Source organism: Triticum aestivum, chromosome 6B (assembly GCF_018294505.1).
Source record: "Triticum aestivum cultivar Chinese Spring chromosome 6B, IWGSC CS RefSeq v2.1, whole genome shotgun sequence".
NCBI lineage: Eukaryota > Viridiplantae > Streptophyta > Magnoliopsida > Poales > Poaceae > Triticum > Triticum aestivum.
In genome coordinates, this window is record NC_057810.1 from 567,012,610 (window position 1) to 567,084,177 (window position 71,568).

Below are 71,568 nucleotides of genomic sequence, written 5' to 3' on the forward strand. Positions count from 1 at the left end.
CTGCGATGAAAAGGAATCTAAGATTGAGAAGGAACTGCCAATTTAATTGGTTGATGATTGATGGGTAGATCGTCGTAGAGGACGACGGGGTCGACGAAAAGAAGAAACGAGGAGAAGGTTGTTCCAGCGTATCCGGAGAAAGGAATTCATCGGAGTTCTTCGTCGAGGCTCTCGGCATAGGCGTGCTGATAACGTGTGAAAGTAAAACGAGAGAGGCAGGAGCAAATGATGGATGATGAAGTTTGGGGTATATATACCCGGATACAAAGGCGGTTACAAAGAGCGGTTGCTAATAGTGAAACCGACATAAGCAGGGATTAACCCTTTAATTAAACTAATTAATTAATTCCTATCAGAGACCTCCTGCAAACCTCCTCCCGTGCGTACCCGATCGCATCTGCTGACACCTGTACGTTCCCAACATCCGACGGTATCCCTCGTCCCACCCGCTCCACGCGTTCCCTCGGCTCGCGCGCTGACTCTCGGCTCCAGATGAGTCGGCTCAGGCGCGCTCCTTTCCCTTCTCCCAGTCGCTCGCTCCGTTCGTCCGCCCCGCCGCAATCGCCTCCGCGGCCCGCCCCGCCGGCTCCCTCGTCCGCTTCCACAGTTGGAACTTTCGCACCCCCATTCGCTACCGCGGTCACCTCTTCTGCCCCGCCCCCTCGTCTGCCACGGGGTAGTGACAGCGGCCGCCGGCCACACGACGCAGATGCGGCTTCAGTTCCTTGTCCCTTTGGTTTGCCCACTGATTCTTTTCGAGATTCATTTGGGTGCTATGCAGTTGATCTGTCCATTGCTGGGTTTGGTTTGTTGATTTGTATTTCGGTTCAACTTCTATTGTTCTTGCTGATGAACTGCTGTTGTTATATAGTGTTGCGTCAGGAGACAAGCACTGCCCTGACCCGGTTGTAGGTAAGCATTGGATAGGTAACACATTTTTGTAGGTGATAATGAACATATACATGTGAGGAACTTCCTGTGCTTCCAATACTAAGCAACAAATCAGCATACAGGTAGTTGGTGTAGTTGAATTGGGCCTTCAGGAAATACTGCATTTGTAACTGTATCATAAATAAAAAGAGAGCTATTATAGATTCATTTTCAGATACCCATGAAGTATCGTTAAAATACATTTTGTTGAGTTCTTTAAAGAGGAACCTTTGTATATAGAATTTACAAGATTACAGTTTGCATTGACAAGTCGCATGTTGGTTCGATGGTTTACATGGATAAGGGGAAATATTAGAGTAGATTTCAGCTTAGGGCAAAGAAGATGGCAAGAGTATAAAATGTGTTTCTTTGCAACAACTAAAACTGACAATATGGACCCAATGTTTTCTTAGCATGGTACAGTTTTGAGGATCGGATTTTTATTTCGCTGACATTTTCTTCTCTTTGCCCTGTATAAAGTCAATTTGAGAAAAACCTTGACTAGAGTTACAAGATGTTTAAGCCTGGTTGGAAGGACATCTTCTGAATGAATCAAAGTGAGCTCGAGGCCGAGATATAAAAGGTTTCTCAAGATTCTACTCTTGGCCCAAGGATGAAAGCATATGTAAGCAGGGTGGCTATCTTTGACATCGACGGAGCCCTCCCTAGAGGCGGGAGCCTCGGCGACGGAAGAACAAAGGGGAGGCCTCCTCGCTGCGCAACAACAAAGCTCCACCCTCCGTCTCCTAGACGAAGACCCTCAAGTATAAAACTATCGTGGAAACCATTGGAGAAGATGGAATTATTGTTGATTTCGTCAACTTTTAGATAGACTAAATGTTAAGTCTTGCAACTTTGGAGTTGAATTATGACAAATATTGTAGGAATCTAGAGTTGATTTCTCTCCCTGGCAATGTACAATGTATTTTTTTATCTAACACATATATATGGATGATTTGAAATCTTCAATTTGATGGTAAAAAGTGTGATTGTTTCTCTGATCCGCTATACATATAGAAGTACTTTTAGTAGTGATCTAAATGCTCTTATATTTCTTTACAGAGGGAGTATCTTTTAATCTATAGAATCAAGATTCCAAATAAATACATTTTTTCAAAACTTCGCAAAAATGAGCTACAACTTTATGGAGGATATTATTCTTGTCTTTTGATTAAGTAGGACTTCAACTCAAGTAAAAGAACACAATCTGTTTGAAAATTCAGACAATTTTCCTTCATTGTTTTTGTAGCTTCCAAACCAAAAGCACAAAAATCATACAATTTTACTGGAGCAAGAACCTTTTCATCCTATATTACTCTATAAATATTTTTGTCTTGAGGAAACCTCATTAAGATGGCTAAGAGCAAGACTCAACTATGAATCATGTCAGCCTTTCAGGACAACCAACTTGGAATACATATATCTTCTAAACCATCAGTCCACAAATCTTGAAACTTGATCCTGTGACCCAATCTACAAATAGCTCATTGCATACATCGTACGTTGACATTTCAACCTGTCAATAAGAAATCTCTGTACATGTATAATTTGATCTCGACAAAAAAAATTATCTATACTATTTGATCAATATATCAGCAGGCTTGATCCACAATGTCTCCCTCTGTAGGTGAAGTTGCAAATAGTCGGTGGCTTGGAGAACCCAGACTGGACACAACATACCTTCCGCAAACCATAAGTTCGGCCATTTTCTGGACCAACAGTAGTATAAATCACACCTTGACTTTGAACCCATAGCAGATTTCTTCGCTTCATTGCAGTGAAAAGCTGTCCCTTAGAAGGAAGTTCGAGTGTGCAGTGCAAGTGATAACTAATGCATTATCAAAATTCAGTGATGATATAATAAGTGTACAAGTTAGAATATTTACATACATATTTTGGTCATGTAGATGATTAACTTGTGCTTCTAATTGTCTCTTTCTGCCATTAAGTGTGGCAACTTTTTCTTTCAGTTCACGAATTATGAGATATTGACATTACTTGTTTACATTTCCTATAACTAAAACTATGTTCACAGTTGTGTCCATAATCGATATAAAGGTATTTGCTCTGACAAGTGCTGTATGGATATACTAGACAAGCCAGCGCCAGCAAAAGCAACAACAGCGGGGACGCGGTTGTTCTGGTCGCGAGCACAGGTGCTCGCGTTATCAGGACGGCTCGATAGGGCTTTGAGATTTGTCTCTCGCCAGCTGTTCCTTCCTTATTAATTCACGGGAGGAAAGAATACCGTATGGGTCTGCGGCGTACGAACCGTCGGTGACGGAGGCCGTGGTTGGGGCCGTGACGGGAGATTCCCTAAGCCGTGGCTCGAGTCTGCGTTCTACTCCCGATCCGTGGCTCAGGTAATGGATCTCCGGTAGGGGGCAGTGGGCAGCGTAATAAATGACAAGTCAGATGGAAGAAGGAGCTCTCTCCCGCCCGTGGCCACGTTATCCTGCAGCGCCATTGACGCCCGCCGAGGTCTGCGGCGGAAGGAAAATGCGGCGGCGATTCCCGAATGGAGTTCCTCATGCAACCGATTAGGAGGTAATCCAAATCCCTCAGCTTCGTTCCACCCCCACCACCACCCCGCCCCTCCCCATCTCAATAGAGTTCCTGTTGGTGGATATGTGCCTCTCATCCATGGATTTGGTGGACTGCAGGACCGCGGTGATGGAGGAGGTGAACGACAACGAGCTACCAATGGAGCCTCTGCTCTACCCAGCTGTGGCGATAGGAGCCGAAGAGCTGCCCCCAATGGCCACAGGTAGCACTGACGGGCGGATTTGTGCGGCGGATGTGACAGTCGCGGCAGAGGGGGGTGATGAACCGCAAGCATCTAAGCAATCCATAGGTCAAATTGATCCAAAAACTCCTGGCTAGACTCGCAGGTAATCTATTGGCTAATGGTGTTTGTCCACTTTGAAGTATACTTTGCAAGTGCCACATTCTGACTTGTGTGTAGTCAGGCCAGTTTAGCAGTAGGTTGTATATGGATTTTTTGGATAAAGAAGATGCTCTGAAAATTGGAATAGTTGTATACAACATTTTGGAAAACGCTTGTGTGCTTCCCTCATAGGTAGTACTTTGCAAACTAGCAGGGACAGATGGTTAATATAAAGCATAGCAGTGTTGCTATTTGTTTATGGATACTGGATTCTGATACTAGGGGATAGATAGCGGAATTGAGCTGGGAACTAGTAGTTCGAAAATTAGATCATGGAATATAGGGAAAGTAAGAATATAAGTTAGAGCATGGACTAAAAGGCGGGCTTGTTTGACATGATAAATAAAAATTGGCCATTCATGAAACATAAATATAATTTAAATTTGGTAAACATGTCATGTTGGCAGCCTTAACCTGGGTGCCTACCAGTAGGTATACTAGGATAACAAAAAGGCAAAGCAGTCCTGGATCAGGATACCACAATTTCGTTGGGAAGGTTTCTGATATGCAGCTTGAGGGGGACAAAGAAATGCTAGGGATAGTGGATTGTGGATAAAGCGAATGAGTATGAGATTGAAATGTTGAAAACTCAGGATGTAGGCATAAGCAGGATATCGTTGACTTCATTCCAGTACACATACAAGTTGTGACATATTGATCTATAAAAAATGCAGGGTTAGAATTGGAGCTGATGCTCCTGGGAGGGCGCCTTGCCCTGGGCCACCCAGCGCCCTTGAGAAGGCAATAAGGGGGTTTGCTGACAAGCCAGGCAGCATTGTAATCATGCCAGCACCGGGGACAAGCTTTGATACACTTGGGGAGACCTATGCTTTTTACAATCTCTACTCATGGGAGAAGGGATTTGGAATAAGGTACGGGAAGAGTAGGCTGAATGTGGAGAGAACAAAATGCATGCAGGAAATCGTTTGTGGATGTACGGTATGTATTTGTACCCTCCTGGATTATTTCATAAATTTGGTCTGCTTCTTGAGTCTGTGAAACCTGATTTTTGCATGTGCTTGTATGATTGGTGTTTTGCAGGGCAAAGCAGGGGTGGAGAACACGAGATCGTGCCGATGCGAATGCCCAGCATTAATAAGGTTGCTCTATTTGAAGGACAATGGTTGGTACATATCTGAACATCGTGAACAACACAATCATTCGCTATCTCCAACATATGGGCACACGATTCACTGGCCGTCCCACAATCACATTGATGCCTATAGCAGAGACTTGGTAGAGCAGTTACGGCAGAACAATGTGAATTTAGCCAAAGTACACAGTATAATTGGGAGCTTTTTTGGTTCAATGGAAAAGGTGCCTTTCACAAAAAGGGCTCTGAAAAATTTGTGTGGTAAAATCAGCAGAGAGCAGGTAGAGGATGATGTGAGGAAAACGATGGAGGTTTTTGCAGATCTGGGTTCAAGAGATCCACACTTCACGTATCGTGTCCAGGCGGACCAGGATGGGCGGATAACGACTCTTATGTGGGCAAATGGGAGTAGCAGGCTGCAGTACACATTCTTCGAAGATGTTGTTACCTTCGATACGACATATAGAACAAACCTATACAACATGCCATTTGGTCTGTTTGTAGGTGTGATAATCATTTCCAGTGCATCATCCTATCTGGGGTTTTGGTCCGTAGTGAGAAGATCGAGACATTTGAGTGGGTTTTCACAGAATTTGTTAGGATGATGGGTGGAAGTGCACCAAAAACCATTCTGATAGGTGTGAATCCATACTGTACATACTCTATGTATGACAAATGTTTGTATTGATGTTACAAAAGCATGCTTGTCTAATATAATCTGGTGATGTTGTGCAGATCAAAACCGAGCGATGGAGGTTGCCATTAAAAATGTGATGCCTCAAACGGCACACCGATGGTGCAAGTGGCATGTGCTGAAGAAGGCGAAGGAATCACTCGGCTTGTTGTACACCAAGAAGAGCGAGTTCAGGGCAGTTCCACAAGGTAGTAAATCACATGCTTACAATCGATGAATTCGAGGAAGGTTGGAGGATATTGGTGGAGAAATATAACCTGAAGACACACGACTACATGATACAACTGTATGACATAAGACACAAGTGGGCGAAGCCATATTTTAAAGGTGTTTTCTGTGCTAAGATGACCAGCACCCAGCGTAGCGAAAGTGCGAATCACATGCTGAAGAACTATGTCCTGCCTGGTTGTCCAATGCATTTGTTTGTGAAGAAATACATGAGGCTTCAGTTTGACAGGGAAGCTGAGGAGAACTACGAGGAGAAGCGGACACGAATAGTAAGATCTTTTTCATAATTTGGCACCAGATGTGCAGTAGTAATTTTTGGTCACTAATTTGGTACATCTAATATTTCAGTGCAGATCACTGTAGAAAGCAAACTTAGCTATTGAGAGACATGCTGGCAAGATATACACACGAGCTATGTTTGAGCAGTTTGGGCATATTCTCTATGAGTGCGGCGCGTACCAAGTGGAGGAGCTCGAGAAAGGGAAATTGTATCTTGCAATTCATATGGAAGCCGCACGGAGAGAAAAATGGTGTAGGGTATCATATAAGGTGAATGTTCTTGAAGGAGGTGAGGAATTTGACTGCGAGTGCGGGCAATTTGCACACATGGGGCTCCTTTGCAGCCATGTTCTGAAGGTATGGTTTCTGAAAAAAATGAAGAATATGCTTTTGAGATGTGTATACACTATGTGCAGTCTGTGATGCACTAAATGAGCAATTTGAAAAATACAGGTGCTGGATTTCATCTGTATTACGAAAATACCACAGAAGCACATTATCAAACGGTGGACCAAGGACGCGCGTGACGTATTACCACCTCACCTTACTCAATATCAAAGAGATAATGCACATAAAAATCCATTCAGCTTCAGGCATTTTAATATGTATATGCATGCCATGGAGTTGGTGCGGATGGGTGATGCAAGTGTCGAAGCATATGAGAAATTCATTGTTCTCATTAAGAACTGCATGGTGGAAATGCAACCATTTGCAGAAATTAGGGATGGCTGGGTTTGGAGGACAGGGTAGCTGAACATGGAGATGTTGTTAATCAACTACCAGTACAAATACCTCTTGCTGCAGCAAGTGGCGGTGCAGTTATGGCTACGGTGAATCATGATGCTACTTCTGCAAATGAGAGTGGTAACAGACTCGCTGGTTTTTTGGCACCAAAGAAGAGGAAAGAAATGGGGCGCCCAACCACCAGCCGTGAGAAGGCACCGTATGAGGGGCTCAGCAAACGGACAAGGTTCTGCAGCATATGTCGGCAGTAGGGGCACAAGAGGACTACGTGCCCGGACAGGGGTGATGCCCCGAAGCCTGTTCGCAAGCCAGCAAGGGGCAAAAATTGTGGAATCGAAGGGCGCAGGTGAAACAACTGCAACAAAGTGGGTGATCTGCGGATGATTGGGTTGTGAGCAATTGCAAGAATCTGTTTGTTTAGACTATGAACCTGTAGAATTTCATGTGTGCGTTGGTAGTTCCATCACTAGAACTTCTTTATTTCCATGCTTGCTAGGTGTATTCAGCTGTTGTTGTGCCAACTATGTATAATCTGAAGCTACTGTATGCTACAAATGGTTTGGAACTGTGTGTATGAGGGTTCGTCGGTAGTTCCGTTAGTATAACTCATCTACTGTCATGATTTCTGAATTTTGTGCCACAATGGAGCTTCTGGACTGTCATGATTTTCTGAATTTTGTTCCAATGTGATGATGCATTATGGAATTTTGATTACTGTGAAACATGTCTTGGTTTCTGAATTATGTTCCACAATAGAACTCTTGCACTGTAATGATTTCTGGATTATGTTGCAATGTGAGGATGCATTATGGACATTGGATGACTGTGAAAATGAGTCTTGGTTTCTGAAATTTTGGTGTCTGTATTTCTGAATTTTGTTCCAATGTGATCATGCATTATTGCAATTTGATGACTATCAAACGTCTTGCTTTCTGAATTTTTGTAGATCATTGCTTGCATTATGGTCTCTTGAAGAGCACAGACATAAATTCATGACTGTCAAATGTGTCTTGCTTTCTGAATTTTTGAAGATAATTGCTTGCATTATGGTTTCTTCAAGAGCACAACCATGAAAGTCTGAAATTTCGTAGAGACCGGGGAGTGCATTCAGAATTGCTGAGTATAATCACAATGTGGTGCATGAATTTAATAACCGGTCTGGATTATGTATTGTGAGAACTACATTACCCATCCGGAGTATAGTGTGTGTTGATAAGAAAATCAAATCTGAGATAAATTTTGGCATGCTTGCCCGTTGAGATATTCCACACAGGTGAGTGATTGACATGTAGTACCACTATGCAAAGTAGACAGGTGCGTGCTGTCTGGGATGCCACGCGCCCATTGTTGTGGCAATCCCTTTCAAATTTCAAAGTCTGTGAGCGGGAAGACGAGCAGCAGCAAGTAGATAAGGAGCGGAGCAGACTGCCTGGGTTGAGCCATTCCTCTGTACTGGTAAAACAGAGACTGACCATTAGAAGGCAGCTCTGGCCATGGCTCCAATCATGCTATCTCTCTTGTTGACTGGGCTTACAAAATCAGATCCAAGTGACGAGGTGGATGGAGTATTCGCAGAGGTTAGTTTCTCCTTGATCTAATCTAAGTTTAGCAAGCATTGGAAGCAAGCTATTTCTAACACTGCACTAAATTAAGTGCAGCGTAGAATGAGCGAGAGGGAAGGGGATGAATGAATCGTGATGGGTAAGGTAGTGAAGCGGCACAACAGTAAAAGAGCAGCAGCCAGTGTTGGCCCAGAATCGGCGCAAAAACAACCCACCCCATTTGCGTACGTCTAAGCCGGAGCCCAGGTGCCTCACGGCGTTGGAAGGCCGTGCGGGCAGACGTGGGCCATGTGAACTGTTCAAAAAACACTATACGTGAATAATACCTGGGCCTGTACGCTCGTGTTTCTGGATCACGAGGCGAGCGAGCAGGGGGATACCGCGACCACATGTGCTCGCCCTCAGAAGATCACTTTCGCAACAGCGGCATATATACATAGCAAGCACTTGAGTACAGAAGGTGGACAGCTGGGTGGGGAAACAATCCTTGCCGGCGGGAGTTTCCGAGACGGGCGGCGTTGATGGAGGCGACTGCAGGCGACGGCGGGGCCAAAGCCAGGCGGCAGAGGAGGCGAATCCAGGCAGCGGCGGCGCGCTCGTGAACCGGTCGCGGCAGTGAGGATCGAATCCCCAACGCTAACAAAGGAGCTGAGCCGAGCCGGGAGCTGCGCAACGCTTGGGAACTGATGCGGAGGAGACGATCCATACGATGCTGAGCTTGTCCATGTGGCGCGCATCAAAGGTGGGGCTGCACAGGAGGAGGTTTGCAGCCGGTCTCCACCGAATTTTTTTCCGTCCTCTTCCCGTCCTCCTCCCCGCCGTCCTCCCGTCCTCCTCGCCTCCTTCCTCCTCCCCGCCTCCTCCCCTCATGGCTGTGTGGAGCTGCACCTCGCCCCCACCTCACCTCACCTCGCCTCGTGCTCCACCTCCAGCACTTGGTGGCTGAAAAGCTTCAATTTTTCGGCGCATCCGGTGGCGGAAGTGCCAGATCCTGTGGCGGCGTTGTAGATCCGGTGGCGGGGAAGCTCGATCCGGTGGCGCGTACTCGGCGCTTCCTGGTGGTCCTCCTCGACGCCCGTGGTGTTGGCGTGATGCAGTCACCTCCTCCTCGTCGTGCAGGGACGGCGGCGGTGCTCTCTCTGTTCATGGCTACTGCTGGTGTTGCTGCTGGTGGCGCGACCGATCTGTGTTCTGCATCGGCTACAGCCACTGTTGGTAAGTTCTTCCTCCCACTCCTCTGTTCTATGGCTCGAACTCATGTGCTGCTGCTCCTGTTGATGCACTACTGCTTCTGCTGAGTACTGCTGCTGCTGGTGTACCTAGGATGCTTTGTTTACTCCTAGTTGCTGCTAGCACAATCAAGTTAATTGCTGCTACCTGCATACGTCCACACCACCCTAAAACTGAAACTGAAGAAATCGGCAACATTCAGTTTCAAAACCACAAACTGACCTGCCAGTTTTCAGTATATTTTGGCTCCATTCATTTGCACAAGGAAGAAAGATTACATGGGGGATAATATAGGGAGGAATGGGAGTACAATTTTCTGAAGTTCAGACGATCTATTCGCGGTCCCTTAAGCTCAGTAGAACATGACATACTTTTGCAAAGTACAGAATGGTTCAGTTGGCAGGATAGCAAGGATAAGTTTATCAACTCCAGCGCCACACCACCACATTGATCAAACACCTGCAACTGCAAATTCCAAATGTTTGATGATGTAAGTAGTGGCGCGTGGCGGCGACTGACCGTGCGGCGCGACATGTAGGGCTGCGAGCTCCACCGCTTGGCCCAGCCCAGCTCCTTGAGCTGGTCCAGCGACATGTAGGGAGGGAGTTCACTTTTTAGGTTTGTGTGTACTGCTATGATGGCCTTGTGTGGTGGATCTTCTGTTTACTCCTGGATGAGTACAATTACTAGGCTAATTACTGTGTGCAGTGCTGCTGCTCCTGGATGCTCTGTTTATATGAGTAAGTTCCATGGAGTAGCACTGTCCATGAGTAGATAATCATCAATATCCAATACTCCAAATTCTAATAAATTCCAACAAATTTAAATAAATTCAAATAAACAAGACAAGACATGCACAATGCTCCACATTTCTCCAATTATCTGAATACGACAATACACAAGATAAAACTCCTCTCTCTCTCTCCTTCCCTCACTCCTCTCAATCTCTCATTCCCTCACTCCTCTCTCTCTCTCCTTCCTCTATAAGGGTCTTGGTCTCAGCAACTAGCCGAGCATCGCAAGATAGAAAGATTGCTGACCTTCCTTCATTTTGATGGCGATCTTTATGCAAATACGGGAGTGTATACTCATTGCCTCCTTTATTTTTCATAACCTCAATCATAACTGCCTGGAGTGTCACGAAGCTTCTAAACAACTTCTGAACCTCATAGTTCTCGAACTGTTCCTCCACACCTTCTACCAATTCCTGAATAGTTTTAGGTGATAAGCAATCAGTTAGGGATTGAAGAGAATTGTGCAAGCATAGGTCTAAAACGTTCATATCGGGGCTGTTGGGTGGTTGTTGCAACAACCGAATATCAAGATCCGTTTGTGCTACAGCCTCTTGAAAACCCACGTCATTAGGCAGGACATGTGGCTTGGCATTATCCTGATGTATATAGATGGTTCTTCCAATATCTTCGTCAGGCCATTTGTCTTGTATAGCAGGGATCACCTTGTTGCATAGATAATCCCTCATCACATTTCTGGTCACTTTCACATTTTTCAGTTCTTTAGTTCCTCTAATTCTGTTTTGACTCGTTCTGACTGCCGCCTTCTCTTCGACGAAGGCCCAAGTCCCGATCTTGCCATCAAATATGACCTCCCCATCATCACTATATCTTGGCTTGGCCACGGCTGTCAGGAACATGACCTTGCCAATGCAGTTCGTATTCGGCACGGGGCGCTCGGGTGTACGTTCTTTTGGGAGTAGATAGTACGTATTCTTCACTCGTGTCATATCATACCATTTCTCATCTATATGGACCATGTCTGTCATTGGCTTGAAAAGAGGAGATGGAGTTGAGATCCAAAGCTCATCGAGCATGGACATGCAAAATTTCAGTCTTGCAATCTTATTCTTTGGCTTGATGGTAGGCTTCACGGTGCTAGTGACACGCTTCAGCTCACCTAACTTGAACCTCCTGTGTAGGGTCGAGCGGGGAATACCAAGAGACCTTGCTAGAGCTCGAACCGTTCTCCTTCTGTTGAGTGGGATTGTCGATGCCCTTGACAGATCCAAGTTCTTTCTCTTTCTTCCAACTCTACCTGGTCTTTTGCTTGCGACAACCACTTGGCCTTCTGCAATTTGTTCATTTGCATCTTTCCAGATTCTTTCAACCGTTCGTATGCCTGTATTCAATAGGCTTGCAATGAGTATCTTGTCTTCTGGCTGAATAGCTCCATCTCTGCTCTTGATCACTTTCAAAGCAAAATAAACAGCAAATCTTTCCTTATCTGACAGGTTCACTGAAGTTCTTCTTATTGCTTCCTGATGAATTGCTTCTTCCTCATCCAGCAACATCTCGTCTCCTGTTAAATAAGGAGCAAAGGGTAAGTCATCTAGATATTGCAAAGGGTAAATCATGCAAAGAGTCATCTAGCTATTTCAGCAAAGTATTGTTAAACAATAAATTTACTCAAATCAGTAAATTTAACTGAATGTTCACTGAATTTTGATAGTAAATTTAACTGAATATTTTGAAAAACTACCTGCAGGTATGTGTTGGTTACTGCTGCTGCTGGTGTAGCTGTTGCTATTGCTGTTGTAGCTGTTGCTGCTGCTGGTGGTGTTCATGGCTGCTGCTGCTATTTCTGGAGTACTGCTGCTGCTATTACAGGTATGTGATGCTGCTGCTTCAAATTGCTGGAGTAAACTGCTGCTGCTTCTTCAAACTGTTGGAGTATATTGGGTCATCTAGATTAACAGACCTCCCTGCATATAAATTTAGCCATGCCTGCTCCCATTCGCCTAGTGATTTCTTCAATAGCCTTTTGGTACCTAAAAACAAAAGAAAGATGATTATATTATGCAAGTTTCAAAAGAACTTGATGGACAAACCGTGTCTGATGGAAAAACAAATGCAGAAAAAGGGAGTAGATGCTCAATGTGGTTACTTCATGAGTTTGTTATGTGTATTCAAAGCCTATTGAATCGCTTGGGAATGGCATGTCCTTCTGGACATTGACCATCTGTTTATCCATTCTCACATTCTGGCAGTCTAACTAGTACTGGTAGGACATGCTTATCGTTGCAGCATTTTGAGCTCATGCAATACTACTGTTTATATCTAATCAAGAGCTTGTGATTTGGAGCTGGAGTAATAATCTGTTAAAGAAGAAAAACAAAATTGATCCAGTCAGTTAGAAATGAGGAGTAGAAATTGCTAATGTTTATGTGTACATAACAGATCATTTGGTTTGAAGGTGAAAGGATACATCAAGACCATTTGAAGGTGAAAGGATACATCAAGGCCATTTGAAGGTGAAAATTGGTTCCTTCGCTGGCGGTAATCTACCTTTACTAATTTCTAGACATATTCCATGAATGACTTTAACAAGCATGTCCAAATCACAAATTACAACTGTTCTCTTGCTTCCGTCGTGTACTCATCTATCATGTCTAGTGTAAGGAATGAAATAATCCAGTTGTCAAATTCTCCCACATGTTCATGCAAGGTGCAGACAAGCAATTTGTACTGTGGTAGTATCGTTCTATATGTTCTTCCTGATGCCCGAATGGTCAACATGTATTCTTTCAGTAATGTCTGAGCTGCAGAATTCAAATTAGCCTTCATATTTCTCTCTTTTATCTGCAGGGCAATGTGTTAAACTAAGAGTACAATGAACTTGAATGGTGCTGATTTCTGGTTTTAACATTTTTGCACCCGTCTGGCTACACATGTCTTTATAATGTTGTTGATTCCTGGTTTTCCTAATATTTTTATTTCGTGTTTGAGAATAACATCAATGTTCATACTCCTGAAAAAAGGAACCATAGGCTCTTAAATTAGAGGTTAACAGTTTTTGTATCCTTGAAAATTGTTGTAGCAGATCCACTTTTTGATTGCCGAGCACACATAAATTTGACTATACTGTACCGGCCACTTGTCTTGTCAGTCCTTGTTCAACTTGCATCTGAATTATGCATGCAACCATTTTTTCATGTCAGGGAAAGTTTGAATACCTCTAGAATTGAGCTGCTGTTGGAATCATCAAATTTCTTCTAAATTTGCACAGGAAGAATTGCAGGTGCGGTGGAGGAGAAGCAGCAGCAGCCTGGAGCCTGGATGTGGTGGAGGCGTGGTGAATTGCAGGGGCCGTGGGGCAGAGGGAGCAGGAGCTCCACCAGCGGCAGGGGTAGAAGGAGCTCCGGCGAGCAGAGCCTGGAGTTCGAGCAAGATCCTGGCGAGAAGGGGCTCCGACGAGCAGCGGGACCTTGAGGAGGGAGCTCCACCGGCGACAGGGGGAGAAGGAGCTCCGGCGAGCAGATCCTGGAGTTCGAGCAGGATCCTGGCGGGAAGGGGCTCCAGCGAGCAGCGGGACCTTGAGGGAGCTTGAGGAGGGAGCTCCACCGGCGGCAGGGGGAGAAGGAGCTCCGACGAGCAGATCCTGGAGTGCGAGCTTGAGGGCCTTGAGCTCCTTGAGCGCGAGCAGCTTGAGGAGGGAGAACTGAGGGCCTGAGGGGCGCCCAGCAGGAGCTTGAGGGAAGCTCGCTGGCAGAGGAGGTGCTGGCGAGATCCTGCCCCGGCGAGGTGCTGGGGATCGCGAGGTGCTGGGGAGCTTGAAGTCAGAATTTGAAATGTACTGGACTGTAGTGTAAAATTGACATTAGTGCAATTTTTTTCTCTCCTGCGTCACTTAATTCGGGACGGAGGGAGAGTAATTCATAATTTGTATGGAGTGGGTTGTCTCAATTACTTGTCATGTTTGGTGATCTATGATATGATCCTTATTTTATTTTATTTTATTTTATTTTAAGGGTATCCAGTAATTGTGATCTATGATCCTTATTGGCATTGGTGTGAACCTCCTTGTACTGCACTGAGGTGGTTGCAACCAAGTTACTTATGGGTGGAGGTTACTTTTATGCGTATGTACGCTACTTGTGAAAGATAATGGGACTGTCTAAATCACATCCGGCTGAAATCCAATTGGCTTCAGTCATATTTTTTAGATGACAACTGTCCCTGTCCCGTATCCCCTGTTTCAGCTTCTCTGTCCCGCGTTTATGATTTTAAAACAGGTCCAGACCCCCAACTTTTAACGGGTCCACACCCAAAACATATCAAATACGCACAGATAACATCTGCAATCTAACATATAAAGCCTGCTAGAGTACCCGCCATTCTAGCGGCATTGCTCGCGCGCGACGTCGTGGTCCACCCGATCGAGCTGCTACAGTTTTTTTTGGCTGCTGGCGCCTGGTAAACCGTCGATTGTTTTGTACATACATGACTGGTACAATAGGTAAATGACGTGTGGGCCTTGTTAACTGTGGGGGTCCAGGAATCGGCTGGTTTTTTGCTTCCTCGTGGTGGAGATGGGTTTCTGGGAGCGAGAGCAGCGATGAAAACCTGGATCGACCGGGGTGAAAAATATCCCGTGCCTTCTCTCCCGTGCTCTCCCCTCCCCCGATCCCTTCCTTCCCTCCCGCCGCGCCGCCGGCTCCATCCTCTTCTTCGCACGCAGCGGCCGACGCTGCCTTCTCTCCCCGGCGCTTGAGGTGCAGCAGTGGGGGCGGCAGTTCTCGGTCCAGCCGAGTCGGGCGCAGGTCACCGGCATCACGCGCCGCACGCCATGATTCTAGATTGGGCGCAGATCTTCGCGCCGCCACCTCTCCTACTCCTTCTCGTCCTCCTCTCTCTCTCTCCCATGCCGCCACCATTGCAAGGAGCAGGGGAGGGTGGCGACCGAGGATCCCGAGCCCCAGCCCCAGACCCTAGCTGTCGGGGAGCTGGTCTAGGCCAAGACCAAGGGCCGCCACCCGCGTGCCTCCACTCCCCCTCCCAGAATCCCCCCTCGTCTCCTCTCCCCGCCACCACCGTCAACCCCTTCCTCGCCGCCTATGATGCCGACGCCCTCACAAGGGCCAACACCGGCCTCGCCTTCGTTCCCCACAAGTTCCTTGACGCCCTCGGCAGCGTGGCCATCGACGAACCCACCGTCAGGCTGCTGGACCGCGCCCGGCTTGAGAGCTGGGTCCAGGCGCTCACCCAGGGATGGGGCCCCAACCGTCCCGGCCGCTACCGGCGCCTCACCAAAGGCGAGCTCATCAACAAGATTGACATTGACATGCTGGCCGATGACGGTGCAGCCTCGGAAGAGGAGGATGAGAAGAAAGAGAGGGTGAGAAGAGTTTGATTCTGGTCAAGAGCCCCACCTCCCTTTGATTTGTGTTGGTATATGTGTTTGCTGTTGGTTCTGCTGCTGCCAAGCTTGGCTGCTGCTTGGCCTGACTCTACTTGTGTTGCTAATATGTGCTACTATATGTTGTTGGTTGCCTCCTTATTTGGTTATTTGTGAATCTAGAAACACTATGTGAGAAGCAAGGATTGAAAAGAAGGCTATGAGCCAATGAGAAGAGCTTCATTTTCAGTTCAGTTTTTTGTAAGAATTGATGAACGACATGGTATATGTTCAGTTGCTAACATTCTCTCTATGGTGTATGCACTTGTCGTTCCTTGCACTGGAGGGAGAGGAAAACTCTCTGTGAGAAGAAAGGATTGAACAGAAGGCTTATGAGCCATTGAGAAAAACTGTACTTTTAGTTTTTTATTAAGAATTGATGAAGGATATGTCATATGTTCAGTTCCTTACATTTTTCTATGGTGTATGTACACTGCATTCGAGGGAGAGGACGGCAAGAGTAAGAAAGCCTTGTGGCATGAAGGCAGTAGCACGCAGGGCCAAATCAAGTGCATTGACCTCAATGGCAAGAGACCAGTACCGTCAGGTTCGCTTGACTGCTTGCTAGGTTTCATGCCTTATTCCTTTTCATATAGGAAATATAAAGTGCACATATAGAAGAGCCCATATTGGGCATCCTTTTCTTTTTAGTTTTTGGAATCCTTGGAATGGGTGTTATATATTTTCATAATTCTTACCACTTACTTATCTTTTTTAGCAGCATAGATTTAAATGTAGTAACAAGTGTTTATGCTTTGCAACCCGGCATCAAACAATACCCTTAACAAAGCTACACAATGGATGCTATTTGTCATATTTTGACCTATGAATCTGTTTGAATAGATTATACAGGATTGATGTGGTTATCAGATGATTGCAGTCTACCCCAGGGTGAGTTTATCCTTTTGGTTTATGCAGAAATGCTTATTTGGCTTCATGTGTAACATGATTTTTCAACATCTAATATTTTTTCTGCCCAACATGAGTACATGAGAAAGAAGTGCTACTGTTACATTCTATGTATTTTGTCCCACATGAATGATTGAGAAAAACTCTGCTATTGTCATGTCTAAATATTTGAATTTTATGTTGATGTTTTGACCGTGGATGCTAAAACATCACAGTTTGCCTGATAGAGTGAATTACATTATAAAATGAAGTTCCTTCCATCAATTAGATAGCTTTTCTTAATTTGATTTTTCTACTTTGCCGCTGGTCTGCATCATGCTTCTAGCATCTTTCCAGGCAGGTAGATGTTTCCAAGATCAAGAGAGAAAAGGTCCTTGCATGCATATACTTTTAGATGACACATGACCAGAAGTCTTTCCTATTAAAATCATGTGGCCTTGTGACACCCCGACCCTTTTCTTCAGAAATTTGTAATGTGTTTACGCATGTCTGTTGTGATGTGCATAGGAGCATGATTTGTTCTGGCACTTTAGGCATTAGCACACCTATAATACAGGTGGCGCGCGTGTGTGTTTGAAGTGTCAGTGCTTGTGTGTACGAAGTCTAATAGGGTGGGTTTCGATTTCTTTTGACTTTCTGATCAGCCCAATTGGCCTGGGCTGCGTGTAAGCTTTGTCCTGACGAGGAAGCTGACTGTGCATCATCGGTTTAACACCATCAGCTGGATCTTTGAAGCCATCCAACGCTCAACTTTAGTGACTGGTGTAGCGATCCAGGATTTTATCCTAAACTGCTATTAAACTCACAAGAGGGAGCATTTTAATAACAAAAGAACTCTACCATGATTTCTGATATATATACTCCTGCGTATATATATGTTGTACTAGAAGTTCCTATGTTTTAACTATTGCGTACCAGAAAATTGAATTGGCAATGTCTGCATAGATATGATGTATTAAATTATGTTTTGAAAGGGATTTGTTCATTTTCAAAACTAAGGAAGTTGGGTGAGCTTAAAACACCCATTCATCAGTTCAGTGAACTTTTCTAATTGTATTTTAAATCCACAAGAGGGCAAAATCATTGCTCTTTCCCAGATCATCTAAATCAGATGGGCGGGCTCCAAACTCCCAGTGCCATTTGTCGTTTTTGTGTTTTGATTTTTACTTGAGTGCCTTTGGACCGATGGTACTATGGAGAGGTGACATTAACACCATTGCTGGTTGCTTCTCTCCTGTAGACTACATCTCCTTCTATATGTAAATATATCAACAAAACAAGAGATCTATAATATCATTGTTTATGGAGTTCACAGATTATTGAATATTTTTGCTGCATGGAATTGTGAGTTTGTGACTACACATTCTTGTGTCCTACATGTGAATTGAAGATATATTGTCTATGTGAATGCAAATATCCAGGTATGTAGGCAAGTCCTAACTTTTATGCACATATTTACCTATGAAATGCATGCAAGCAAATCACATCTTACAGACAATTGACCCCTTATTGGTAAAGGTGATGATTCTTAAATTAACCAGTTGGAGATCGGTAGACAGTCCAGTGTATTGATAACTGGAGTTTAGTGCTCAAAATCCTTCTAACTTCTCTGCTGACTGTATTTTCTAGGCAGCTTTAAGAGAAGAACGAGTGATGTTAGTCATTCTCTGTCATGTATAATAGTACAATACTGGAGATGTGAATGGATAATGTTCATTTAGTACAGTATTAGTAGATGATGATTTCTTTTCTTCGCAGTCAACTCATGTATATCCTGATATGTTCAGTCTATTCCCAAATTAATTCGTAAAGTAGCCTTAACAATTATACCCTCTCTATGTATTAGTACTCTGTTTTCTAGGTTTTTTGTCAGCTGGAAGAAATCAGTTTGTCATAACATGTGAAAATGAGTTTATGTACCTAAGTTGTTGCTTTTATCAGTTAGCAAAGATATTTGTCAAGTAGTAAGTTAGTCATCACAGTGAAGCTTGGCAAAGGGACTTCTGGTGCGGCCTGTAAGGCTGGAAGCACTGTATGTAAGGTGGTACCCTCTGATGGATATTCATTTTTCAACTAATACATGACCACACTAGAGAATATCAAGTTCTAAATATGTACGTGGATGAACTTTAAATACCTGGATGATTATTCCGCATAAACAAAGTCATATTGTCATTTTTTGACACAAGAACAAAGCAGTGTCCCATAACACAAATAGCTACTGTTTGTGTTGTGTAGCAAATTCATTCATTGGTTATGGGGCATCAAGAAGAGCAAACACCAATGGCGGTGAGACATACCTGTTCTAATATAAACATGCCTGTTCCAATATAAACATGCGAAAAGTAGTAAACTTTCACCTTGGTGAGGCACTGTGATCAACGGCCTAGCCCAAGCATGCCATAGCTCCTTGTATAAAGCTTCGCTAGAACTCCCTGCACAAAGGATTCATTATGTGAACTAACATGGCAAGTTTACTTTGTAGCATGGTAAATTTAATTTTATAGCATGGTTAAAATGCTATGCTAGGTATATATAGAACAACATTAACACATCATGTGAGGTATGTGATGTCAAGGGTCTAAAAAGACTGGATCCCGTAACTGTAGCTTCAGAGCTCCAGTAATTACATAGCATCGGTCTAATTGGTGAAGGAAGCTCATGAACAACTTCAATCCAATGCTCGCATAAAACGATGAGGTATGAAACGATGCCATCCTCCATCTCGAGCACACGCTTTGTGAAAAGAAACTTGCGTGATTCCTCGAGCACCACCCTCCTGCGTTGTCGACGAGGAGATCCCCGGACACGATGAACCTGCCTCGTGCGCTCAAGTTGCCAGTGAGTAGCACATACCCGTCAAGTTCAACATCGGCGGCAATGCTACAGCCTATAGCACAGTTGCTACAACATGGGTAAGGGAGAGACCACGTCAGGGCTGGGGGGTCTGAAAATTGGGTTCGGCTCCTCTGTTGTACATGTTGTAGAAGGCAGAATCTGTCGTCCGTTATAATCCAATGGTCCTCCTTTCTCTATTAATAACTACAAACAGCCCTAATAATAGTCCAAAGAAAAATCCTCTACGCATGTAGAATTGGCACCAAACTCCTCCTGTCCGTCTTCCTCATTCCTCCTGATACATGAGCACTTGTTTACTGAATCAGAAATTCTAACATGACAGAGAGTAAGCACTTCTTTTGTTCCTGGCAAGATAAGCACAATGCATGGAACAACACCTTATCTGAAGGTCACCAAATGGCATGGCTGCCAAGTTCCTCCCATTTCGGAAACTTTTTGAATAGAAATCATATGAGCATTCCAAACTCCATGGGCAAAGACCGACAAAGCAAGTGACCACTAAGTCAAACTATAGCTGAAATTAAACTCAACACACGTGCATGTACCACTAATGGCTATTGACGAACCACATTGCCATGAAGAATTAACAGATCATCAAACAACCATATGGTGTAGCTTCTGTAATAGGAGAATGAAGAAAGGAGAAAGAAGTTCTAAGTAATAGCAAGTAATTCACCTGCTCCTTCTGTGGGGGAACCATGGCACTAGCTGGCAGGACGTTTCTTGGATTGGATCTGTGAGCTGCAGCTTGTGGAGTTTGGCCGGGCAGGCTGGCAGGGAGGTCCAGCTGTCGCGCCGCCGTCGTCCTGAAAATCATGGGACGCCGGATGTGTCGTCAGAGGACAACACGGTGACTCCGGCGTGATTTTAACCCTCGTCCAGCTGCCACCCTCTTCCTTGTTAAGGTCGCCCGAAGGAGCCTCAAGCTTGTCGTCGTCGTGCTCTTGGAGTACGTGGTCGCCCTGCTCCTAGAGGAGCTCGCCGTCACGGAGCTCCTTCTCCCCGGATCTTGGCCGCGAGCCTCCGTCATTCCAGCGGCAGCAGGAGAGGCAGTGGCACACGACCACGGCCATGGCCGGCAGCCACGCTCATCGGACACCGGAGCCATTGGACACTCGCGCGAGCGTCGCGGTCCGCCGCTCGGACAGCTACTGGGGAGGCGTCGGAGTACCTGGGTGTGCGGCGAATGCCCGGGGACTCGGCGACCAGCTTCCTGTCAGCGTGGCGCACGGAGACGATGGCGACCCAGGCTAAGAGCAGCTCAGCCGCGAGCCACACAGCCTCGTCCACCTCCTAGGTCGGGACCTCCACGCGAGCGTTGCGGGCCGCCCCTCGAATGGCTTCTGGAAGGCGGCTGTACACGGGCACACGGCGAATCCCGGGAGTAGTTGGCCGTTGGCGCGGGCAAGTAAACGGCGACGTCCCCGACGAAGAGCAGCCCGGCCAGCTCGCCTCACTCTCCTCTGATTAAGTGATTAGAAATGAAGGATTGGGAAGAAGCAGACGAGCCTGCAGGGAAAGGATAAGGTGCCGATGCAGTCTCCACTCGTTCGGGGCGACACGTACCGAGCGTACGAGAAACGTGGCATGGCAGGGGACCAGTGCGCCAAGATACTCCGTGACGTGGCAGGAGTACATGCTACACGACCAGTGGTAGATAAAGCGTTTGGGAGGAGGAGCTAGGTACCAGACGTTCGGGAGTTAATTTAACCAGTATTACTACATAGACTGGTATTGCATACAGGGATCCACCACTTGCGTGGTAGCATCAATTTAAAATATAACCATAAGATTTTATTTCTTGAAATATAGGAGCCTCGCCACCCTGTTCTATTTCATCAATGAAACACGACTTTTACAACATGTAAGATGTCAGAGTGTACATAACTATGAGGAAGATAAAAGATACATTGTGTTAGTTTAACACCGAATTTGAGAAACTAACACCAAATTTGAGAATTTGAGGTGAGGTCACTAAATTGAGCATTTGTTTTCCCATTGAGCAGGTCGGAATTCACAGACATCCAAAAAAAAGGAAAGGATGATTTTTTTTTGAAAAGGGGTTTTACCCTAGCCTCTGCATCAGAAAGATGCATACGGCTCATATTATTAAAAAAATATCCATCAACAAGTCTCTAAGTCTCGAAGTAAGAAATAAACAAAAGCTCATAAGAGCAAAACAAAAAGCCACAACCGGCTCGCAAATAAAATAGGAGCACTACATGCCTATCCTATTATACGACCGTCATCCAAACCGGTTGAAAATATCCCGAACTACCATCTCCCATCGGGTAGACGCAGTAATCAAACGCTCACTGGCCTCCGTCGGAGTGAGTAGCGACCACATACGGGTCAACACCGTGGCCCTGAAGATAACCTACAAAAAGTGAACGTTCGTTGATCTGTTAAAAACCAAATCATTTCTGCAGTTCCAGACTGCCCATAAAAAAACACAAACGCCAACACGAATGTGTCTCGCTGTATCTGAGTCAACCCCATCAAGCCACGTTCCAAATAACGTGTTGATGGAAGTAGGCGGATTAATATTAAAAGCAATATGAATCGACCGCCACAGAATCTTAGCCAGCGGACAATCAAGAAAGAGGTGTTTGATAGTTTCGTTATGGTCACAAAATGTACATCTTGCAGAACCCATTCAGTTGCGTTTTGCCAGATTATCCTTAGTCGAAATAACTTGTTTATGCACAAACCACATAAACACTTTGATTCGCAAAGGTACCTTAACTTTCCAAACGTGCTTCGAGGAAGGAATGATGCTAGAGTTTATGACATCCAGATACATGGATTTGACAGAGAACACGCTGTTCTTAGTTAGTTTCCAATACAACTGATCTGGCTGCTGAGACAGCTGGACATCCATCAAACGTCCTACAAGATGAAGCCAGGCCTCCCAACGATTTCCAACTAGCGTCCTCCAAAAACTAATATTGAGGGCAGTGGATTGTAGCACGGTTGCAACGTAAGCTTCTCTACGTTGAACAACGTTATACAGAGTAGGATATTGAAGTGCAAGGGGAGTCTCCCCAAGCCACGTATCCTCCCAGAACCTCGTATTAGCTCCATTTCTGACTAAGAACCTTGCCCTGCTGAAAAAGAGTGGTTTGACTCTCATCAAGCCTTTCCAAAATGGTGAGTCAGTCGGCCTCACTGTCACCTGGGCCAAGGTTTTAGACTGAAGATACTTATTTCGCAAAATCTGAGCCCAAGTAGCCTCCGTCTCGGACGAAAGTTTAAACAACCACTTGCTAAGGAGACATCTGTTTTTGACTTCCAGATTTTCAATACCTAGACCCCCTTGGTCCTTCGGCCTACAGATTATATCCCATTTAGCAATCCTATACTTTCGTCCAAACTATCCTACTCTGATGTATCAGCCACAGAAAGAAAAGGATGATGTATGAGCCAAACTATCAAAATTAGAATTTCTCTGTTTTTACATCAAGGCAGCACAAAAGCTCCAAACCATCAACCTACACAACAATATTGAAACAATGTCAAGTCGTCTCGAGTTATACCCAAGCCCATGTCTATACTTCCTTAGCATCCACCCGTGAACTCATTCGTCTCTAGTGATGAAACACATGACAACCAGAAAAGTGAAGCAAAGGAACCGAACCTGAGGCGCCAAAATTTTGCCATCTCCGCTGCCTAATCCAAAAGACGCCCAGACAGGATTGAGCAGCGTGGGCCGATATGCTCGCCCCATGCACAGCTCCACAGATCTTGACCCACTTTGCGGCCATGGCAACGGCTAACACGGGACACATGCGACACTACAACGGCGAGCACGAGGCCATGAGGGGATGAAGCAGCGTGTGGTGGCAGTGAAGGTGTCTCACGGGTCCACCATGGGTGAAGGGTGTTGGCAGAGCTCACATGTGGTTCAGTGCACGGCCAGGCGGAGCTCGCGCTACATTAAACCCGTTGTTCCAGGGGAACCACTGTGTCGCAAGCACAACAAACCATTCGAGTATATTCCTCGCCCACGCAAAGGAAGTTCAATCCAAAAGTTCAAAGGCAAGAAAATAAGGAAACGGCATTCTACGCGGTAAGAGCTACATTACTCTTCTCATTCCAACTACGTACTCTCACAACAACTTCTAAATGGTATAACTTTGTATAATTTAACATAGGTAAGCCTGACATCCACCACCTAGATGAGTTTAGTCGCCACGTTGTGTGGGGCAACATAGTTAAACTCTACAGACATAATGTTCGTAAACTTAGTGCAGATCAGCACTAGGTTCTCTTAAAACACTATGTATCAGCACTAAGTTTCTATTTGCTTATGATCTAATCAGTGTTCAATTTTTTATGTTTTTATATTGATCCTACTACAACTTGCTTTGTCAAACCAATGTATGCTATTATCAGTAATGTCATTACTTCCTTTTCATCTGTCATGATACCATACAATGAGATAAAAGTATATATCTTAAACTAGCACATACACATGGTTTGAAGACTCGTTTGTCTGATGCTTTTTGCGCCATTGGCGCAACGAGTGATGTCAGCTTTCGAGTCTATTCATTGCCCATGAAAAGCAAGCTCAATCCGAAAGTTCAAAGGCAAGAAAATCCATCTAAAGCCTGGAAAGTACATTCTCTGTGGTAAGGGCTACATTACTCTTCTCATTCCAACAACTCTCGCAACAACTGCTAAACGATATAACTTTATATAATTTAACATAGGTGAGACTTGCATCCACTACTTAGATGAGTTTAGTCACCACATTGTGTGGGGCAACACAGTTAAGCTCTACAACCATAATGTTCATAGGCTGCGAAAGATCATCTGCAGCACCACCACGCCTGATCGCTACTATGTGTGCCACATGACAGAAACATTTGCAACACACGGCAAAAGAATGGTAATCCTTTGCAGTTGCTCTATCCTATTTCACACAATAACTAACATTTACTGTTATTTTCAGTACTTTAGCATTCCTTTTTCTACCGCTTCCCTTTTCCCACCCATGGATGTTGATCGTGGTGAACTGCCAATCACTACTGGAGATGGAACTACCGCTGTCACGACACGCTTTATCAAGGGTGTTGACAAAAGGGCCAACGTCACTAAAGGCCGGAGCGACTTCTTCCATCAGGCACAGATGAACAAAGGGAAGCATATGCTTTCGGCTTCAAATGCACTCCCAAGGGACTGCGCCTGATCGTCTACTTAATATAAGAAAGTTGCAAGAGCTCCTTGTTATTTAACTCAATATTAGACCAAGACTTCTGTGTTTATCATACTTTTGTATCTTATGTAATCCCCTAAGACCATACTGTGCATTTAACTATCGGTAATTTGCTGCTTAGACTGCTGTGTGGTATGCTTTTGAGGCAGCCATGATAAAAAAGATATATGCTTACTCTTTCACTACTTGGCTTACACTCGGCCTTTGCACCATTGGCGCAACGAGTCATCTAGTATGAACTAACAAATGACTAAATTTACACTGAACCACTAAGAATTACAGTGAAAAATCACTAAAAAAATGCACTGAAGTTCCATTGGAAAATACCACTTGGAAAATACACTGTAAAAATACCACTTAAATAACATTAAAAAATCCACTGAGAAAAATACTAAAATTCGACTAAGAATTACACAGCAAAAACCACTAAACAAAATTTCTGCAATACCACTAAGAAAAAACATGTAAAATAAATTAAAAGTACACTAAAAATCCACTAGGATTCTGTGTAAAATTACACTGTAAATCCAATAAGATTTACTATGTAAAGCCTATTAAAGTACACTGTAATTCCACTAGGCATTACAGAGCAAAATCAACTAATAGTTACACTGAAAACCATCATGGATTACAGTAAAAACTCCAGAATTACAGAGTTCTAATATTGGATTTGGACACAAGAAGGTGGACAAGGCAATGCACATGAAGCAGATGAAAATGTCTTCATCGGGCAATTCTTCAGAGGTGGATTTTAGTTTATTGCAGAAGAATGAAACTGGTGGGATGCTAGTCACATTGAAATGAGACAAGATAAACTCACAACCAGCATCAGCATTGGACACAATAGGCTCACCGTCAACAGGAAGACCTAATATATCATGGGTGACATATTCGCAAATCGGAATAAACATTTTCCTAATCTGAATCACTGAAGCACGAACATCAAATTTGGATGCTAGCCATTTGACAAACCTAAATGGCACCTCTGTCCTCACAAATTTGAGAAGGCAATCTGCCCCATAACTCTGAAGAACACGTACTTGCTGAGGAGACAAGCCGCCAATAATAGTGGAGAACAACTTGCTAGAGTATCTAGTGAATGTATTTGCTACGGGAAAATCAGAAGACCTCGTGCGCTTCTACAATAGAACAAGAAACACAAAACAAAAAAAAGGAATCAGGATAAAAATACACTAGATCAACAATGAAAAAACATCTAGCAGAAACATCAAACAAGGGGAAAAACAAATTTAAATCTATCTCAAACTTATATCTATCTCTATCAGAGTGGTAGTTGGGTACAGAAAATGCGAATAGAACAAAGAAACATAAATACCACATTGCGAGCTCCAACATCTGCTATCTTCCGTTTCAGGCAATTCGCTTTTTGCAAGATATATAAACAGGCAATGAATTATACAATAAAAACAAACATAAATGAAAACTGGAACAAAATGCAATAATTACAACAACACGCTTACATGCGACACATAGAAATCATACAAAGCTTTGTCAAAATCAGGATCATCCATTGAACCTTCCTGCAGTAAACAGTAAAAAGGAATAAGCTGACTGGAACAAATAAGTTACCAAACAAGAATAAACAAAAAAAGGAAAATCAAATATCAAAACAAGAAAATAACCTCTGAAGCTTGGAAAGAATCGTCCTCGGCGAAATCATTGGGGACAAAAGGATCCCCATCAAAATCATCAGACTCTTCTAAGCAAGCAGAAGAAAAGCCCTTACCAAGACCCTTCATGATTCTGCCCATACTTTAATCTATTTCCGAAATATATAAAAACACATAGAAAGGAACAATGCTAAGAAGAAATGGCAGAAAGGTAAAACAATACAAAAAAAGAATATTTACATACACCAAAGGCAGATCCGTACAAAGATCAGCCAGACAAATACAAAAAATACATGAACTAAATCATAAAAATACAAAACTACTGCCGTAAAAGCGCAAAGAACTTTATGCATATGCATAAATTTCTAACAGCTATATAGCTGTAACATTTACCATATGTTTGTTTATAATTATATTACAACTGAATAACTAAAGTGCCTAACAAATAAATTACACAAAAACTACAAAAAAATAACTAACTAACATTATCAGGCAAAACTATCCAAAACACCATGCAAAAAAACCAGAAACTGACATTAGTGTGAAGCAAGACATCACAAATAAAAATGAAATAACATCAACAATCAGTTGCAAATACATCACAGTAAAATAACCACTAGGATTACAAGGAATATAACACTGATAAAGAACCGCTAGGATTTACAGTGATGGCGTGCTACAAATCCCACTAGCATTTGCAAAATTATAATTACACTGATAAGATATAGAAATTACAGTGACAAAACCACTACGAATTACAGGATTAATTCAAAATAATTCACTAAAAGAAAGCCTCTAGGGATTGCACTAGAAAATCACTCTAAAAAGGTGAAGTAAAAAAACACTAAATTTTGCACTAAGAAATACAGTGTGTATCCAGTAAAATGTACAGTGACAAACCAGTAAGATTACAGTATAAATCCACTGAGATTACAGTGTAAATCAAGAAAAGAATTACAGTGAAAATCAACAAGGAATTACAGTGCAAATTAATAAAGAGTTTCAGTGCATATACAGTGTAAATCAACAAAGAATTACTGTGTAAAAACATAAAATTACAGTACTAATTACACTAAGATTTACAGTGTCAAAATCAAACGGTAAACTAGCATCAACACTTACGGGCTATAATGGGGATCACAATGCAAATCCACTAGGAATTACATTGTAAAAACAAAAAAAAGTAGGAATTACAGTACTAATTACACTGAAACCAATAAAAATTACACTGATAAACCAATATGAATTACACTGATTAACCAATAGGGGTTACACTGTAATTACACTGAAAACCAAATAGGAATTACATTCTCACCCAACTGCATATCCAATGACAATTACAGTGCAAATCCAATGAAAATTACAGTGTAAACCCAAAATGAGAAGTACAGTGTAAATCCACTAGCAATTACACTGTAAATCCATTGAGAATTACAATGTAAATCCATTGAGAATTACAGCCACAATCCCAAGGCGACCCAGCATGCCAACCATACATACACACTGTGACAGTAAAAATGGCCCAGGGGAAAATTAACACATACTCCCTCTGTAAACTAATTAGTGATCTAAACGTTCTTATATTAGTTTACGGAGGAAGTAGATACTAACAATGGAGAGCAGGGACTAAACGATGATCTGCTATGTTCGAATTGCTCAAATAGCGCATACAAAATCAAACAACCAGCCAAATTCAAACAATTAACCACAGTGCCCATCTCATAGATCGATAGATCTCACGAATTACAGGAGGGATTTGGGGGTGTGAGAGATAGAGTACATGAGAGGATGCAGAGGAAAGTTGGGGTAGGTACAGAGAACAGGAGGAAAAGTTCAGACTAGACTCACACATACCTCTCACACACGGCATGACATGCTAACAAATACAGAGCACACACACCCTGTCGCGTGGGTACACCAGTCAGCCTACCACACCACACTCAAGGCTACACCTCTCTGTAAACCATCAAATTGACTGTTGTGTGCTGCACCATCTCCTCGGTCATCAGCTTCAGGCGACTCTATTTTCACACTTGGCAAATCAATCCCAGAAACCATACATCGATTGAAGGTGTGACACACATGCAGATCAATGAAACTAACAACCAACCAGAAACCCTAATCAAAATTTGCATGACAGACGAGATTCAAACACAGGAAGGGCGGAACCGCACACATCTACACAAGAAGCTGCCGGAAATTAACACAAGCAAACAGATCTGACCGAGAAAACACTACGCACTAACATACAGAGCTGAGAATCAAAGCAACAGGGGGGAACATACCGAATCGAACAAAACCGACGAGCGGCGAGGGGGGGCTCCAAATCGCCATGGATATCTCTCTCAGTTGCCTTCTGGGTTACGTGTTCGAAATGAAAAGGGGATCGAGCGGCGCGGGGAAGAGACAGAGGAAGGAAAGAAAAAGAAAAACACCGACGCGCGGCAGCGAGCGGTACTAACGGGTTTGGAAAATACAAGCGGGCCCGATAAGAAACTCAGCGCCAGCAAACGACGAAAAAAAAGCACGAATCTCGCGACAGAGATCGCACGTCTCAAAAAACGACTGAAAGCCAGTAAATTTCATCCGTATGAAAATTAGCAATTCCGAAGATAATATGGTATTTGTGACTTGTTCCATGTTCGTGTGATGTACTTCCTCCCTTAGAAATTACTCGTTCAAAAAATGAATGTATCTAGATGTATTTCAGTTGTAGATACATCCATTTTTATCCACTTTTATGACAAGTACTTCCGAACGGAGGGAGTATGATCTATGGTTGGTGGGTCACAGTTGTTGACGCTCTGTTTTTCACTCCTTTTCTCTTGCGGCACACAAACGGTAACACGTCCGGATATGTATGTAGCAAGAACAGGTGAGCAAGCAAAGCCAACAAACAGCAGAAAGATCGTTTGGCCGTTTGGTTTTATCCATATATACACCTGATCTGCTCCGTGACAGCAATTGCATTGCACGATTCAGCCACCCGATTAAGCATGCATGAACTTGAGTTTTGCACGGCGTCGTTGGCCTGATCGATAATGGCTCGGACGCAGACACCGCCCGCGACACAGCATCACCAACACGTTTGCCAAAAATGAAAAGGTTTGCCGAAAACAATAGAGTAATTGTGGCAAAGCAGCAACAGCACGGCACCGCATAAGCATGTATTCTTTCTGAAGCTTAGAGACGGCAGTAAATACTCATTGTGTCCAAGGAGTAGCTATAAAAGTCATGCGTGCATCAGGAGTAAGATCAGGTTTGTGCCGGCCAGCTCTAACACGCAAATGGCTAAAAATGACAAAATAGCTACGTAATATTATTATTATGAAAAATTTAGCCAAAAGAGGCCAAGAGAAACAACAGCAAAATAGCTACGGAATGCCTATTAAATCTTTGCCCATATCTGCTTAGAGAAGACCTGGGAACTTGGTTCGCTTCTTTGCTACAGCTACGACAAAACAAGTAGGATGAACGACCACTCTGCAAAGTCAGCGTCATATCGACCCAGGGTTGTTTTTCCAGGATAAAACTGCCACAGAAAATGGGCAGAAGAAAGAAATCATAGTTTCATTATCAGCGGTAGTTTCAGGTTCGCCACGCTGGGAAGCTTTGTCGTCACACGACGGCTTCACATCTCTGCTCACATGGACGGCATTTCAAGCGCCTGAAGGACGTCTTTGAACTCGAAATCGTGTGTTTCCTTGTTGAAACGCTCCACGAGCTTGTACCGCACATCGTTCAGGTAGAACGAGTGGGCGGTCTCTAAAAGACACTTTGCCTCTGCATCGGTTAGTTTGCTGGTGAAGACAACGTCTCCTCGGACAAGCACTGTATCCTTGGTTTCTGCAAACTCTGTGAAATGAGTGACTGTATAGTAAGGGCTTGCTTGAGTTCCTCTTGCTTTATAGTCTTCAAGCCCTGTGAAGATCATGTGTGGCAGCTGGACTGCAATGTTGAACGACAGAGAATGGAGCAGTTAGCTCAAAACAAAATAAACGCTGTCAATTCCCATAGGTGGGTTTGAACAAACAAATGGCCATGCAGAAAACGGTGTTTCGACACCAACCCCTTCATAAATTTCACCAAAATTTACCGAACTTTTAGTCTCTGCAGCCTCACTGCCTTGCATTTATGGACAAGATACTAGGCATAAATATTAAGAGTATCAGATGTAGAGTTACAAGAAATATACTACCCCAGCACACCCAACATTTGGATGGGGTGTTCAAAATATAATTAGTTAGTTACTGATACATCTACGTGTAAATACATCAGTACTATAAGCTATTAACTGATAGGGCCTGAAGTTAGCGTGATGATACAGCATGGATACTTGGTTCATTTGTTATGTTCAGATATATTTCTCTTGAACAGTAGTCTGTCGATGTTCATTTGGTACGAGTGTGAGTACATATACCATTCTTGAGAGGCAAACTGGCTACAGGACACTACAAATTCATGACATTTGCTCCATCACACTCCAAATTTGCAACTTTGCTAAAGCATTCTAACACTGCGTCGCCCGAACACACCACCAATTATAATATATTGTTTGGCTTAAGAGGAGAGAGAGCAGGCAAAGTCTGCTTTATTCTCATGAGTACAGTATCTTTGAACTTGTAAACACACTGATGCATGTTTAGTGATCGAGATTCAATTGTTGTGCATGTCTACTTTGTGCATCTATTAATTTGTCAAAAGAAATTACAAAAAATGGCAAAACAGACTTTTCACGCGTTTTCCCACTCCCAAATCAGATAGTTATTATAGTAGGTGGAGTGCGTGTTGGCAAATTGATGCAAGCTTAAAGTTTGTCTGGCAAGCTTTGAATTTATAGCACAATAGAGTAAATAATACAGATATATAGTATCATGTAGCAAATTTTGCCTAGATATCAGGTTCAAACAGCCCCATCTAGAATAAACAGATTTGTTTTCCAAGGGTTATAATAACCCGTTTCATTTACTGATAATCAAAAAAACATACAATTGGACACTTGAACAATAACATGCACAGGATATTTAGAATGTCAGATTGACCAAAGCCCATTGATATAAAAATTAATAAATACTCCCTCCGTCCGAAAATACTTGTCATCAAAATAGATGAAAAGGGATGTATCTAGAACTAAAATACATCTAGATACATTCCTTTTTCATCTTTTTGATGACAAGTATTTTCGGACGGAGGGAGTATACGTTTAGTAAAGAATATACTTATAGACTGTAACAAAGTTCAATTTCAATGGAAAATTATGAAAAGGAAAGCAGTCAACAAGGCTTATGAAAATCGAATATTTGCAGAAGAGCCGAGAAATAACCTTGCATAAACATGGTGGTATATCCACTTCCTCTCCACAAAGGAATAACAAAATATGGGCTACCAAAAAGATAAATTAGTTAAATAAATAGTTTAGAAATTAATCATGGTGATGGAATCAAAACTCCAATCAACAAACAAATACCATGTAGCCGATCTTTGTTCCAAAAGACGGTAAAGCTTTGCTTTCATTGATACACCTATGTGACCTCTTCCCAAGTGGTACTAATGTTCCATGAAAGAATAGTGACACAAATAAATTGTACAAAAGTAATGTCAGGATGGATTCCAATGCAGTAAACAATATGTGCAGATACAGAATAATGCTGTAATGTCAACAGCATAAGACATAAAACTTTTAGTAACTGGATGATAATTAGGCAAAGACAAAACTTAGTTTGCTAATTTTCTGGGTTAACAGGACAATATGTGAGATTACTGGTCATCGCACTAGCCTTTCGAATACAGAAGTTCCTAGGGAAGATATAGGTTCCTCCCCACCCTTGATGCAAATATTGCTTGGTTTTTGCATCATATGGGACAGGATGGTCTAAATATCCCACTTGTTTCTGCTATTTTCCAACCTGTAGGTTCGATTCTTTGCCCAAACAAAGGCATACAACAAACTTGTCTTGCCTTCAGGTAGGGGTATGACAGATTGTCAGATGCAAAACGTTCTATAATAACAGCTAGTGAAGCACGCAGCTCCTACCAATCCACAAATATCCATCTGCCTTCCCTCTTCTTGCTTTCCCTACCTATCTCCACACACGATCCATCTTACCCATCCAACCCATTAATATGGCCCGTTAATGGTTTTCACCCTGAAGACTGCAACTGATATACAAGTTTACAAACAATGGGATGACATGGGCTAGTCTGTTATGCACTGAGCAGCAATTGTGATCCAAGCACTTTTAGGGCGCAGGGCACTACGAGCATATCTCATGGTTCCAGATTTACAAATAGCTATGATAATTTGGTTCCATTGTTTTCATCCTTAGAGATCATTCAGATACCTTAACTTTTCTTAGGGACAAATACCTTCTAACCGTTTGTTATCTACTGTATATACCAGTACAGAAAATGAAATTCGTGCGCTTATCAACGATCTCCTCAACGCTAGCTAGTACAGGGGAAAACAAAATGTACGGTAAAAGGGGAAGGGTACTGACGTCATCCCATGCCGCGACGAGGTGTTCGGGGGAGAGGCCCTTGGCGCGCTCGACGTCGAGGATGGATCCCAGCTTCTTCGGCTCCAAGGGGGTGAATCCGCTCGCGAACCGGGAGTACCCTCTCCGCGGTAGCCAGCGGGCAAGCTCGGCCGGCGCGGCGGCTGCCTCCGCCGGCAGATGTGGCGGTCGAGTGGCAGGACAGCCGCCACGTGAGGGGGCGGGGCGGCTCCGGAGTGATCCGGCCGCCGCGGAGCGCAGGAGTCGCAGCGGTAGCCGCCGCATAGCCGGAGCAGCAGGGAGACTGGTAGTGGTGAAGTTTTTGTTTCAGATGGTGGTGGAGTGTTTTGGGATTAGCCGGAGCAACAGGAAGAACCCCTCCAGAATCGATCGATCTGCTCACACGTTGTGGGGGCACGTGCACAGAAGATTTGGGATAAATTGCAAAATTACCACGAGGGTATATGGGTCATCTCACATACACATACTGATGGTTTTGGGTTAAAAAGTTGCAAACACAACTTAGGGCAAATGATCGAAAAATTAAGGCCTTTGTCGTTTCAGCAGCGAAAACCTCCTGAAAATATACATCTGGAAAAGAAAACGATTGGTGCTCGACCGCCCGTTTGGATCATCGTTTCTGGGGTGTATATTTGACGTGTGTATTCCGCCGGTTTCTTATTTGACACGTGCATTCCGCCGGTTTTGAAGACAGACCTCCGGCCATTGTTTTCTCCTCATATTCCGTCGTTTTAGGAAATACTCTGATGTCATCGCCGCCGCGAGCCCTCGACCACGACGGCAAGCGCAAGGAACCTACGCCGCCCCAGCCGGCACAAACCACCTCGTCGGCGCCGTCACCAGAGCGGCGGGGGTGTTTGGTTTGCCGACCGACGGAGCCGAGCTCATCTCCATGAACATGTTTGCCTTTCACTTCCGGCCGCCGCCGGCGCTGGACATCGGCCTCACCCTCACCGTCAACACCACCCACCCCAGTGTGGTACCCATGTGCTACGGCGCCTCCAACGTCTCCATCCTCTACGACGGTGCGCTCCTCGGCACCGCGCGCCTCGACGCCGGCCAGCAGCCCCTGAGATCGCAGGAGTTGTGGCGGTGGGGAGGAGAAGATATTTCGGATGGAGAAGTGCCCGGGCAGGCGGCGGTGGGGATCGACCTGACAAGGAGAAAGGGGAGAGCGGCTGCTGCGTTGTTGGCGGTGAATCGACACTGCTCAAGGAGCTCCGTGGAAGATTCGTAGCCAAGCACTGGTTCACAACCACCTGTAAAGTAATGGTTATTTTAGTAGACCAGTAAAATACACTTGTATGTTTTTTGCGGGTGTATTATTTTACATCGATTCCAATCGGGGCCTAAGTTAAGTCATCATGTGGGATTAGAACGCAAGTCAAGAGGGGAACACAATTTACATGGCTTCACAAGGGCGGGAGGCTTTTCCATTGATCTTATTATACCATAAACCTGCCAGGGCTCGAAACTTAGACTATAGTACAAAGTTTCTTACATGAAATTAAAGTGGATATACAATAATAGTCAGAAAACAAGAAAAACATACTGATTCCAAAAAGCAATAAGCAGCCACTAGGCGACCACCAATGCATTATTTTAGTAGGACACACTAATCTGTAGAGCGAAGAGGCTAAGCGCTTTGGACTTCAACTTCATTTGCTGCAGCGGACCGCTTCCCAACAACCTTTTTTTTATTTTAGAACGAAGACGCAGGAAGCGTCCGACTTTAAATTAATAAAGCCTACCAACAGGCAGCATTCATCAGGTTCAACGCAATACAGCAGAAAAGGAAATGGCCGCAACCAAAGTACGATACATGCAACCGGACTGAGCCTGAATGAGATAGAACAGAAACTACAGCTCCCAAGCAGCCAGTCCAAAACAAAGCAGCCAACAGCAAACTAGTGGCGGGCATCAATCTGGATCATACGAATCCGCTCCATGGCCTCCGTCATCCGGTCTGCGTCACGCCATTTCCCCAACGGTGTCCATGTGTGAAGGAACAGGTGACATTTGAAAATAATGTCAGCAGGGTGAGTAGGAAATTTGTGCTCAATAGTTATCTTATTTCGAGTAGTCCATAGGGCCCACAACAGCGCTCCTAAACATCTCCAAAGAACACGCCAAAAACCACACCTATGAGCGATTAGAATCCCACGAAGGTCCGAAGCCGAAAGCGGGTTCCAATTTTGCCCAAACGCCTCCCGCACAGCACTCCAAGCAAAGCGGGCAAGGTGGCATTTGAAGAAGATGTGGTTAGCATCTTGGTGCTCACCACATAGTGCACATGAACCATCGGAAGGCCCGTTCCTTTTGGCGATGTTGTTAGAGGAAGGGAGGCGGTCACGAAACATTTGCCAAAGGAAAACTTTGATCTTCAAGGGGATAGACGCTTTCCATAGCCCCCTAGCTATGTCCAGGGCCGGTCCCTCGGTCAGCTTGTTGTATAAAGATTGAACTGGAAACTTCCCGGAGCTCGTGAGGGACCAAGAGACCGTGTCGGCCTCGGGTCGGAGAGCCACTCCATTCAAAGCAGTTAATAGCCCATCCCAACAGGCCCGTTCGTGAACGAGGAGTGGTCTTTTGAAGGAAATGATGGGCGGGCTGGATCTAAGTGCGCCGGCCATGAGAATATCAACGTTAGTGACTAATTGGTAAACGGCGAAATGACTGCGCCAAAGTGGTTCCGAGCCAAGCCAATGGTCGAGCCAAAACCTCGTGGAGGTGCCGTTATTAACGCTGAACTTGGCTCCTGATGTGAAGGCTGGCTTAACGGCCTGGATCTCGTTCCAGAAAGGCGACCCCTTAGACTTAGAAGTGAGGAAATTCCCATCGGGAAAGTATTTAGCACGTAGGATATCTGCCCAAAGCCCTTGTTCGTTCTGGGCAAGTTTCCAAATCTACTTGGTGAGGAGCGCAACATTCATGAGTTTGGAGTTTAGGATCCCTAGACCACCAAATTTCTTGGGACGGCACAGCGCTGCCCACTTGATCAAGTGGTACTTCTTTTTTGTCCCAGTTCCTTCCCAAAAGAACTTGGAACGAGGTGTATCGAGCTTGGCGTGAATCCCATCAGCCAGCAGGAACATGCCCATAGTAAACATGGGTAAAGAGGATAGGCTAGTATTTGTCAGGATCAACCTGGCAGCCAAGGAGAGGAATCGGCCGCGCCAAGGGCTAACCCGGTTCGCCACCTTGCCGTACAGAGGTTCCCACTCTAAAATAGAGATGTGCTTATCCGAGATAGGTGGACCTAAGTACTTAATTGGGAAGCTCCCTAGCTTGCAATTAAGCAGGTTGGCAATACGGGCGGCGAGGGGTGAGTCCATCCCAATGGCAATCACCTCACTCTTGAGAAAGTTGATCTTCTGATATAATCTCGAAAGCGAGGAGAATGAGTTTAATCGAGGCTACACTATGATCATCAGGCTCGAAGAGCAACAAGGTGTCGTCCGCATATTGGAGGTGCGTGATCCCACCGGGGATGAGGTGGGGAACAACTCCGTGGATGTGGTCGGCGCCCTTAGCCTTGTGCACCATGGCAAAGAGGGCGTCTGCAACAAAGTTAAAGATCAAAGGCGGGGAAGGATCTCCCTGCCTGAGACCTCGTTTGTTGCGAAAGAAGTTCCCAACTTCTCTTTTAATCGACACCGTAGTCTGCCCCCCCCCCCCGAGACCGGGTGCATGATACGGTGAACAAAACCTAATTCGAATCCCTTCCGAATCAGTACCTCATGAATGAACTCCCAGTTCACTCGATCGTAAGCTTTCTCAAAGTTGAGCTTGAGAAGCACTGTCGACTGCCGCGTGCATGTAAGCTCGTGTTCAATCTCTTGCAACACTAACGGCCCTTCGAGAATGTTGCGGCCTTTGAGGAAACCTGACTGACTACGGTCAATCACGCGCTGCGCTACCAGGGCAAGCCTCGCCGAGTAGGCCTTCGAGCAAATTTTGAACGACACCTTAATAAGAGTGATGGGGGGATATTGCTTGATAGAGTTGGCCCCTTTAAATTTGGGGATGAGACTGATGACTCCGAAGTTGAGGCGCAAAATGTCTATCGTACCTAGCACGAAGCCATCGATAATATCGTAAAAAACTGTCTTTGAGCGTAGGCCAAAAGCGGCGAAAGAAAGCAACCGACCAGCCATCCAGGCCAGGTGTTGTATCTATCTTCATCGAGCCAACCGCTTCGTCAATCTCCGATGTGGAGAAGGACAGGGCCAAGGAATCGTTCTCGGCTTGCGACACACGGGCTTCTTCCCCCCAAAAGTCACCACGTAGGTGCAAGGGTTTCTCCTCCGTTGTTCCCAACAGGTTAAGGAAGAAACCATAAATGTGGGCTGAAATCTCTGCTTGACTAACCAACAGCCCGTGCTCGGATTGTAGTCTCAAAATCGTGCACTTCCGTTTACAGCCATTGGCAAAGGCATGAAAATAGCCTGTGTTCGCATCACCCTTAGTAATCCACTTGACGTCGCCCCTACGTCGCCAATATTCCTCCTCTTCCCTGAGGATGGCAAGCACCTGGTTTTCGAGGGCATAATGGTTAGCCCATTCCGCTTCCGAAAATGATCTGGAGTCAGCTTGCACGTCTAGGGATTTTATTTCTTCGAGAATAGCTTCCCTTGCGTGTTTAGCTTCACTCTTGTGGTTTGCACCCCACTCGCGGAGGAAACCACGAAGAGCACCGGCTGCCGTAACCCAAGTGTCGAGAGGGCACCTAGAACGGCCAGCCGCAGCCCTTGCTTGCTCCCAGTGAGCAAGGAGCATGGGACCGAACCCTTCTACCTCGAACCACCCAGTTTCAAAGTACAAACGCGGGCTTCGCTTGATCCTATCCTTCCCAGAGGCCAAGATCAACGGTACATGGTCCGACCCGATGCGCGTTTCTGTGACCAACGTGCACATGGGAAAGAGCACTTCCCAATCTGTTGTAAGAAAGACTCGGTCAAGGACGCTACACACCGGAGCGAGTTGCTTGTTAGTCCACGTATATCTAGCGCCAGTCCTAGCAATTTCCCACAGGGCACAAGCCGCAATAGCATTGTTGAAAAGAGTAACTCCAGGCCAGTCAATATTGCAGTTGTTCTTATCCGCTCCCGAGCGTATAAGGTTAAAATCTCCCCCAAGGACGATGGGGATATCTGCGGCTTGCTTGGCTCCAACCAAGTTTTGGATTTCACCCAGGAAATCCGCCGCACGCGAGTGGTCCGCCGGGCTGTAAACACATACGATCGCCCAGGAAGCTAAGGTAATTCTATGTTTCATCGTGACAGAAATGAAAAACGAGCCCGCGTCCCAACTTACAACATCACATACATCACTATTACATCCCAGAAGAAGGCCGCTCGAGTGGCCACAGGAGGGAACCCAGCCCCACAAAAAAGATGAAGAGGGTCGTAGGCTGCAAGGTCTCTATAAGTAAAATCGGATTTGATCGTTTCTTGAAGCGCCACGACATCAATCCGTTCCCGATCAATATATTCTTTGAGTTGAGTGCGGCAACCCGAATGACCGCAACCCCGAATGTTCCAGAACAAGTAGCGCATCAAATAATACAACTGCGAAGGCGCACCCCTCTGGAGGTCACCGGTTTTGCCACACGTTTTTTACCCGGGGCACGACTCATCGAGGGAGTTGCCTCAACCTCCCTGGTTTCAGCACCCCCGTCCGACAGGACAAACATGCTAGAGTTAGCCACAATCCCTGCAGAGCCAGAGACAAACAGGGCCGTGGCGTTGGCCTCCCTGGCCTTGGCCACAGCGGCTGCCTCAGCTAGAGCCGATTGGGCATCCTCGTGAGCGCGAATAAGAGATACAAGCTCACCACTCTCCGCACCTACCTCAAAGCCGTTGTCGTATAGGATCGAAACAAGTTGCGGATCTGTAAAAGCATTCAGAATCTTAAAGGAGGGAGGGGGATTACCTGAGGTCTCGAGATTCTTACGCCGCCTTGGCCCTAGCACTTGGAGCACATTGAGAGACCGGGGAGGCCCGGGAGTGCCTTGCCTTGGACGACGCGCCCGCGGAGCCCAGCGCAGCCTGCAGGTCCACGCACGCCAGCGCAACAGGCGAAGGAAGGGACAGAACTGCGTGGTTGGCCGACGGCTTCCGCCCGACCGTCTTCTTGGGGGCATGCCCAGAGCCCCCCAAGCCGCGGAGGCTTGACAGAGGGGTGCGGATGGAAGGTTCGTTGAGCACTACTCCCGTGCCAGAGCCCAGCAGACTGGGCGAGGCCGGGGCGACCGCAGAAATACCACTACCAGCGCCAGACATCGCCTGCATACCAACCTGGTTGAAAACCCCCACCAGAGCGCGGGATGGTGGCGGACTGCTCCCAGCCGTGTCCGAAACCGCAAGTGACCCACGCTCCGCGCCATCTTTATCCTCATCGAGAGCGAGCTTTTTAAAGCCCAGTTGATTCCATGTCTCCGTGTCGATCGACGTATCCTGTATACTGTCCTCGGGCTCCTCCTCACAGCAGGACATCTCCATGTCCTTAGACTGGCCACCCTTGGCATTGTCCTGCCCTTCCTGGGCCCCGGGGTCAGCCTGCCGTTATCCTACCGCCCCCCCCCCCCGGTCCCCGAACCAGGTGGACCAGCGCTCTTGTCGCCAGGGCGGGAGGGTGCGTTACCAGAACCAGGCACCGAAGGCCCGTCTCCAGTGCGCTTCGGGAGCCTTTCCACCTCAACCTTGATATCATAGCCCTCATGATTAAACCAGACTTGCACGAAACCGTTCATATTGTCAGGGGCTTTGCAGCCAAACCTCATCCTCACCGGTCCCACCCGGATGAGGGAGAGCTCATCCACCACGATAGGCCTTCCCAGCATCTTGAGCCCCTCCATCAGATGGTCAACACGACGGTGTTTCTTAGGGATGCCATGAAGAAGCCACACCTTCGGCATGGAGAGGGGCACAATCGTTTCATAGATTGAATCACGCACCAGCACTGTAATATCATTGATGGAGAGGAAGAGCTTGCCACTTGATTTGGCCATATGCAGCAGATCCGTGGAAGGGAAAACCACCGCGAAGTCATTGTCACCGACCTGAGTAATCTACCAATCCCAATCGCCAGCCACCATGTGCTTCAACTCCTGCTTGAGCGTACGCAACGAGAGCCTCCCTGGCTCCGCCGACAGAATAGTGCCGTTAGCAGCCTTAAGGACAGCACCCTCCACCTCGTCTTCTTCTTTGAATTCCATGCAAAAGAAGCCTTCGCCTGGAATGGCACTGCCCATGATCTGGAGGTGCATATGCTTGCCCCTCGACGGGCAATAGGCCGAGGCGTGGCCCTCCTACTTACAGATCACACAGAGGGGAGGAAAGGTACACTTGGCCTGAAAATGCCCGGTCCGGCCGCACTTGAAGCACTCCCCGCCCTCTTCTTCAACCGAAATGGGTGCATCCGTCGAACCTCGCGGTGCCTCCGGCAAGGCCACCGCCAGAGAGGCAGCCGACACCCGCGGCTTCTTTGCCAGCGGATCCCCATGGCCCCCACCGCAAAGGGGATGCTTCTGCGGCTTGCGCTCCAGCTCGCACCTCCGCTGCCCGTGCTTGCGCTTCTTCTTCCTCTCTTGATGACCCCACCAAGGGGGAGGAGGACCCCAATCCCCCTCGCGCCCGTGGGAGCCAGATCCAAAGCTTTGGCCATGGCTGCATCCATAGCCATGACTGCCACCTTGTCCTTGATCGAAGTCACCGCCGCCATCATCTCAAACCGCCGCCCTGGCCCGCTGACCGCGCTTCGCCTGCTCACGCCGCCGCTCCTCCTCAGGGACCGGAGCCTCCATCGGCCGCTAATCCGCACGCCTGTCACCCATGGCCGTCACCGCGGTGAAGGATAGGGTGAGAGGGGGAGGAGGAGGAAGGGGGGAGAGAGATCTGGCGAAGAGACTGAAGCGCCGCACCTCGTTGGGACGAGCCGGAAACCGTAGTGAGGAGTCACGTGATCCCCTGCGCAACCATATATAGCGCGGCCGCCCAAGCTCACGGGCCCCTCCCGAGGCAGGCCGAGAGGCACGGGGCGAGGCTGGGCCAGGCCCCACACAGGAGCCCAAGTGACCAACCGCAGCCGCAGAGGGCCCCACCCCGGGAGGCAGTTGAGCACCAGGACAGACCGAGGCCGTCCCAGGCCCAACGGGCGCCACCAGGGCCAGGGAAGGTGCGCCGCACGTCAACGCCAACCCTAGCACGTCAGTCGACTCCGCCACCCGCGCCGCCTCCGCCGCCACCGACGCCGGAGAGGGCAAGGATGGGAGTGCATGCCACTCCTCAGGCGCCGCTGCAGCCGCCTCGGGGACAGATCCCGGCAGAGGCACAGGGGCCGCAGGGCGAGCCCCCCGCGAGGGCGGATCCGAGGTCGATTGCGGTCTCCAGCACCGCACCGCCGTCGCACGCGAGCCACCACCACCCGGAGCGAAGCGTCTGCGATGGTCTCCCCGACCGGGGCCGCCCTCTGCCACCACCTGGACGAAATCGCCCAGCGTCGCTCCCGTTGGATGGGGGGCCAACCGCGGCGAGGAGGTCCCATCCTCCTCGTCGGACCCGTCCTCCGCCAAGGCCCAGAACCGGCCACAGCACGCTGCCCGCCCCAACCCATAGGGGCACACCGAGGTAGGACACACCGGAGAGCCGCTGGGGCCCCGCTGCACCTGCACCCACGCATCAGCCACGCTGAGATCGCCGGGGAAAGCAAGGGCGCCACCCTCGACGCCAAGAGTCGCCCCCAACGGCTCGCACGATTCAAAATCCATCTGCTGCTTCGGACGTGGATGCTTGCCGCCGCTCTCCAACAACCTTTGCACCCCAAGCATCTGAGCAACACAATACCAGTGGCTTGATTATGAACATACCAAACAGAAAAGGCAGGATGCATTAAAGTGTCAAATTTAAACTTCAACATAAATACCTTCTAAATGATCTTCTTGAAGTAGATCATGTGTCATCCATGGAGGCATCGATGAACTCGTCGATGTGTTCTTTCACAGCTTCAAGGGAGATAGCACCAGCAGTTTTCTTCCTCCAACATGACAACATGACAGGGTCTTCAGGAACTAGTGGATCCATGTCATCGCTGAAACAGATCAATGGAGAAAAAGGTTTTTTTTTTGCGGGGGAATGGAGAAAAAGGTTGACATACATATTCCAAAGAGGAATATAGTAACCATTAATTTTGAAATAATTAGTTATGTAAGTACTCAACTAATATATCTTACTCTGTACAAACAAATTGTTTGCATCTAAGACGCATCAAATAGCAAGTAGTGCAACTGTGATAGTGATTCAGTTGGTTGTAATGCAATCGGCTGTAGATTAACTAGAATTTTCAGGAGAACACGAGTTTAAGTACTACTCCGTTCGTAACTTAATGTAAGACGTTTTTTGACATTGTCATAGACACTAAAAACGTCTTATAAAAAGTTATAGAGGAGTGCATCGTTTTACAAAAATGTTGAATGGAGCTCGGCCTTCATGGAGGCCGAATTTGAAATGATCAAAATTCAAATTTGCATGCTTAATTTTTTTAGGAAAAAGACACATATACTTGGAGATATGATGCGCATGTGTATAAATTTTCAGGACGAAATACGTTGAAATGAGTGCTATACAAAAAAAAAATCAAATCTGAGACTTTTTGGTAGATGCACTATTCATTCTCAAAGTTCATGAAATTTGCCTTTTTTGCATAGATCGCATTTGAAGGTATTTCATCTTGAAATTTTACACACAAACACATCACATCCTCGTTGACTTGTAAAAAAGAAAATTAGATTTTTTTACACTAAAATGTTTGATTTTCTTTTCATTTTCCTTCTGATTGATGGCGATCATGGATTCATGGTTCATGCATTAATAACGATGGGGACATTGTTTTTATTTTCTTTTCCTTTTACTTCTGCAAAAAACTTTCAGGTTTAAAGAAACAGAGTCTAAAAAGTTTTCCATGATTTTGATAAATATTTACCAATTTGGAAAAAATCAGGAATTTGAAAAAAAGGATTTAAAAAAATGAATTTTAAAAACTTTCCCAGAGTTAAAAAATTGTTTATGAATTTTTAAAAAATCAAACTAAAAATGTTCAAGATTTTTAGAAATTTTCTCAGATTCAAAAAAACAATTGTGAATTAGAAAAAAAATGTACCAAGATTCCAAAAAGGTAGCACAACTTAAGTAAAATGTTCCCGGATTTCAATAAAAATATGAATTAAAAAATGTCCTGAATTCAAAAAATATTAATGATTTTGAGGAATGTTCCTGGATTTCAAAAAAATCCCCATGCATTTTTAAAATGTCCTGGACTTGAAATTTTTTGAATTTCATAAAATGTTCTAAATTTGATAAATTTTCCCGGGTTTCAAAATAATCATGAATTTGAAAATTGTTCTGAATTAAAAAAAATGATTTCCAAAAATGTTCTCTGATTTCAATATTTGTTCGGAAATTTGAAAAAATGTTCTCAGATTTCACAAAATCATGAATTTGAAAATATATTCCATATTTCAAAAGAAAACAAGTATTTCAAAAATTAAAAATTAAAACTAAAAATAAAGAATAAAAATGAAAAGGAAAGAAGAATATAGAAAACACAAAGTATAACCGAAAATTAAAAAAACAAGGAAAAACGACTAGAAAAATGAAGGTAAAATGAAGGAAAAACAAAACACAGCAAACAGATGAACGGGCCATCACATTATGTGCCAGTAGTGGTGCACCTTTGATCGCTATCCTGCAATCCGCGTGGGGAATATGATCATTTGTTTGCTGAGCTCGTTGGCAAAATTTTATCGGGCATGTTTCAATGCAGTAGATTATTTTGGCCTCACCCTCGTTCGTTGCGCTGGAGGCAGAAAAAAACGAATTCACTAGTTAAGGCTTACCCCATGCAAAAGTCATTCCCCATCTTCTCGGGGCTAACACGTGGCACTGCTTGTGCGTCACTTATCGCAATCTGGGTATTTTTCTTTTTTCTCTTAGATTCGTTTATTCAAAATATTTTAGCTCTTGAACCATGCGTCTGAATCCCGAATTGTTTTCACCGTTAGTTTTCTCACATTGAGACCTTCAAAAGTAGATCTCATGTTAATAGTTTTTGACAAACTTTTGCAAAAAAAAATGAAAAACAAGAAACCGGAAGGAAACAGAAAAACAAGACGAAGATTAAAAAACGGCAACCAAAAAAGGAAGAAAAAACTGGAGCCCAAAAGCCCGCTTGCGATTTTTTCCCTTTTTTTTTCCTTTTTTAGAAGCATGGCAGAAGTAAATATGTGCCTATGGAAGCACATTTTTTCTGCAAGAAGACTCGTGAAAGCAAATATGTGCTTGTGCTTCTCGTGAAAGAACATATTTCTTTCCTGTATTGAGAAGTACAAGAAGCAAATATGTGTTGGTTCCGCTTTGCAAAAGAAAAATGTACGTTTTCTCCAAAACGTAGGAACAACTAAAATCCCAACAACCCATACAAAAAATAGAACCGAAATCAAGAGAAAACGTCGAACACACGATACGTGACGATGGCTGAACGCACCACTTGTGACCCTCCCTCACTCAAAAATAACCCCTGTGGAAGCTCCCCAAAGGTTAACCGTTTGTCAGTTGGCCTCGAGCAAAAAAGGATTGAATCTCCCCGGCCCGAAGGTCGAAGCCCTCCTAATGAATGGGATTAGGGCATCTCCAACACCGACCCTCAAATCACCCACAATTGTCCGGACCGCGCAATTCAGACGTGCTTTGCCATTTAACGTGGTCCTGGATCGGTACGTCGACCGCTCCAGACGCATTCCTGCTAACCGAAGACAAAGTGGGAGGGCTTTGTGGGCGTCCAGACCGCTGCCACACCCACGTCTGAAGATCCTAGCCCACCGAAAACCCCTCTGACACCTGCGTGCGTTAGCTGTCTGCATTCACGCCGCTCTAGAGCGGCCAGCCACTCCGCATTCATGTCGGCCCAGAGAAAACATGACCTCTCGCTAGTGCCCGGATTTAAGCTGCTCGTCGGCCCCTACATTTCCATCATGGACCTCACGTCCATCGGCGGCGGACAGGTCGCAAACTCCTCCGAGAATGATAGGGCATGGGAAGCGACAGGGCCTTGTGTCTCAAGTGGGCCAGTCTGTCTCCCATGTTCTACTCTTCCTTGCAGGTGACCGCACGCTCACTTCACGGGTCTTGCCACCACCACTCATGGAGACGGCGGATGGAGGATGCTGTCGCCGGAAAGGAACAACAAGGACTTGGACGGCGGATGTCATCGTGGTCTAAGTTTAGGTCCGGTCCCCCCTTTTTTTAAATGGAAACTATCAGAAATGTAATGAATGTGTTTGGGTTTGAATGAAATCATGAGGTTTGCATGTAATTCGTCCAGTCTGTATAAGGCCGATTTGAAATGTATGTGATAGCGTTCGATGGTCGGCTCCCGTATTCATGTTCGTGAACTGGTTTTCCCTGTCCACGGATGGATGCGGTGTCTAGTTTGCGGGTCAGCGTTGGAGATGCCCTTTTTTTCGAGAGTACGCAATCGCGTATCATATTTTCATAGAAGGCAGAAAAAGATATACAAGAGACCTCACAATGATGCGAACATCATCGTAGGAACACCCACACCAAACGCCCTAATTAGCCTACTCTCTCACAAAAAGTTGTAACCCTTCTACACCCTGAAGAGCTAATTTCCAATCTCTTAAGTTCATCCACTAGCAAGATTCTTGGCGAGAAGTGCATCGATGGACGTAGCGGCAGCTGCACGCACGACATCGACGGCGCCAGCAACTTCACGATTCCAATCAGGAAGCCTGCTAGTTAGAGTATATCCCCAACGTTGGCTATCGTATATGCGTATTCCCTGACAGCATGACCTGACACAAGCCGCTTCAAACAGCAGCGCACGGTGCATGGGTCTGTGCAGCACGGAGTAAGACCGTAGTACCTGCAAAAAGCAGCAGTGGGCAGAGGTTTCCCAAGTCCGCACACATCATAATTTCTCCCCGACAAAAGCTTCCCAGTCGAAGAGACTACACAACGAGCTAGCATTTTTCCCAGCTTTTCAAATTGCCACGAATAAATCTATCAGATGGAAACAGAGTACCAGAAACAAAGATTTATTACCTCAAATTGCCACGAGCCCAGGACACACCATTGCCACGAACAAATCTATCAGATTTTGTGCCCGAACCTGGCAGTAAGTAATTTTGGACATCCATTGTTTCAGTCGATCCTTTTTTCCAATCATAAAAAAAACTTTTCCAGAAAGCTAGGTGAGCCCGGCTCCTCCTCCCAACCCTAGCCGCCTCCTCCTCCCAACCCTAGCCGCCCCTCCTCCTCACCACCTCACCTCCTTCCTCCCTCGCCGCCGCCTGAGGCAGCCGCCGGGCAAGCCCGAGGCGCCAAGGATGGTGGCAGCGGGGCCTCGGTTGCCCTGCTCCTATGTGGGGAACCCTGGATCTGGAGTGGCGGCTCCATTGGCAAGGCATGACCAGCTAACAGCCATGCGGGTGGTGGATTCGGTGTCCCGGCCGCGCGGGCGGCGGGACCGGTGGTCGTTGGCGGCCGGCGTCGGCTTCTGCGGCAGTCGATGTGCGCGATCTGGCGCCTCCCTTCCTCCCCTATTCGGCGTGCGGGCCAGCCTGGTCGGGCCATGCTTCCTCTTGGTCACCGATTCTGTACAGGAGGTGCTGCCTCTGTTGGAAAAGGCAGTGCCTAGGAGGCGCTTAGGCACGCCTAGGCGCGCCTAGGGCATAAATGGAGGTCTAGGCAGGGTAAGCAAGGGATTGCCTACCCAAGCAGGAAATCATGCCACATACTGCACTAATATGCCAAACGGGTTATATTGCAATGGCAGTAGACGGTAATTAACTTATTTATATGCCCTAAACTAATATCAACACCCATATAATAATCAAAAATACACTACGAGTAAAAACTATATTACCGCCTAGGTCGCGCCTAGGGCGCTTAGGCACCGCCTAGGCACTAGGCGAAGGCCAACCGCTTATGCCTACCGCTTTTTCCAACCTTGGGTGCTGCTAGCGGCGGAGATCTAATTCAGGCGAAATCCCTGACCAGCCATGACCGGCCGCGCCGACGGTGACGCCCGATGTCGTTGTTTCCCTCCTTAGAGGCGTCGGTATGGATTGATCTCCTCACTTCACCTTCCCCTAGGTCTCCCGGGCGAAAGCCCTAACTCTGTTGGGCGGCGGCGGTGCTCACGGCGCCGTCCCCTTCTTGAAGGCGCCGCTCTGGTAACCTTGGGGTTGGGTGGCACTTGTGGGTGGTGGGCGACGGCGGTGGTGCGGCCCTTTCCTAGCATGGATTTACGTTCGTTGCTTGGAGATGGACTCGCGTAGGTGGAGGTCGTCGGCTGGCGTCAATTGCGGAGGACCTACCAAGGCTCGCATAGGTGGAGGGTGACGTTTGGCGTCGTGGTGGCGTCGATGGCGGTGTTGGGGAACGTAGTAATAATTCAAAAATTTCCTACATGTCACCAAGATCAATCTAGGAGATGCTAGCAACGAGAGAGAGAGAGAAAGGGAGTGCATCTTCATACCCTTGAAGATCGCTAAGCGGAAGCGTTACAAGAACGCGGTTGATGGAGTCGTCCTCGCGGTGATTCAAATCGCGGAAGATCCGATCTAGCGCCGAACGGACGGGGCTGCACCCAACACACGTACAGCCCGGGGACGTCTCATTCTTCTTGATCCAGCAAGGAGAGAGGAGAAGTTGAGGGAGAGCTCCGGCAGGAGGTTCTCCTGCAGGGCTTCGCCAAGCACTACGGAGGAGGCGGAGGAGGTGTTGGAGGAGGGAGGGGCTGCACCAAGGGAAGGGGTGCGGCTGCCCTCTTTCTCCTTCACTATATATAGGGGGAAGGGGTGAGGAGGAGGCGCCCTAGGGTTTCCCTAGGGGAGGGGCGGCGGCCACAGGGCAAACCCTAGATGGGTTTGGGCACCCCCACCCCTAGGAAACTTGCCCCCCAAGCCGGGAGGGGTGGCTGCCCTAGGGGAGGCGCCCCACCTCTCCAGGTTACGTGAGATGGGATGGGGGGGCGCTCAGCCCTTAGTGGGCTGATGTGCCCCCTTCCCTTGGCCCATAATGCCCCCCCAACGCTTGTCGGGGCCTCCGAAACCCCTTTCGGACACGCTGGTCGTCACCCGGTATCCCCGGAACAATTCCGGACTCCAATACCCTTTGTTCAATATATCGATATTCACCTCCAGACCATTTCGGAGTTCCTCTTCACGTCCGGGATCTCATCCGGGACTCCAAACAACCTTCGGTAACCACATACTATTTCCCATAACAACTCTAGCGTCACCGAACCTTAAGTGTGTAGACCATACGGGTTCGGGAACCATGCAGACATGACCAAGACACCTCTCGGCCAATAACCAATAGCGGGATTTGGATACCCATATTGGTTCCCACATGTTCCACGATGATCTCATCGGATGAACCACGATGTCGGGGATTTAATCAATCCCATATACAATTCCCTTTGTATATCGGTATGTTACTTGCCCGAGATTCGATCATCGGTATCCCCATACCTCGTTCAATCTCGTTACCGGCAAGTCTCTTTACTCGTTCCATAATGCATGATCCCGTGACTAACTCCTTAGTCACTCTGAGCTCATTATGATGATGCATTACCGAGTGGGCCCAGAGATACCTCTCCGTCATACGGAGTGACAAATCTCAGTCTCGATTCGTGCCAACTCAACAAACACTTTCAGAGCTACATGTAGTGCACCTTTATAGCCACCCAGTTATGTTGTGACGTTTGGTACACCCAAAGCATTCCTACGTATCCGGGAGTTGCACAATCTCATGGTTTGAGGAAATGATACTAGACATTTAGAAAAGCTCTTAGCAAACGAACTACACGATCTTGTGCTATGCTTAGGATTGGGTCTTGTCCATCACATCATTCTCCTAATGATGTGATCCCGTTATCAATGACATCCAATGTCCATGGTCAGGAAACCATAACCATCTATTGATCGACGAGCTAGTCAACTAGAGGCTCACTAGGGACATGTTGTGGTCTATGTATTCACACATGTATTACGGTTTCCAGTTAATACAATTATAGCATGAACAATAGACGATTATCATGAACAAGGAAATACAATAATAACCATTTTATAATTGCCTCTAGGGCATATTTCCAACAGTCTCCCACTTGCACTAGAGTCAATAATCTAGTTCACATCACTATGTGATTGTAACGAATCCAACAACCACGGGGTTTGATCATATCTTGCTTGTGAGAGAGGTTATTAGTCAGCGGGTCTGAGCCTTTCAGATCCGTGTGTGCTTTACAAATCTCTATGTCATCTTGTAGATGCAGCTACCACACGCTATTTGGAGCTATTTCAAATAACTGTTCTACTATATGAATCCGGTTTACTACTCAGAATCATCCGGATTAGTATCAAAGTTTGCATCAACGTAACCCTTTACGACGAACTCTTTTACCACCTCCATAATCGAGAAAAATTCCTTAGTCCACTAGTTACTAAGGATAACTTTGACCGATGTCCTGTGATCCATTCCTGGATCATTCCTTACTCATGGCAAGGCACACTTTAGGTGCGGTACACAGCGCAGTATACTGTAGAGCCTACGTCTAAAGCATAGGGGACGACCTTCGTCCTTTCTCACTCTTTTGCCGTGGTCAGGTCTTGAGTCTTACTCAATACTCACACCTTATAACATAGCCAAGAACTCCTTCTTTGCTGATCTATTTTGAACTCCTTCAAAATCTTGTCACGGTATGTGTTCATTTGAAAGTACTATCAAGCGATTTTGATCTATCCTTATAGATCTTGATGCTCAATGTTCAAGTAGCTTAATCCAGGTTTTTCATTGAAAAACACCTTTCAAACAACCCTATATGCTTTCCAGAAATTCTACATCTTTTCCGATCAACAATATGTCAACAACATATACTCATCAGAAATTCTGTAGTGCTCCCACTCACTTCTTTGGAAATACAAGTTTCTCATAAACTTTGTATAAACACAATATCTTTGATCATCTCATCAAAGCGTATATTCCAACTCCGAGATGCTTACTCCAGTCCTTAGAAGGATTGCTGGAGCTTTGCATACTTGTTAGCATCTTTTAGGATTGACAAAACCTTCTGGTTGCATCACATACAACCTTTCCTCAAGAAAAACATCGAGGAAACAATGTTTTGACATCCTATCTGCAAGATTTCATAAATAATGCAGTAACTGCTAATATAATTCCAATAGACTCTTAGAACCGCTACGAGTAAGAAAGTCTCATCGTAGTCAACTCCTTGAACTTGTCAAAAAACATCTTAGCGACAAGTCGAGCTTTCTTAATGGTGACCCATACCATCATTGTCTGTCTTTCCTTTTAAAATCCATCTGTACCCAACAGCCTTACGACCATCAAGTAGTTCTTCCAAAGTCTACACTTTGTTTCATACATGGATCCTCTCTCGGATTTTATGGCCTCGAGCCATTCATCAGAATCCGGGCCCACCATCGCTTCTCCATAGCTCGTAGGTTCATTGTTGTCTAGCAACATGACCTCCAAGACAGGATTACCATACCACTCTGAAGTAGTACGCATCCTTGTCGACCAATGAGTATTGGTAGTGACTTGATCCGAAGTTTCGTGATCATTATCATCAGCTTCCACTTCAATTGGTGTAGGCGCTATAGGAACGACTTCATGTGCCCTGCTACACACTGGTTGAAGTGATGGTTCATAACCCCATCAAGTCTCCACCATCCTCCCACTCAATTCTTTCGAGAGAAACTATTCCTCGAGAAAGGACCCGTTACTAGAAATAATAACTTTTGCTTCCGGATCTGAGATAGGAGGTATACCCATCTATTTGGGGTGTCCTATGAAGATCATTTATCCCTTTGGGTTTGAGCTTATCAGCCTTAAGCGTTTCCACATAAGCGTCGCAACCCCAAACTTTTAAGAAACGACAGCTTAGGTTTCTCTAAACCATAGTTCATACGGTGTCATCTCAGCGGAATTATGTGGTGCCCTATTTAAAGTGAATGTGGTTGTCTCTAATGCCTAACCCATAAACGGTAGTGGTAATTCGATAAGAGACATCATGGTATGCCCCAGGGTGCATCTATGTGTTGGGGAATGTAGTAATTTCAAAAAAAATCCTACGCACACGCAAGATCATGGTGATGCATAGAAACGAGAGGGAAGAGTGTGTCCACGTACCCTCGTAGACCGAAAGCGGAAGCATTATCACAACGCGGTTGATGTAGTCGTACGTCTTCATGGCCCGACCGATCAAGCACCGAAACTACGACACCTCTGAGTTCTTGCACACGTTCAGCTCGATGACGTCCCCCGTACTCCGATCCAGCAGAGTGTCGAGGGAGAGTTCCATCAGCACGACAGCATGGTGATGATGATGATGTTCTACCGTCGCAGGGCTTCACCTAAGCACCGCTACGATATTATCGAGGAGGACTATGGTGGAGGGGGGCACTGCACACGACTAAGAGATCAATGATCAATTGTTGTGTCTATGGGGTGCCCCCTCCCCCGTATATAAAGGAGTGGAGGAGGGGGCCGGCCAAGGGGGGTGGCGCTCCCTAGGGGGGAGTCCAACTCCCACCGGGAGTAGGACTGCCCCTTTCCTATTAGGAGAGGAAGAGGGAAGGAAGAGGAAGGAGGGAGGAAGGAAAGGGGGCCCCGCCCCCCTCTCAATTAGGATTGGGCTTGGGGGGGCCGCCCCCATCCCTTGCTCCTTTCCCCTCCTTTCCACTAAGGCCCAATAAGGTCCATATACCTCCCGGGGGGTTCCGATAACCTCTTGGAGCTCCGGTATTGTCCCAATCTCACCCGGAACCTTTCCAGTGTCCAAATATAGTCTTCCAATATATCGATCTTTATGTCTCGACCATTTCGAGACTCCTCGTCGTGTCCGTGATCACATCCGGGACTCTGAACAACCTTCGGTACATCAAAACACATAAACTCATAATATAATTGTCATCTTACTTTAAGCGTGCGGACCCTACGGGTTCGAGAACAATGTAGACATGACCGAGACACGTCTCCGGTCAATAACCAATAGCGGAACCTGGATGCTCATATTGGTTCCTACATATTCTATGAAGATCTTTATCGGTTAAACCGCATAACAACATACATTGTTCCCTTTGCCATCGGTATGTTACTTGCCCGAGATTCGATCGTCGGTATCTCAATACCTAGTTCAATCTCATTACCAACAAGTCTCTTTACTCGCTATGTAATGCATCATTCTGTAACTAACTCATTAGCTACATTGCTTGCAAGGAATATAGTCATGTGCATTACCGAGAGGGCCCAGAGATACCTCTCCGACAATCACAGTGACAAAACCTAATCTAGAAATACGCCAACTCAACATGTACCTTTGGAGACACCTGTAGAGCTCCTTTATAATCACCCAGTTACGTTGTGACGTTTGGTAGCACACAAAGTGTTCCTCCGGTAAATGGGAGTTGCATAATCTCATCGTTGTAGGAACATGTATAAGTCATGAAGAAAGCAATAGCAACATACTAAACGATCAATTGCTAAGCTAACGGAATGGGTCATGTCAATCACATCATTCTCCTAATGATGTGATCCCATTAATCAAATGACAACTCATGTCTATGGTTAGGAAAAATAACCATCTTTGATTAATGAGCTAGTCAAGTAGATGCATACTAGTGACATTAAGTTTGTCTATGTATTCACACATGTATCATGTTTCCGGTTAATACAATTCTAGCATGAATAATAAACATTTATCATGATCTAAGGAAATAAATAATAACTTTATTATTGCCTCTAGGGCATATTTCCTTTAGTCTCCCACTTGCACTAGAGTCAATAATCAAGATTACACAGTAATGATTCTAACACCCATGGAGCCTTGGTGCTTATCATGTTTTGCTCGTGGAAGAGGCTTAGTCAATGGGTCTGCAACATTCAGATCTGTATGTATCTTGCAAATCTCTATGTCTCCCACCTGGACTTGGTCCCAGATGGAATTGAAGCATCTCTTGATGTGCTTGGTCCTCTTGTGAAATCTGGATTCCTTTGCCAAGGCAATTGCACCAGTATTGTCATAGAAGATCTTCATTGGTCCCGATGCACTAGGTATGACACCTAGATCGGAAATGAACTCCTTCATCTAGACTCCTTCATTTGCTGCTTCCGAAGCAGCTATGTACTCCGCTTCACATGTAGATCCTGCCACGACGCTTTGTTTAGACCTGCACCAACTGATAGCTCCACCGTTCAATATAAACACGTATCCGGTTTGCAATTTAGAATCATCAGTATCAGTGTCAAAGCTTGCATCGACGTAACCATTTACGACTAGCTCTTTGTCACCTCCATAAACGAGAAACATATCCTTAGTCCTTTTCAGGTATTTCAGGATATTCTTGACCGCTGTCCAGTGATCCACTCCTGGATTACTTTGGTACCTCCCTGCTAAACTTATTGCTAAGCATACATCAGGTCTGGTACACAACATTGCATACATGATAGAGCCTATGGCTGAAGCATAGGGAACATCTTTCATTTTCTCTCTATCTTTTGCTGTGGTCGGGCATTGAGTCTGACTCAACTGCACACCTTGTAATACAGGCAAGAACCCTTTCTTTGCCTGATCCATTTTGAACTTTTTCAAAACTTTATCAAGGTATGTGCTTTGTGAAAGTCCAATTAAGCATCTTGATCTATCTCTATAGATCTTGATGCCCAATATGTAAGCAGCTTCACCGAGGTCTTTCATCAAAAAACTTTTATTCAAGTATCCCTTTATGCTATCCAGAAATTCTATATCATTTCTAGTTAACAATATGTCGTCTACATATAATATCAGAAATGCTACAGAGCTCCCACTCACTTTCTTGTAAATACAGGCTTCTCCAAAAGTCTGTATAAAACTATATGATTTGATCAAACTATTAAAGCGTTTATTCCAACTCCGAGAGGCTTGCACCAGTCCATAAACGGATCGCTGGAGCTTGCACACTTTGTTAGCACCTTTTGGATCGACAAAACCTTCTGGTTGCATCATATACAACTCTTCTTCCAGAAATCCATTCAGGAATGCAGTTTTGACATCCATTTGCCATATTTCATAATCATAAAATGCGGCAATTGCTAACATGATTCGGACAGACTTAAGCATCGCTACGGGTGAGAAAGTCTCATCGTAGTCAACCCCTTGAACTTGTCGAAAACCTTTCGCAACAAGTCGAGCTTTGTAGACAGTTACATTACCATCAGCGTTAGTCTTCTTCTTGAAGATCCATTTATTCTCGATGGCTTGCCGATCATCGGGCAAGTCAACCAAAGTCCATACTTTGTTCTCATACATGGATCCCATCTCAGATTTCATGGCCTCAAGCCATTTTGTGGAATCTGGGCTCATCATCACTTCCTCATAGTTCGTAGGTTCGCCATGGTCAAGTAACATGACTTCCAGAATAGGATTACCGTACCACTCTGGAGCGGATCTTACTCTCGATGACCTACGAGGTTCTGTAGTAACTTGATCTGAAGTTTCATGATCAATATCATTAGCTTCCTCACTGATTGGTGTAGTTGTCACAGGAACCGGTTTTTATGATGAACTACTTTCCAATAAGGGAGCAGGTACAGTTACCTCATCAAGTTCTACTTTCCTCCCACTCACTTATTTCGAGAGAAACTCTTTTTCTAGAAAGGATTCGAATTTAGCAAAAAAAGTCTTGCCTTCAGATCTGTGATAGAAGGTGTACCCAATAGTCTCTTTTGGGTATCCTATGAAGACACATTTCTCCTATTTGGGTTCGAGCTTATCTGGTTGAAGTTTCTTCACATAAGCATTGCTGCCCCAAACTTTAAGAAATGACAACTTTGGTTTCTTGCCAAACCATAGTTCATCAGGCGTCATCTCAACGGATTTTGATGGTGCCCTATTTAACGTGAATGCTGCCGTCTCTAAAGCATAACCCCAAAATGATAGCGGTAAATCAGTAAGAGACATCATAGATTGCACCATATCTAGTAAAGTACGATTACGATGTTCGGACACACCATTTCGTTGTGGTGTTCCAGGTGGCGTGAGTTGCGAAACTATTCAGCATTGTTTCAAATGTAAACCAAACTCGTAACTCAAATATTCTCCTCCACGATCAGATCATAGAAACTTTATTTTCTTGTTACGATGATTTTCCACTTCACTCTGAAATTCTTTGAACTTTTCAAATGTTTCAGACTTATGTTTCATTAAGTAGATATACCCATATCTGCTCAAATCATCTGTGAATGTGAGGAAATAACGATATCTGCCGCGAGCCTCAACATTCATTGGACCACATACATCAGTATGTATGATTTCCAACAAGTCTGTTGCTCGCTCCATAGTTCCGGAGAACGGCGTTTTAGTCATCTTGCCCATGAGGCACGGTCGCAAGTACCAAGTGATTCATAATCAAGTGATTCCAGAAGTCCATCAGTATGGAGTTTCTTCATGCCCTTTACACCAATATGACCCAAATGGCAGTGCCACAAATAAGTTGCACTATCATTATCAACTCTGCATCTTTTGGCTTCAACATTATGAATATGTGTATCACTACTATCGAGATTTAATAAAAGTAGACCACTCTTCAAGGGTGCATGACCATAAAAGATATTACTCATATAAATAGAACAACAATTATTCTCTAATTTAAATGAATAACCGTCTCGCATCAAACAAGATCCAGATATAATGTTCATGCTCAACGCTGGCACCAAATAACAATTATTCAGGTCTAAAACTAATCCTGATGGTAGATGTAGAGGTAGCATATCGACCGCGATCACATCGACTTTGGAACCATTTCCCACGCGCATCGTCACCTCCTCGTTAGCCAATCTTTGCTTAATCCATGGTCCCTGTTTCTAGTTGCAAATATTAGCAACAGAACCAGTATCAAATACCCAGGTGCTACTGCGAGCATTAGTAAGGTACACATCAATAACATGTATATCACATATACCTTTGTTCACCTTGCCATCCTTCTTATCCACCAAATACTTGGGGCAATTCTGCTTCCAGTGACCAGTCTGCTTGCAGTAGAAGCACTCAGTCTCAGGCTTAGGTCCAGATTTGGGTTTCTTCTCATGAGCAGCAACTTGTTTGCTGTTCTTCTTGAAGTTCCCCTTCTTCTTCCCTTTACCTTTTTTCTTGAAACTGGTGGTCTTATTGACCATCAACACTTGATGCTCCTTCTTGATTTCTACCTTCGTAGCCTTTAGCATTGCAAAGAGCTCGGGAATAGTCTTGTCCATCCCTTGCATATTATAGTTCATCACGAAGCTCTTGTAGCTTGGTGGCAGTGACTGAAGAATTCTGTCAATGACACTATCATCAGGAAGATTAACTCCCAGTTGAATCAAGTGATTATTATACCCAGACATTTTGAGTATATGTTCACTGACAGAACTATTCTCTTCCATCTTGCAGCTATAGAACTTATTGGAGACTTCATATCTCTCAATCCGGGCATTTGCTTGAAATATTAACTTCAACTCCTGGAACATCTCATATGCTCCATGGCGTTCAAAACGTCGTTGAAGTCCCGGTTCTAAGCCGTAAAGCATGGCACACTGAACTATCGAGTAGTCATCAGCTTTGCTTTGCCAGACGTTCTTAACGTCGTCAGTTGCATCTGCAGCAGGCTTGGCACCTAGCGGTGCTTCCAGGACGTAATTCTTCTGTGCAGCAATGAGGATAATCCTCAAGTTACGGATCCAGTCCGTGTAATTGCTACCGTCATCTTTCAACTTAGATTTCTCAAGGAACGCATTAAAATTCAACGGAACAACAGCATGAGCCATCTATCTACAACAAACATAGACAAGCAAAATACTGTCTGGTACTAAGTTCATGATAAATTTAAGTTCAATTAATCATATTACTAAAGAACTCCCACTTAGACAGACATCTCTCTAGTCATCTAAGTGATCACGTGATCCAAATCAACTAAACCATGTCCGATCATCACGTGAGATGTAGTAGTTTTCAATGGTGAACATCACTATGTTGATCATATCTACTATATGATTCACGTTAGACCTTTCGGTCTCTGTGTTCCGAGGCCATATATGTATATGCTTGGCTCATCAAGTTTAACCTGAGTATTCCGTGTGTGCAACTATTTTGCACCCGTTGTATTTGAACGTAGAGCCTATCACACCCGATCATCACGTGGTGTCTCAGCACGAAGAACTTTCGCAAAGGTGCATACTCAGGGAGAACACTTCTTGATAATTAGTGAGAGATCATCTTATAATGCTATCGTCAATCAAAGCAAAATAAGATGCATAAAGGATAAACATCACATGCAATCAATATAAGTGATATGATATGGCCATTATCATCTTGTGCTTGTGATCTCCATCTCCGAAGCACCGTCATGATTACCATCGTCACTGGCGCGTCACCTTGATCTCCATCGTAGCATCGTTGTCGTTTCTCCATATATTGCTTCTACGACTATCGCTACCGCTTGGTGATAAAGTAAAGCAATTACAGGGCGCTTGCATTTCATACAATAAAACGACAACCATATGGCTCCTGCCAGTTGCCGATAACTCGGTTACAAAACATGATCATCTCATACAATAAAATATAGTATCACGTATTGACCATATCACATCACAACATGCCCTGCAAAAACAAGTTAGACCTCCTCTACTTTGTTGTTGCAAATTTTACGTGGCTGCTACGGGCTGAGCAAGAACCGTTCTTACCTACGCATCAAAACCACAACGATAGTTTGTCAAGTTAGTGTTGTTTTAACCTTCGCAAGGACCGGGCATAGCCACACTCGGTTCAACTAAAGTTGGAGAAACTAACACCCGCCAGCCACCTGTGTGCAAAGCACATCGGTAGAACCAGTCTCGCGTAAGCGTACGCGTAATGTCGGTCCGGGCCGCTTCATCCAACAATACCGCCGAACCAAAGTATGACATGCTGGTAAGCAGTATGACTTGTATTGCCCACAACTCACTTCTATTCTACTCGTGCATATAACATCTACGCATAAAACCTGGCTCGGATGCCACTGTTGGGGAACGTAGTAATTTCAAAAAATTTCCTATGCACACGCAAGATCATGGTGATGCATAGCAACGAGAGGGGAGAGTGTGTCCACGTACCCTCGTAGACCGAAAGTGGAAGCGTTAGCACAACGCGGTTGATGTAGTCGTACGTCTTCACGGCCCGACCGATCAAGCACCGAAACTACGACACCTCCGAGTTCTTGCACACGTTCAGCTCGATGACGTCCCCCATACTCCGATCCAGCAATGTTGAGGGAGAGTTCTGTTAGCACGACAGCGTGGTGATGACGATGATGTTCTACCATCGCAGGGCTTCCCCTAAGCACCGGTATGATATTATCGAGGAGTGCTACGTCTTGAGCTTGCGTTGGTTTTCCTCGAAGAGGAGAGGGTGATGCAGCAATAGTAGCGTAAGTATTTCCCTCAGTTTTTGAGAACCAAGGTATCAATCCAGTAGGAGGCTCCTCAAAAGTCCCACGCACCTACACAAACAAACAAAGAACTCGCAACCAACGCAATAAATGGGTTGTCAATCCCTTCACGGCCACTTGCGAAAGTGAGATCTAATAGAGATAATAAGATAAGGTAAGTATTTTTGGTATTTTATAATATAGATGCAAAAAGTAAAGATGCAAATAAAAGTAGATTGGAAGCAAATATGATAAGAGATAGACCCGGGGGCCATAGGTTTCACTAGTGGCTTCTCTCAAGATAGCATAAGTATTACGATGGGTGAACAAATTACTATCGAGCAATTGATAGAAAAGCGAATAATTATGAGATTATCTAGGCATGATCATGTATATAGGCATCACGTCCATAACAAGTAGACCGACTCCTGCCTGCATCTACTACTATTACTCCACACATCGACCGACTCCTGCCTGCATCTAGAGTATTAAGTTCATAAGAACAGAGTAACGCATTAAGCAAGATGACATGATGTAGAGGGATAAACTCAAGCAATATGATATAAACCCCATCTTGTTATCCTCGATGGCAACAATACAATACGTGCCTTGCAACCCTTTCTGTCAATGGATAAGGACACCACAAGATTGAACCCAAAGCTAAGCACTTCTCCCATGGCAAGAAAGATCTATCTAGTAGGCCAAACCAAACTGATAATTCAAAGAGACTTGCAAACATAACTCAGTCATACATAAAAGAATTCAGAGAAGATTCAAATATTATTCATAGATAAACTTGATCATAAACCCACAATTCATCGGATCTCGACAAACACACCGCAAAAAGAGTTTACATCGAATAGATCTCCACAAGAGAGGGGGAGAACATTGTATTGAGATCCAAAAAGAGAGAAGAAGCCATCTAGATAATAACTATGGACCCGTAGGTCTGTGGTAAACTACTCACAACTCATCGAAGGGGCAAGGATGTTGATGTATAAGCCCTCCGTGGTCGATTCCCCCTCCGGTAGAACATCGGCGAAGGCTCCAAGATGGGATCTCGCGGATACAGAAGGTTACGGTGGTGGAAATTGTGTTTTGTCTGCTCCCTGGATGTTTTTGGGGTATGTAGGCTTATATAGGAGGAAGAAGTACGTCGATGGACGCCCGAGGGGCCCACGAGACAGGGGGCGCACCCTATAGGGGGGGCCCTCCTATCTCGTGGGAGCCTCGGCTGCTTCTTGACTTGCACTCCAAGTCCTCTGGATCACGTTCATTCCAAAAATCACGCTCCCGAAGGTTTCATTCCGTTTGGACTCTGTTTGATATTCCTTTTCTTCGAAATACCGAAATAGGCAAAAAAACAACAATACGGGCTGGGCCTCCGGTTAGTAGGTTAGTCCCAAAAATGATATAAATGTGTAAAATAAAGCCCATAAACATCCAAAAGGGGTAATATAATAGCATGGAACAATAAAAAATTATAGATATGTTGGAGACGTATCAAGCATTCCCAAGCTTAATTCCGGCTCGTCCTCGAGTAGGTAAATGATAAAAAAGAATTTTTTGATGTGGAATGCTACCTAGCATAATTCTCAATGTAATTTTCTTTATTGTGGCATGAATGTTAGGATCCAAATGATACAAAATAAAAGTTCATATTAACATGAAAATGGTGATACTTCAAGCATACTAATCAAAGTAATCATGTCTTCTCAAAATAACATGGCCAAAGAAAGTTATCCCTACAAAATCATATAGTCTGGCTGTTGCTCTATCTTCATCACACAAAGTATTTAATCATGCACAACCCTGATGACAAGCCAAGCAATTGTTTCATACTTTAATAATCTCAAACTCTTTCAACTTTCACGCAATACATGAGCGTGAGCCATGGACATAGCACTATATGTGGAATAGAATGGTGGTTGTGGAGAAGACAAAAAAGGGGAAGATAGTCTCACATCAACTAGGCGTATCAACGGGCTATGGAGATGCCCATTAATAGATATCAATGTGAGTGAGTAGGGATTGCCATGCAACGGATGCACTAGAGCTATAAATATATGAAAGCTCAATAAAAGAAACTAAGTGGGTGTGCATCCAACTTGCTTGATCACGAAGACCTAGGGCATTTTGAGGAAGCCCATCATTGGAATATACAAGCCAAGTTCTATAATGAAAAAATCCCACTAGTATATGAAAGTAACAACATATGAGACTCTCTATCATGAAGATCATGGTGCTATTTTGAAGCACAAGTGTGGAAAAAGAGATAGTAGCATTGTCCCTTCTCTCTTTTTCTCTCATTTTCTTTTTTTCTTTTTGTTCTTTCTCTTTTTTTTCTTTGGCCTTCTTTTTTTCTTTTTGGCCTTTCTCTTTTTCTCTCTCTCTTTTTTTTCTTTTTGTAAAGTCTGAAGTCTCATCCCGACTTGTGGGGGAATCATAGTCTTCATCATCCTTTCCTCACTAGGACAATGCTCTAATAATGAAGATCATCACACTTTTATGGATTTACAACTCAACAATTACAACTCAAAGCTAGAAAAAGATATGACTCTATATGAATGCCTCCGGCGGTGTACCGGGATATGCAATGAATCAAGAGTGACTTGTATGAAAATTATGAAGGTGGCCTTGCCACAAATACGATGTCAACTACATGATCACGCAAAGAGCAATATGACAAAAGTAATGCGTGTCATATGAACGGAACGGTGGAAAGTCGCATGGCAATATATCTCGGAATGACTATGGAAATGCCATAATAGGTAGGTATGGTGGCTGTTTTAAGGAAGGTATATGGTGGGTGTATGGTACCGGCGAAAGTTGCGCGGCACAAGAGAGGCTAGCAATGGTGGAAGGGTGAGGTGCGTATAATCCATGGACTCAACATTAGTCAAAAGAACTCATATAATTGTTGCAAAAATTTAGAAGTTATTAAAAACCAAAGCACTATGTGCATGCTCCTAGGGGGATAGATTGGTAGGAAAAGACCATCGCTCGTCCCCGACCGCCACTCATAAGGAAGACACTCAATAAATAAAATTGTGCTCCAACTTCATCACAAAGCGGTTCACCATACGTGCATGCTACGGGAATCACAACCCTTAACACAAGTATTTTTCATAATCACCTCAACTGGCATGACTCTAATATCACTACCTCCATATCTCAAAACAATTATCAAGCATCATATTGATCATAGCATCCAATTCTTTATCTATGATAGTTTTTATTATACCCAACTTGGATGCTCATCATTCTAGGACCAACTTTGTGACCATAGCAAATACCATGCTGTTCTAAAAGACTCTCAAAAAGATATAAGTGAAGCACGAGAGACTAGAAATTTCTTCAAAATTAAGACACCACCATGCTCTAAAAGATATAAGTGAAGCACTAGAGCAAAAACTATCAAGCTCAAAAGATATAAGTGAAGCACATAGAGTATTCTAGAAAATTCTAATCAAGTAGGCTTCTCTCAAAGAGGTGCATACAGCAAGGATGATTGTGGTAAACTAAAAAGCAAAGACTAACATAATACACGACGCTCCAAGCAAAACACATATCATGAGGCGAATAAAAATATAGCTCCAAGTAAAGTTACCAATGAACGAAGATGAAAGAGGGAATGCCTTCCCGGGGCATCCCCAAGCTTAGGCTTTTGGTTATCCTTGAATATCTTGGGGGTGCCATGGGCATCCCCGAGCTTAGGCTCTTGCCACCCTTTATTCCATAGTCCATAAAAGCTTTACCCAAAATTTGAAAACTTCACAACACAAAACTCAACAGGAAATCTTATAAGCTCCGTTAGTGAAAGAAAACAAAACCACCACATAAGGTACTGTAATGAACTTATTCTTTATTTATTTTGGTGTACTTTATTCCAACTTCTCTATGGTTTATAAACTATTTTACTAGCCATAGATGCATCAAAAATAAGCAAACAACATACGAAAAACAGAATCTGTCAAAAACAGAACAGTCTGTAGCAATCTGTAACTAACGTAAACTTCTGGAACTCTAAAAATCCTACCAAAATAGGAAGTCCTGTACAATTTGTCTATTGAACAGAAGCAAAAAGAATCAACGCAAAAGCATGTTTCTTTGATTTAACAAAATTATATTCGTGTGCGCAAAGTTTCTGTTTTTCAGCATAATCAAATCAACTATCATCATAGGTTATCCTATAGGTTCTACTTGGCACAAACACTAATTAAAAGATAAAAACACATCTAAACAGGAGGTAGATGCAAGATTTATTACTAAACAGGAGCAAAAACGAAAAAAACACAAAGAAAATTGGGTTGCCTCCCAACTAGCGCTATCGTTTAACGCCCCTAGCTAGGCATAAAAGCGAAGATAGATCTAACGAGTGCCATCTTTGGCACTAAAATCCTCAATAGAGCACTTGTAATCTTTAGGGGTTTCTCCCTTTTTAGAAATGATTAAACCTTTAGGCAAAAATTCAAGAAATTCGTTTGTAGCAAAAGGTTCCTTAACGATAGAGAGACAATTGGGATGAACACTTATGGATTTGAGATTCGCGTCTCCTTTACTAGAAGATTCCCCCTTATTTTTAGGAACATAAATAAACTTGATCATTTTGGTAGGGGGTTTTGGAGTGTTTTTAATGGAAGAAAACACGGAACCTAAGTTGGTAATGATATCCTCAAGTTTACCAATTCTTTCAGAATCTAGATCTATTTTTTCATTGACTATAGGTTCTTTTTCTTTAAGATTTTTCAAAGTAACTCCAACCCTAGATCCAAATTGGGTAATGTGATTATGAATCTTTTTATCCAAATTTTCAATCAACTCAATAGTGGCAATTTTATTTTCAATAATCTCAAGCCGTTGCATAACGTGTTCTAGAGTTAAAACAGTTCCATTGACCAAAAGAGGTGGTGGGCCAAACAAATCTAACATAGCATTATATGTTGGGGAACGTTGCATAAAATAAAAATTTTCCTACGTTCACCAAGATCAATCTAGGAGTTCATCCAGCAACAAGGGAGAGGATAGCATCTACATACCCTTGTAGATCGCGAGCGGAAGCGTTCAAGAGAACGGGGTTGAGGGAGTCGTACTCGTCGTGATCCAAACCACCGGAGATCCTAGCGCCGAACGGACGGCACCTCAGCGTTCAACACACGTACGGTCAGCGTGACGTCTCCTCCTTCTTGATCCAGCAAGGGGGGATGAGAGGTTGATGAAGATCCAGCAGCACGACGGCGTGGTGGTGGATGCAGCAGGGATCCGGCAGGGCTTCGCCAAGCGTCTGCGGGAGGGAGAGGTGTAGCAAGGGGGAAGGGAGGCGCCAAGAGCAAGGGTGCGCCTGCCCTCCCTCCCCCCTCTTTATATAGAGTCCCCAGGGGGGGCGCCGGCCCTAGGATATGGGATCTCCTAGGGGGGGCCGCGGCCAAGGGGGGAGACTTGCCCCCCAAGGCAAGTGGAGGCGCCCCCTCCCCTAGGGTTCCCAACCCTAGGCGCAAGGGGGGCCCAAGGGGGGGCGCACCAGCCCACCAGGGGCTGGTTCCCCTCCCACTTCAGCCCACGGGCCCCTCCGGGATAGGTGGCCCCACCCGGTGGACCCCCGGGACCCTTCCGGTGGTCCCGGTACAATACCGGTGACCCCCGAAACTTTCCCGATGGCCGAAACAACACTTACTATATATAATTCTTCACCTCCGGACCATTCCGGAACTCCTCGTGACGTCCAGGATCTCATTCGGGACTCCGAACAACTTTCGGGTTACTGCATATTCATATCTCTACAACCCTAGCATCACCGAACCTTAAGTGTGTAGACCCTACGGGTTCGGGAGACATACAGACATGACCGAGACGCCTCTCCGGTCAATAACCAACAGCGGGATCTGGATACCCATGTTGGATCCCACATGCTCCTCGATGATCTCATCGGATGAACCACGATGTCGAGGATTCAATCAATCCCGTATACAATTCCCTTTGTCAATCGGTACGTTACTTGCCCGAGACTCGATCGTCGGTATCCCAATACCTCGTTCAGTCTCGTTACCGGCAAGTCACTTTACTCGTACCGTAATGCATGATCCCGTGACCAGACACTTGGTCACATTGATCTCATTATGATGATGCATTACCGAGTGGCCCAGAGATACCTCTCCGTCATACGGAGTGACAAATCCTAGTCTCGATTCGTTCCAACCCAACAAACACTTTCGAAGATACCCATAATGCACCTTTATAGTCACCCAGTTATGTTGTGACGTTTGGCACACCCAAAGCACTCCTACGGTATCCGGGAGTTGCACAATCTCATGGTCTAAGGAAATGATACTCGACAATTGGAAAAGCTCTAGCTAAACGAACTACACGATCTTTGAGCTATGCTTAGAATTGGGTCTTGTCCATCACATCATTCTCCTAATGATGTGATCCCGTAATCAACGACATCCAATGCCCATAGTCAGGAAACCATGACTATCTGTTGATCAACGAGCTAGTCAACTAGAGGCTCACTAGGGACATGTTGTGTTATATGTATTCACACGTGTATTACGATTTCCGGATAACACAATTATATCATGAATAATAGAAAATTATCATGAACACAGAAATATAATAATAACCATTTATTATTGCCTCTAGGGCATATTTCCAACAGTCTCCCACTTGCACTAGAGTCAATAATGTAGTTACATTATGATGTATCGAACACCCATTGCGTCCTCGTGTCATGTTTTGCTCTAGGGAGAGGTTTAGTCAACGGATCTGCTACATTCAGGTCCGTATGTACTTTACAAATATCTATGTTTCCATCTTGAACATTTTCACGGATGGAGTTGAAGCGACGCTTGATGTGCCTGGTCTTCTTGTGAAACCTGGGCTCCTTGGCAAGTGCAATAGCTCCAGTGTTGTCACAGAAGAGTGTAATCGGCCCCGGCGCATTGGGTATGACTCCTAGGTCGGTGATGAACTCCTTCACCCAGATTGCTTCATGCGCTGCCTCCGAGGCTGCCATGTACTCCGCTTCACATGTAGATCCCGCCACGACGCTCTGCTTGCAACTGCACCAGCTTACTGCCCACCATTCAAAATATACACGTATCCGGTTTGTGACTTAGAGTAATCCAGATATGTGTCGAAGCTAGCATCGACGTAACCCTTTACGACGAGCTCTTCGTCACCTCCATATACGAGAAACATGTCCTTAGTCCTTTTCAGGTACTTAAGGATGTTCTTGACCATTGTCCAGTGTTCCTTGCCGGGATTACTTTGGTACCTTCCTACCAAACTTACGGCAAGGTTTATATCAGGTCTGGTACAGGTCATGGCATACATGATAGATCCTATGGCTGAGGCATAGGGGATGACACTCATCTCTTCTTTATCTTCTGCTGTGGTCGGGCATTGAGCCGAGCTCAATTTCACACCTTGCAGCACAGGCAAGAACCCCTTCTTGGACTGATCCATATTGAACTTCTTCAATATCTTATCAAGGTATGTGCTTTGTGAAAGACCTATGAGGCGTCTTGATCTATCTCTATAGATTTTGATGCCTAATATGTAAGCAGCTTCTCCAAGGTCCTTCATTGAAAAACACTTATTCAAGTAGGCCTTTATGCTGTCCAAAAGTTCTATATCATTTCCCATCAGAAGTATGTCATCCACATATAATATGAGAAATGCTACAGAGCTCCCACTCACTTTCTTGTAAACGCAGGCTTCTCCATAAGTCTGCATAAACCCAAACGCTTTAATCATCTCATTAAAGCGAATGTTCCAACTCCGAGATGCTTGCACCAGCCCATAAATTGAGCGCTGGAGCTTGCATACCTTGTTAGCATTCTTAGGGTCGACAAAACCTTCCGGTTGCATCATATACAGTTCTTCCTTAAGGTGACCATTAAGGAATGCCGTTTTGACGTCCATTTGCTAAATCTCATAATCATAGTATGCGTCAATTGCTAACATGATTTGGACGGACTTCAGCTTCGCTACGGGAGAGAATGTCTCATCATAGTCAATCCCTTGAACTTGTCGATAACCCTTAGCGACAAGTCAAGCTTTATATATGGTAACATTACCATCAGCGTCCGTCTTCTTCTTAAAGATCCATTTGTTTTCTATTGCTCGACGTTCATCGGGCAAGTCTGTCAAAGTCCACACTTTGTTTTCGTACATGGATCCTATCTCGGATTGCATGGCTTCAAGCCATTTGTTGGAATCTGGGCCCGCCATCGCTTCTTCATAGTTCGAAGGTTCACCGTTGTCTAACAACATGATTTCTAAGACAAGTTTGCCGTAACACTCTGGTGCGGAACGTGTCCTTGTGGACCTTCGAAGTTCAGTAAGAGCTTGATCCGAAGTATCTTGATCATCATCATTAACCTCCTCTCTTGTTGTTGCAGGCACCACAGGAACATCTTCCTGAGCTGCGCTACTCACCGGTTCAAGAGGCAGTACTTCATCAAGTTCCACTTTCCTCCCACTTAATTCTTTCGAGAGAAACTCTTTCTCCAAAAAGGACCCGTTCTTGGCAACAAAGATCTTGCCCTCGGATCTTAAGTAGAAAGTATACCCAATGGTTTCCTTAGGGTATCCTATGAAGACACATTTTTCCGACTTGGGTTCGAGCTTCTCAAGTTGAAGTTTCTTGACATAAGTATCACATCCCCAAACTTTTAGAAACGACAACTTAGGTTTCTTCCCAAACCATAATTCATACGGTGTCGTCTCAACGGATTTAGACGGTGCCCTATTTAAAGTGAATGTAGCTGTCTCTAGAGCGTATCCCCAAAATGATAGCGGTAAATCGGTAAGTGACATCATAGATCACACCATATCCAATAGAGTGCGATTACGATGTTCGGACACACCATTTCACTGAGGTGTTCCAGGCGGCATGAGTTGTGAAACGATTCCACATTTCCTTAAGTGTGTACCAAATTTGTGACTTAAATATTCACCCCCATGATTTGATCGTAAGAACTTTATCTTTCTGTCACGTTGATTCTCTACCTCATTCTGAAATTCCTTGAACCTTTCAAAGGTCTCAGACTTGTGCTTCATCAAGTAGACATATCAATATCTACTCAAGTCATCAGTGAGAGTGAGAACATAACGATATCCTCCGCGAGCCTCAACGCTCATTGGACCGCACACATCAGTATGTATGATTTCCAATAAGTTGGTTACTCGCTCCATTGTTCCGGAGAATGGAGTCTTGGTCATCTTGCCCATCAGGCATGGCTCGCATGTGTCAAATGATTCATAATCTAGAGACTCTAAAAGTCCATCAGCATGGAGCTTCTTCATGCGCTTGACACCAATGTGACCAAGGCGGCAGTGCCACAAGTATGTGGGACTATCGTTATCAACTTTACATCTTTTAGTATTCACACTATGAATATGTGTAACATTGCGCTCGAGATTCATTAAGAATAAACCATTCACCAGCGGGGCATGACCATAAAACATATCACTCATATAAATAGAACAACCATTATTCTCAGATTTATATGAGTAGCCATCTCAAATTAAACGAGATCCTGATACAATGTTCATGCTCAAAGCTGGTACTAAATAACAATTATTGAGGTTCAAAACTAATCCCGTAGGTAAATGTAGAGGCAGCGTGCCGACGGCGATCACATCGACCTTGGAACCATTCCCGACGCACATCGTCACCTCGTCCTTCGCCAGCCTCCGCTTATTCCGCAGCTCCTGCTTTGAGTTACAAATATGAGCAACCGCACCGGTATCAAATACCCAGGAGCTACTACGAGCACTGGTAAGGTACACATCAATTACATGTATATCACATATACCTTTGGTTTTGCCGGCCTTCTTGTCCGCTAAGTACTTGGGGCAGTTCCGCTTCCAGTGTCCGCTTCCCTTGCAATAAAAGCACTCAGTTTCAGGCTTGGGTCCATTACTTGACTTCTTCCCGGCAACTGGCTTACCGGGCGCGGCAACTCCCTTGCCGTCCTTCTTGAAGTTCTTCTTACCCTTGCCTTTCTTGAACTTAGTGGTTTTATTCACCATCAACACTTGATGTTCCTTTTTGATCTCCACCTCTGCTGATTTCAGCATTGAATATACTTCAGGAATGGTCTTTTCCATCCCCTGCATATTGAAGTTCATCACAAAGCTCTTGTAGCTTGGTGGGAGCGACTGGAGGACTCTGTCCACCACCGCGTCATCTGGGAGATTAACTCCTAGTTGAGATAAGCGGTTGTGCAACCTAGACATTTTGAGTATGTGCTCACTGACAGAACCATTCTCCTCCATCTTACAACTGTAGAACTTGTCAGAGACTTCATATCTCTCGACCCGGGCGTGAGCTTGGAAAACCATTCTCAGCTCTTGGAACATCTCATATGCTCCATACTGCTCAAACCGCTTTTGGAGCCCTGGTTCTAAGCTGTAAAGCATGCCGCACTGAACCAGGGAGTAATCATCACTACGCGACTGCCAGGCGTTCATAACGTCTTGAGTTGCTGGGAAAATGGGTGCTTCACCTAGCGATGCATCTAGGACATATGCTTTCTTGGCAGCTATGAGGATGATCCTCAAGTTTCGGACCCAGTCCGTATAGTTGCTGCCATCGTCTTTCAGCTTGGTTTTCTCTAGGAACGCGTTGAAGTTGAGGGCTACATTAGCGTGGGCCATTTGATCTACAAGACATATTGCAAAGATTTTAGACTAAGTTCATGATAATTAAGTTCATCTAATCAAATAATGAATTCCCACTCAGATAGACATCCCTCTAGTCATCTAAGTGATCCATGATCCGAGTCAACTAGCCCGTGTCCGATCATCACGTGAGACGGACTAGTTATCATCGGTGAACATCTTCATGTTGATCGTATCTTCTATACGACTCATGTTCGACCTTTCGGTCTTCCGTATTCCGAGGCCATGTCTGTACATGCTAGGCTCATCAAGTTAACCTAAGTGTATTGTGTGTGTAAATCTGGCTTACACCCGTTGTATTCGAATGTTAGGATCTATCACACCCGATCATCACGTGGTGCTTCGAAACAACGAACCTTCGCAACGGTGCACAGTTAGGGGGAACACTTTCCTTGAAATTATTATGAGGGATCATCTTATGTACTACCGTCGTTCTAAGTAAACAAGATGAAAAACATGATAAACAGCACATGCAATCAAATAGTGACATGATATGGCCAATATCATATTGCTCCTTTGATCTCCATCTTCGGGGCGCCATGATCATCTTCGTCACCGGCATGACACCATGATCTCCATCATCATGATCTCCATCATCATGTCTTCATGAAGTTGTCACGCCAACGACTACTTCTACTTCTATGGCTAACACGTTTAGCAATAAGGTAAAGTAGTTTACATGGCATTCTTCAATGACACGCAGGTCATACAAAAAATAAAGACAACTCCTATGGATCCTGCCGGTTGTCATACTCATCGACATGCAAGTCGTGATTCCTATTACAAGAACATGATCATCTCATACATCACATATATCATTCATCACATCCTTTGGCCATATCACATCACGAAACACTTGCTGCAAAAACAAGTTAGACGTTCTCTAATTGTTGTTGCAAGTTTTTACGTGGCTTCTATAGGTGATCTAGCAAGAACATTTTCTTACCTACGTTAAAGCCACAACGTGATTTGCCAACTTCTATTTACCCTTCATAAGGACCCTTTTCATCGAATCCGCTCCAACTAAAGTGGGAGAGACAGACACCCGCTAGCCACCTTATGCAACTAGTGCATGTCAGTCGGTGGAACCTGTCTCACGTAAGCGTACGTGTAAGGTCGGTCCGGGCCGCTTCATCCCACAATACCGCTGAAGCAAAATAAGACTAGTAGTGGCAAGAAAGTTTTCAACATCTACGCCCACAACAAATTGTGTTCTACTCGTGCAAAGAGATCTACGCAAAGACCTAGCTCATGATGCCACTGTTGGGGAACATTGCATAAAATAAATTTTTTCCTACGTTCACCAAGATCAATCTAGGAGTTCATCCAGCAATGAGGGAGAGGAGAGCATCTACATACCCTTGTAGATCGCGAGCGGAAGCGTTCAAGAGAACGGGGTTGAGGGAGTTGTACTCGTCGTGATCCAAATCACCGGAGATCCTAGCGCCAAACGGACGGCACCTCCGCGTTCAACACACATACGGTCAGCGTGACATCTCCTCCTTCTTGATCCAGCAAGGGGGAAGGAGAGGTTGATGAAGATCCAGCAGCACGATGGTGTGGTGGTGGATGCAGCAGGGATCCGGCAGGGCTTCGCCAAGCGTCCGCGGGAGGGAGAGGTGTAGCAAGGGGGAAGGGAGGAGCCAAGAGCAAGGGTGCGGCTGCCCTCCCTCCCCCCTCTTTATGTAGAGTCCCCAGGGGGGCGCCGGCCCTAGGAGATGGGATCTCCTAGGGGGGGCCGTGGCCAAGGGGGGAGACTTGCCCCCCAAGGCAAGTGGAGGCGCCCCCTCCCCTAGGGTTCCCAACCCTAGGCGCAAGGGGGGGGGGCCCAAGGGGGGGCGCACCAGCCCACCAGGGGCTGGTTCCCCTCCCACTTCAGCCCACTGGGCCCTTGGGGATAGGTGGCCCCACCCGATGGACCCCCGGGACCCTTCCGGTGGTCCCGGTACAATACCGGTGACCCCTGAAACTTTCCCGATGGCCGAAACAGCACTTCCTATATATAATTCTTCACCTCCCGACCATTCCGGAACTCCTCGTGACATCCAGGATCTCATCAGGGACTCCGAACAACTTTCAGGTTACTGCATATTCATATCTCTACAACCCTAGCGTCACCGAACCTTAAGTGTGTAGACCCTACGGGTTCGGGAGACATGCAGACATGACCGAGACGCCTCTCCGGTCAATAACCAACAACGGGATCTGGATACCCATGTTGGCTCCCACATGCTCCTCGATGATCTCATCGGATGAACCACGATGTCGAGGATTCAATCAATCCCGTATACAATTCCCTTTGTCAATCGGTACGTTACTTGCCCGAGACTCG

General features: G+C 45.1%; 3 protein-coding genes and 1 pseudogene across 17 annotated transcripts; 2 read left to right on the forward strand and 2 right to left on the reverse strand.

Moving 5' to 3' along the window:
- The first annotated feature begins 3,178 nt into the window (after positions 1–3,178).
- Positions 3,179–7,128, forward strand: LOC123138035 (protein FAR1-RELATED SEQUENCE 5-like; annotated as a pseudogene).
- A 1,779-nt stretch (positions 7,129–8,907) lies between these two features.
- LOC123138039 (uncharacterized) lies at positions 8,908–14,404 on the forward strand. 7 transcript variants are annotated; one of them, XR_006468792.1, is made up of 5 exons: positions 8,908–9,692; positions 11,953–12,041; positions 12,207–12,328; positions 12,899–12,997; positions 13,728–14,404. XR_006468792.1 is itself a non-coding variant. In XM_044557933.1 (5 exons), the coding sequence occupies exons 1-4, from the start codon at positions 9,569–9,571 to the stop codon at positions 12,939–12,941; spliced, it is 378 nt and encodes a 125-aa protein (XP_044413868.1). In that variant the 5' UTR covers positions 8,908–9,568; the 3' UTR covers positions 12,942–12,972; positions 13,728–14,404. The 7 variants fall into 7 exon arrangements, 2 of the variants coding, with proteins under 2 accessions (XP_044413868.1, XP_044413869.1); XR_006468793.1 differs by having other exon boundaries at positions 13,740–14,404; XM_044557933.1 differs by having other exon boundaries at positions 12,899–12,972.
- Positions 14,405–21,694: 7,290 nt separating this feature from the next.
- Positions 21,695–29,054, reverse strand: LOC123138037 (uncharacterized). 9 transcript variants are annotated; one of them, XR_006468788.1, is made up of 5 exons: positions 28,799–29,001; positions 26,526–26,662; positions 26,364–26,423; positions 26,219–26,265; positions 25,732–26,021 (listed from the first exon to the last, which is right to left on the reverse strand). XR_006468788.1 is itself a non-coding variant. In XM_044557932.1 (4 exons), the coding sequence occupies exons 2-4, from the start codon at positions 26,652–26,654 to the stop codon at positions 21,910–21,912; spliced, it is 321 nt and encodes a 106-aa protein (XP_044413867.1). In that variant the 5' UTR covers positions 26,655–26,662; positions 28,799–29,013; the 3' UTR covers positions 21,695–21,909. The 9 variants fall into 9 exon arrangements, 4 of the variants coding, with proteins under 4 accessions (XP_044413867.1, XP_044413864.1, XP_044413865.1 ...); XM_044557932.1 differs by lacking the exons at positions 25,732–26,021; positions 26,219–26,265 and adding an exon at positions 21,695–22,041 and having other exon boundaries at positions 28,799–29,013; XM_044557929.1 differs by lacking the exon at positions 26,219–26,265 and having other exon boundaries at positions 25,234–26,021; positions 28,799–29,006.
- Positions 29,055–29,805: 751 nt separating this feature from the next.
- Positions 29,806–33,398, reverse strand: LOC123138042 (uncharacterized). Its single transcript, XM_044557936.1, has 4 exons — positions 33,011–33,398; positions 31,981–32,060; positions 31,837–31,895; positions 29,806–30,461 (listed from the first exon to the last, which is right to left on the reverse strand). Exons 1-4 carry the CDS (start codon positions 33,290–33,292, stop codon positions 30,157–30,159), a joined length of 726 nt encoding a protein of 241 aa, XP_044413871.1. The 5' UTR covers positions 33,293–33,398; the 3' UTR covers positions 29,806–30,156.
- Positions 33,399–71,568: the final 38,170 nt, after the last annotated feature.

What these genes read in the sequence shown, in the direction of transcription:
- LOC123138039 (XM_044557933.1), top strand. Translation starts at nt 9,569, where the DNA reads ATGCAGTCACCTCCTCCTCGTCGTGCAGGGACGGCGGCGGTGCTCTCT. An exon ending in ATCGGCTACAGCCACTGTTG is followed by an intron (nt 9,693 to 11,952) that starts GTAAGTTCTTCC and finishes CTTATCTGACAG; the next exon opens with GTTCACTGAAGTTCTTCTTA. An exon ending in TGTTAAATAAGGAGCAAAGG is followed by an intron (nt 12,042 to 12,206) that starts GTAAGTCATCTA and finishes AACTACCTGCAG; the next exon opens with GTATGTGTTGGTTACTGCTG.
- LOC123138037 (XM_044557929.1), bottom strand. Translation starts at nt 26,654, where the DNA reads ATGGGCAGAATCATGAAGGGTCTTGGTAAGGGCTTTTCTTCTGCTTGC. An exon ending in ATTCTTTCCAAGCTTCAGAG is followed by an intron (nt 26,424 to 26,525) that starts GTTATTTTCTTG and finishes TGTTTACTGCAG; the next exon opens with GAAGGTTCAATGGATGATCC. An exon ending in ATGATTTCTATGTGTCGCAT is followed by an intron (nt 26,022 to 26,363) that starts GTAAGCGTGTTG and finishes GTTCTATTGTAG; the next exon opens with AAGCGCACGAGGTCTTCTGA.
- LOC123138042 (XM_044557936.1), bottom strand. Translation starts at nt 33,292, where the DNA reads ATGCGGCGGCTACCGCTGCGACTCCTGCGCTCCGCGGCGGCCGGATCA. An exon ending in TCGTCGCGGCATGGGATGAC is followed by an intron (nt 32,061 to 33,010) that starts GTCAGTACCCTT and finishes ATGGAACATTAG; the next exon opens with TACCACTTGGGAAGAGGTCA. An exon ending in TACCACCATGTTTATGCAAG is followed by an intron (nt 30,462 to 31,836) that starts GTTATTTCTCGG and finishes TCAACATTGCAG; the next exon opens with TCCAGCTGCCACACATGATC.